Here is a 72089-nt window from a genome sequence, read left to right on the forward strand (position 1 = left end):
TGAGGTATGTAGGTGTGCACGACCTACAATATAAAACATACAAAACACGTAGCAAGTATGAGCATAATACACTGTACACGTGGAATAAAAACCAATGAATATTCAACATCTGATAGCATACCAGCGAAACATTTATGTACACGTGTTTATCCTGGAGCTACCAAAGTTTATCACCTTTGTACGCAGGAAAGTGAACAGAATGTAAACACACCTCTCCAGAGACCATCATCAGTCGAGGAGGAAAGAAATGAAAATATTTCATTTCTCTTCTCGACTTGCTATGATAAATGATACCAATGTCAGCTATTTTCTTTTCCTTTTTCCAAATATCTTTACAAGAAACTCAAGACTAATAAACACACGTGTCGAGCACCGTTCGCAAGACTTGCTTTCGCGGCGCGCGAATTGTGAGTCTGGGGGTAGACGCACGAGCGCCAGCATCTGGAACCATAAATTTGGAGGGAGGTGTGAAGGCGCGCGACCAGGTGCATGACAAACAGCAGGGGGCGGCCTCCGCATTGTCTGCAGAATTTGGGCGATCCCCTGAGGGGAGCACACCTCCGGGCTTGTCCCTCTTCACAGCGGGACAATGGTCCAATGATTAACAGTGATTTCCTTGGGCTGTAAGCTATTTGTCAAGCATAATGCCTTGACGCGGCCCGGCCCTGTGACAACCCGGCCTGCCGCCTCGCCAAAGAAAGCAGAACAAAAGCCGAACGGCCGTGTCATACGGCGCCTGCTGCCCGCCGCAACACTTCGCTGCGGGTACACTCCTCCATAAATAAAGCCTTCCTCCTACTGATTTGTGTGCTTTTTTTATACATACATGACTGTAATTTCGTTTTCCCCAGACGTTTTCCGCCGTAATTCAATGGTTAAATGCGGGCTGCTGGGGAAATATGTTTTGGTGAGGGAGACGTTCGCTCTCGTGTAAGCTGGATCTTAATAAACGTTGCGGTCAACATATTCTAGATGACACAAAGATCTCCCACGGAGATGAGAAGTAGCCTATTTTTTGGGTATTATCAAAATGTTGACACAGTCTAGATGACGTCGGGAATATCTTTATTAAGGTAGCCAGTTTTCGTATGGTACGTAAAAGGTATAACAGAGGTCGGCCTGAGGCCGATTTGAATACCGCAGAGGCAACTGTTATAAACGTTAAAGTTTTCTTCATTAACTAAATCTCTTACAGTCTGTTTCGGTCGCCATCTTCCGCAGCAGCTGTTACATTCAAACATTATTCGACCTTTCCTGTATTAAGCATGCTCCAAATTAAGAACATTTCTCATCGGATGCATTTCGTTTCATTGGTAAATCTTCCCCAGCGCCGATTTTTTAAACATATTGCAAACAAAATACCTGTTTATATTTCAATTGCTCTGTTAATGCGTTAAAAACAGTTTCGGCTATGAATTTCCTATTTTGTTTTTTTGACAACTATTGTTTCCTCAAGTTGCTATCGGAGGTTGCTTTCAGTATCCGCTTTTATTCTATTTTTTTTCTTTTAAAAAAGAGCAGGTCTTAAAGCTCAATTTTTTCAAAAATTTTGTGTTGTAGATGGCTTTACACAGATCTGACCTGAACTGCATTTATTTCTCACTCAACACTGTGTAGCTGTTTCTTCTACTTTCATTTTTTATGGGTATTCACAATACTGTTTTGCTATGAAAGTGGTAGTTGTCTTGCTTGATAAGGAGGAGTTTATTGTTGCTTACTTTTACTACCTGTATGCCTGTGTCTCTTGTAACAATTTCATGGTTATGTTTGCGTGGTTATCATGCACAAGTTTACAGTACGGTTTAGACAAAAGGAAAAAACACCTGCCCTTACACTTTGTTTTCGTGTAAGACCGTCATTCTACATATTGAAATCAAAGGCACACTGTCTTTGTCGCTAAACCGACGGCCGATCATCGTAATCCAAGTTAATGATACCACTTGTGATGAGGACTGGAATGATTTCTTAAACAAGGCCACGACCGCAGACTTCGTCATTACTGTCTTATCCGATCCAGAACTTTATTCCGCACTATCTTTCTTCGTCCCTTCTTTATTAATTTGTTCACAAGAGTGATTATACTCACTGCCACAAAATAAATTAGCGGTAAGACTGAAAAGCCAAACAAATATTTAATAATTACTCTTATGTGTTGAAACACAACCAACTCGTTTAACTCACTTCTCCTTAACTGTTGTTTATAAATATAAGTTACTTTCTTGCATCTCATATTATGCTTATGACTCGGTGTTCCAACGACACTCTGCTGCATGCTTTCGATGTAGTGCATAAGTTAAGAAACGACGGTATTTCAAATAAATGAATAAAACGTAACCAAGAGAAAGCACCGAATGATGTTGTACAGACTTTAAGGAGAATCGGACGTTCAAATCTTCAGGGGATAACCCTGTTTTAGGTTTCCGTAGTATCTGAATTTAATATGGGAATTCTGGAATTATTTTGTCCACTGTCGTCTACACATTCCAATATCCCTCTCCAATTGGGCTATCATTGCGTCTTTCATGCCTTCGATGTTACTGTTATACTTAAACTTTCATTTACACTTAACGGTTATTTAATAGGAAACCTTTTAATACAGTAGAGTCAATTGGCAACGTATAGTTAGTTATCACTGTCATCGAAAATATTAAACTGAAACAACCGCCAAGGAAATACTCTCCATATTAAATTTACTGATCCGTTATTGCACGGTGGACTAATAGGAGAGTATTGTTATGACTTTAACTCTTATAAATTTATGGTTCAGATCACCACAACGACGAGTATGTTCCAGTAAGAGATAATATCCTACGGAAAACAGTCCATATGCTCATGCCTATATTAAAAAAATAAAAATTTCTTCTTCACGACCATGCAAACGATATATATCCACAAAGGATGTGTTTTAAATATGGTATCGATTCCCAACTCTATCGAGATGAATGAAAGACAAGCAGGTAGCAACTATATCAAATGGATGGCTTTCTAGATTTATTTTGATTCACTTCATTTTCTCTAAGAAATTGAATCTGTTTCCTTCCTGTTCAGATTATAATGACTTCTGGAATATGTACAAGCGATAAGTATATGGCCTGCAAGTCGTATAACTTTTTAACGATGTCGTCTCTTCCACTGTTTTGTTGTACAGGTTCTCTTACAGCCGTCGGACATAAAGTACGCACTTAGAAATATGTACACTCCTGGAAATTGAAATAAGAACACCGTGAATTCATTGTCCCAGGAAGGGGAAACTTTATTGACACATTCCTGGGGTCAGATACATCACATGATCACACTGACAGAACCACAGGCACATAGACACAGGCAACAGAGCATGCACAATGTCGGCACTAGTACAGTATATATCCACCTTTCGCAGCAATGCAGGCTGCTATTCTCCCATGGAGACGATCGTAGAGATGCTGGATGTAGTCCTGTGGAACGGCTTGCCATGCCATTTCCACCTGGCGCCTCAGTTGGACCAGCGTTCGTGCTGGACGTGCAGACCGCGTGAGACGACGCTTCATCCAGTCCCAAACATGCTCAATGGGGGACAGATCCGGAGATCTTGCTGGCCAGGGTAGTTGACTTACACCTTCTAGAGCACGTTGGGTGGCACGGGATACATGCGGACGTGCATTGTCCTGTTGGAACAGCAAGTTCCCTTGCCGGTCTAGGAATGGTAGAACGATGGGTTCGATGACGGTTTGGATGTACCGTGCACTATTCAGTGTCCCCTCGACGATCACCAGTGGTGTACGGCCAGTGTAGGAGGTCGCTCCCCACACCATGGTGCCGGGTGTTGGCCCTGTGTGCCTCGGTCGTATGCAGTCCTGATTGTAGCGCTCACCTGCACGGCGCCAAACACGCATACGACCATCATTGGCACCAAGGCAGAAGCGACTCTCATCGCTGAAGACGACACGTCTGCATTCGTCCCTCCATTCACGCCTGTCGCGACACCACTGGAGGCGGGCTGCACGATGTTGGGGCGTGAGCGGAAGACGGCCTAACGGTGTGCGGCACCGTAGCCCAGCTTCATGGAGACGGTTGCGAATGGTCCTCGACGATACCCCAGGAGCAACAGTGTCCCTAATTTGCTGGGAAGTGGCGGTGCGGTCCCCTACGGCACTGCGTAGGATCCTACGGTCTTGGCGTGCATCCGTGCGTCGCTGCGGTCCGGTCCCAGGTCGACGGCCACGTGCACCTTCCGCCGACCACTGGCGACAACATCGATGTACTGTGGAGACCTCACGCCCCACGTGTTGAGCAATTCGGCGGTACGTCCACCCGGCCTCCCGCATGCCCACTATACGCCCTCGCTCAAAGTCCGTCAACTGCACATACGGTTCACGTCCACGCTGTCGCGGCATGCTACCAGTGTTAAAGACTGCGATGGAGCTCCGTATGCCACGGCAAACTGGCTGACACTGACGGCGGCGGTGCACAAATGCTGCGCAGCTAGCGCCATTCGACGGCCAACACCGCGGTTCCTGGTGTGTCCGCTGTGCCGTGCGTGTGATCATTGCTTGTACAGCCCTCTCGCAGTGTCCGGAGCAAGTATGGTGGGTCTGACACACCGGTGTCAATGTGTTCTTTTTTCCATTTCCAGCAGTGTAAATTCCTCGAAGATCTTTTTGTATTGTGGGGACATAGGTTTCATTGTTAACACTGTCAATAAAGCTGACAAATAATTCTCGATTTGTTTCAAATGCACGTATATTCCATGAAATGCTTAAAAATACGAAAGAGATTTAACTAGGAAGCAATGGCCATATGATTACAGCATGGTGTGTTCATGAACACAGAAGTGATTTAGGGAAATCATGGAAAACCTAAATCACGACGGCTGGATGCGAAATTCAACTACCGTTCTCCCGGATGCTTGCCCAGCGTGCTAACCACTGCTCCATCTAGCTTGGCGCAGTTTTGTAAATTTAGATTTCACATTCTTAAAGATGATTTTACGTAATGCTCCCTGATCTGAACTACAGAATTATTTTACGCACACGATGAATAAGAGTGTATTTTTGAATGAAATGTATGCAAAACAACAAATTAGGAAACAAAAGGATAATTACTCGTTCAGAAAACATTTTTAATTAACCTTTGTTGCATCAAGAACGTCATTATATGTTAGCAGTAAGTGGAGCGCTGTACTGAGAGTTCTCGGATTCAAAGCGTGTTCGGACGGCAAATAGTTTCTTAATTATGTGAACCGTCTGAATCCTTTTTCGTCAGACAACGTATACTAACGCAATTTAAAAAGGCACCGAAGAAACTACTTGGTCTTCCTTCTCAAGACAAGTACTATAACCTAATACGACTTCAATGTTTTCAACTAAAATTCATTAGTGCATTAATTGCGTGATACTGTAATCACTTATTTCATTCCACAGCATTAAAGGACCCATTGGAAACTTTTCTGTGTTCAATGAAGTATGATATGCAAGAATGATTATTATTTCAGACAGGCTCATACAGCAACGGGTGTTAAATCTTCCCGTATGCATTCCAAATACTATTTACGGACAGACAAAATAACCATCATCTTAAATAAAGGACAACGTCGTCTAGTCTGTCAGTTTCGATCTTAAGAGTTTTCAAGACTTATGTCATTGCACATCACGTCATTTATACAATTTAATAATTTAATAATTTAACATCATATCACTCACATAAATTTGCCTACGCAGCTGATTTAGCTATTACAGCGCAAAGTAACTCGTTTGAAAACCTGGAATCAACACTAAATGAAGATCTAGCTATACTGAAAAAATACTATGACACATGGCATCTAAAAATCAATGTGACAAAAACAGTAAGCACAGTCATGCATCTAAATAACAAGGAAGCGAGAAGGGAACTGCGCCTGGTTATAAATGGTAAAGCTGTCAGCCACGAGAATTTCCCAAAATATCTCGGTATTAAGCTAGATCACAGCATGACTTTCAGACAACACCAAACTGATACTGCCGAAAAGCTAAAGACGAGAAATAACCTGCTCAAAATACTGGCAGGCACCACTTGGGGTTGTGATGCTGACACTCTAAGAGCTGCTGCACTGGCACTGGTGTATAACGCTGCAGAATACTGTGCCCCAGTCTGGAGCAGAAGCCCGCACGCCAAAAATGTGGATGTACAACTAAATGCCACTCTTACAGCCGTCATCGGCACTCTCAGGCCAACCCCCGTTGAGTGGCTTCCGGTGCTGGCAAACATCGCTCCTGCTTCCATACGTAGAGAGAAAGCAACCCAGGACATAGTAGAAAAAATTGAAGCAAACCCAAGGCTACCCATACATACCGACATGGGAAGACCCACGAGACTCAAGTCCAGGAAACCTATCGTCTGGAGCAGAACATTGGGCACAGAGGGTCTCGTTGCTGAATAGAAGAATGCATGGCAGGGTCTGAGGGGTCGTGGAAAACCATCACCTAATCCACGACCCACCCAAAAGGGTTGAAGGCTTCAATCTCAACAGGAAGCACTGGTCGGCTCTAAACAGGTTTCGCACGGGAGTTGGACGATGCAGACAGCAAACAACCAAATGGGGCTATACAGACGATCCGTGTTGTGACTGTGGCGAGGTACAAACAAAGGACCATCTTCTGGTTTGTAACATTCATGGTTTCAGAGACGGCTCTCTGATGTCGCTCCACAAGTTAACGGACAATGCCAGGAAATGGCTCCATAATCTTGATGTTCGTGTGTAATTAATTGTCTCCAATTTATGTGATTTTTGTTCCATTGAATGTAATAATGTAGCTTCCCTGACATAATTGTAATGTAAAAACTGATATAATTTGTTTCCACATTCTAAGTTCCAAACGTTTATTGTGACTTATATTAATCTTATCTGTTCTTTGTAAAATGTATCTGGCAGATCGAACGAGAAATAATAAACTACTTTATTGATTCGTTATGCTGTTCCGTGTGGAACAGCAAAATCTACGCTCGTCTGCAGTGGTGTAGGATTTAACATCATATTTTCCTCGGCTGAAGAAAAAAGTATTGTCCAATATCTGTCAGTGAAATGTTAAAGTTTCTTTCCCAAGACCATTTATAATTTACACAATCAGATTTTTTCTTAGTTTAGTTTCTTGTGACCTACTCGTTTTTAAGAAAAATATGTTGTAATAAGGTAGAAAGCAATCCATAAACCTTATTTGGACCCATGACTTTATGAATATGTAAAGAAACGTTATCAGAAAAATTCCTAGTCGATAACGCAAGGGATAGAATTCCCTTCATGACACTGTCCGACAGTCGAGGTGTGGTGAATGTTACACGATCTGCAGTCAGACGTTATGTTTTAAGAATCAGATTTTACAGTTCACTAATTTAGCTTTGGTTTTTGTAATGAAGATCTTTCAAGTAGTGCTTCGGAGCGGAATACTTTGTGTATGAAAAGTGTAATACTACATTCGCTTACGCATATTCCCATTTGTTAGACAATGTTCAGAAGAAAAACCCACCTATTCTCTCAACAGTTGTCGGAAAAAGAGTGACGAAATTGTTTTCTGCACATCCAGAAATACTATTTATTATCCGTATTATTACTATAACGACAAACTGGCAAATGCAAATTATACCTGATTATTTAGTTTCGAAACATCATATTTTACTGCACTAAAGAACGTAATTTGTGCCAAACTTCATTAGCAATATACAAAAACATAGTTTCAGGAGAGCCATCTCAAATACTCTGAATACTGTGCAATGATTCCTTTCCAAATAAACGAGAACATAAATGGAAATAATTCTTTTATCTAGGGAAAAACCAATCTATGAACGTGAACGGACACAACCCGCTCCTTATGCATAATTGAAATACTACTCTCTAAGCCTGAACATTGGTAATAATAATATTTTCTCTACACCAGCATCTACGACCAGCATGTCACGTAGCGTTGTGTGAGAGAGTGTACCTTGTTACCGCTACTATTTGCCCCCTTCCTGTGATGGGAAAGCTAGGCCTACTGGGTAAGAACGACTGCCAGTAGGGATGCGAATGAACTCGAATGTTGTGATTTAGGCGTTATGGATATTTTGTGAGATACATGTGGGAGGTGGTAATATGTTGTTTATTTGCTCTCGGAACGTACTCTGTTCGATTTGCATCATAGACCCCAGAGTAATGCACAATTTATGTTTTGTAACGTCTAACACCGGAACTGGATTAGCATCTTCGTGACGCACTCTCTCTCAATGAACGAACCTGCGAATAAATGTGCTGTTGCTTCTACTAAGTCTGCCTGATAAGGACGTTAGATTAATGTGGAATAGTTAATAATGGTTCGAAGTTAGGCCACTACATTGCATTATCCGCCACAGAAGGATACTTCTAGTTGTTCAACAGCAAGAAGAAGAAATGCTTTTGCATCCTCATGCACATATAAAATTCTAGGTTCAGGAACAAAATCTGAAGGCTCGTGACTGACAATTATCATATGACATCTATCAGACGTATTTTAGTGCCGGTAATAGAACATCAAAACGAAGCTCACATACCTCCGAATCGGTATATATATCTTGTATTTTCCTACAGGCTGTTGTTCAACTAATCGACGAAGTTCAGACTCAATTTTTATTAAGCATAAGAGAAGGGTTTAGGTTTTGTTTTAGAATTAAATTAAATAATCCCCATTTAGTATCATGTTCTGTATGTTTGCGCCCTCGCTCCAGTCTTCCGGAGACGATATTGTAGTTGGGGAATAATACAACAAAATGGTAATGTGTAGGAGTAATATTCGCAGCTATGTTACTTGACCGTTCAGCATACTGAGCAACATAAGATACGTATTTGTAACGTACCTTGATATACCTCACATACGGGCCAGAAACAAGTTACTAGTCCCTAAACCTCTCCCGATAACTTTAATGATCTGAATATAAAACAGAAAGTTCTTCAGAAAGAAGTGCAGAACTCAGTCATGAAGAACGGCGATGATTGTCGTTAGTGACGAGGTGGAACAAATCATTTTTTCTCAATCTGTGTTGTTACTATTCAATAACTTTCCGGAACCGAAATGCAGATTGAAGATCTGAAGTGGCAGGACGTTAATAGTGCTGGTAACATTGACGATAAATACAGGGCGGTCAGAAACGAAAATTTAGAAGCATGTTGCAGGGTAGATTTTGCTGAGAAATAATCTTTCAGAAAAAAATCGATACTTTACGCCCTTTCCAAGTTAATTAGCACTGAAGTTAGCCAATGAGGCCGTTGCTTGCGCAAATTCAAGTAGCCCGTCAGAGACGGTGTCGCGAAACACGTTCTTCTGTTTGGTTTTCTAAAACGACACAAGAACTGCACATGAAATGGTAATAGGGATCGAACCCGAACCAAATGTTGAGCGATCTCTTGCACTATCATCTATTCTATGAAAACAGCTGACACTAACTGAATTTGCACACGCCTGTTTTTCTAACTTCAATACTAATGAACTCGGAAACGGAGAAATATCCGAATTTTTTTTCTTAACAATTATTCCTCAGCACAACCTACCCCGCAACATCCGTACAAGCTCTCCACACCGTTTCTGAATACCTTATATGATACTCCCCTCATCACACTTCTCATTCATTTTGAAAGGTGCCTTCCACGAGAACGCTTACAACCGAATAGTAGAGCTAACAGGCAACCTGGATGGCTGCCTAATGGGATAAGGATATCATGTAGAACAAAGTTGTAACTACGTCAAAACGACAGAAATAGTTACAATCCATCTTCCGTATCCCATTACAAAAAGTACTGTAACGTGCTTAAAATGTCATTATGAAGGTATAAAGTATATGGTATGCAAATAGAATAGAATTCTCAGAATAAATTAAACCATATGGCCAGACGTCAAGGAAGAATCTGACCAGCAGCAGCAGTTCAGTAAGTAGTAAGAAAGCTTCTATTAGTGGTAAGTCATTTTTTGAATATAGCAGGTGACTTAAATAAAAACTTATTTTCTACAAGAAATGATATAACCCTCTCAGAAAATGGCTTCCGAGACTGCCTGAAACACACCTCCGTGATACGGACCAGGGGAAGACTAAGTCAATAATTAAATCGCTGTAGACTAATGTGTCTCATGGATTGGACAGGGTATCTAGCAGGGCATTTAAGCATTGTGTTGAACGTGTTAGCCCTGTACTTAGCCACATTTGTAATTTTTCCTTTAGGAATTGAACAGTTTCCTGAACAATTAAAGTACTCAGCAGTAAAACCGCTTTATTTAGTACTATTTCTACGCCATCAGAGTCTGCAAAATTATTGAAAAGACTGTACATATAAGGGCAACTGATCATTCAAGTACAAATAATTTGCTGTCAAACGTACAGTTGGTTTTAGAAGTGTTTTAACAACTTAAAATGCTATTTTCTTTTCTCTGGACGAATTAAACCAAGAGTTGCAAGCACTCGGCGTCATTTTCGATTTAACTACGGCGTTTGACTGTATTGACCACAAAATATTACTGCACAAGTTGAACCATTATGGTATCAGAGGAGTAGCTGACAGATGTTCCTTTCATACTTTGAGAACAGACTGTGAAAAATTATTCTGCACAGTAATGAGAACGGCTATGTAGTGGCTTCTGATTGGCGCATGATTAAGTAAGGGGGTATCTCAGGGGTCAGTACAGGGACCGCTACTGTTTAATATGTATGAAACCGATACGCTTTCCAACGTAACATGTCATTCTAAAATATTTCTGTTTACTGATGACACTATCTTGGTAGCGAAAAATGTTAGATGCAACATAGGCAAATAGTTCCAAATCAAGACATACGTTCATGACTTCTAGAAGATAAATTATTGGTAAATCAAATTAATTCTTAGTTTTTACAGTTTCTAACTACAATTTTGACATACGACATTCCACTCTGCGTTAACCCTTTCCATTCTCAAAGGCTGGTTTTGGGTCAGAAACGGGTATTTCAAGCAACGTGTGGTGTAAGTTTGCTAACCTCTTGTCGATCCCAGTTCAGGAGTGTGGAAATTCTGATATTGGCGTCTCAATATGTATTTTCTTTAATGTCGTTTATTGTTAACAGTACGAGCTTATTACTAACAATTAACAGCTTTAACTTAGTTAATACTGCGCAGGAATCCATTCTGCATCTTATCGTATCTCATTGACTCCTGTACAGAAAGGAGAGGTGTAATCTGCTGTATCCATTTTCAGTAAGCTGCCACAAGAATTAAAAAACCTCAGCAGTAATCCTCACATTTTCAAATGTAAACTGAAGAATTTCCTCATGTTTCACTCTTTTTGTATCGTCAAGGAGTTCTAGCACAAAATTAAACAAATTCCAGTGTTAGATTGTTGATTATGCTAATATACAGGATGAGTCACTGACTATTGCCACCAACAATAACTTCGAAAGAATGATAGGATTGAAAAGTTTGTGGGATAAAAGTTGCGTGGAAAAATGGGGCCCATAATATGACGTTGGTTATTTGTTGCCACGTGGGGTCCCGTCAGAGATATGAAAGTCAACTTTGTTTTTTTAAATGGGATGCTATAGTTTGGTACTTATTTTCTGATAGCGGCTGTCGAGACGAATCCAATTATGTGTAACAGTAACGTCTTTGAAGGTCAACGAACGTCCGTTTACAGAAGGTGTTCGAAGTGATGACCATTGGTATCAATGCAGTGCTGCAATCTTCTTATCATGGACTGAGTGGTATTCCTTATCACATCGGCACTTATCGAAGCACATGCTGTGACAATTCTCTCTCCCATATCTTCAGGTGTAGTATGAACGTCTTTACAAACAAAGTCTTTTACGAATCCCCACAAGAAAAAAATCCAGAGGCGTCAAGTCTGGAGAACGAGCCGCGTGAAATCCAACGATTTGGGAATTGTCTCTGCAACTCATTTCTAGCCATCAGCAAAAAATATGCCGAACACCCTTCGTGTTGATACCACATTCTGTTCCTTGTTCAAATGGTTCAAATGGCTCTGAGCACTATGGGACTTAACGTCTGAAGTCATCAGTCCCCTAGAACTTAGAACTACTTAAGCCTAACTAACCTAAGGACATCACACATATCCATGCCCGAGGCAGGATTCGAACCTGCGGCCGTAGCGGTCACGCGGTTCCAGACTGTAGCGCCTAGAACCACACGGCCACACCGGTCAGCTGTTCCTTGTTCCTAAAGGTATTTCTTCCGATGCTGACCTAATGTGTGTACTTCCTACCATTAAGATTTCCTTCTATGAAATGGGGGCCTATAATTCTGTCCTCCAGAATCCTACACCATACATTCAGTGACCATGGTTTTTGGTGTGCAACTTGGCGCAGCCAACATGGATTTTCAGTTGCCCAATAATGCATGTTAAGCAAATTAACATTTCCATGGTTCGTGAATGTAGCCTCGTCATAAATAAAATCAAATTAATAAATGTGTCATTCCTCTGAATCTGAAGTTGAGCCCATCAGCAGAATTCAATGCGACGCATAGAATCCCTACCAGTTAATTCTTGGTGGAGACTGATATGGTAAGGATGATATTTATAGCGATGCAGAACACAAACAACACTATTCTGTCTCATGCCAGATTCTCTTGCGATTTGACGGGAACTAACACAAGGATCTCAAACCACAGTGTCAAGAGTACCAATTTCCGTTCCGTCGTTAGTAACTTTCTTTGCGGGATATGTTTCCGATGCGTTAAAGATCCAGTTGTTCTCAACTTATCATGCACATATTTAAATGTACGACGTATAGGGTGAGTACGTTGAGGATATCTTTCAGTGTGTAAGTCTCTAGCTCTCACTAAATATCGTTGGCATTCTCCGTAAATGAGAAGCATATCGACTTGTTCTTTGAAGGAAGACATCATTAACATTCGCTTGATTGACGATACTAGTCTTACCGTTCCTATGTTCCTATTAGTGTTGTACTGCAAAACCGTCGAATGGTGTTTACATGACAATGGTACGTTAGATGGATACGACGTATTCGGTGAATATTTACTACTTGCACGATATACAAGAGAGAATTGTCAGAGCATGTGCTTCGTTAAGTGCCGATGTGATAGGGAATACCACTCAATCCATGATAAGAAGATTGCAGCACTGCATTGATACCAATGGTCATCACTTCAAACACCTTCTGTAAATGGACGTTCATGCCACCTTTGAGAATGATCAAATAATATGCAAGTTGAACATTTTTAGTTCATTGGGCTGACGGTCGATGAAAAGTGTTCTTGGTAGACCACATTAGGGACTTTGTGCAGAAACTGACTACATCTGTCTCCGCTGCACGACTAATCTTCGCAGCCTGTGACACTTAAACTCGAGAGTTCATGTACTTTGCTAAGCTTCACTCCATGATGTACTACGGTATCGCGTTTTGAAGTAACTCTATGCATTCATAAAGAATAATTCTAGCTCAGAAAACGGCACCTTAAAGTGTCTGCAGTATCAATTAGTGAATTTCATGCAGACCATTTGTAAATTGCCTCCGAATTTTAATTTTGTCATGCTTGCAATGTATGAGTTTTGCAATTAGTGATTCGTTTCACGTCTGCGTAGCTACAGCTCAGATGGTCCCACGACAAGAGAGAAGAAAATAATTGGAGTATTATTCACTAGCACTACACTTCTTTCATTTTACAAAGACAACCGCGGCAGTAAGTGTCAAATACCACTAATGTGAATAAATCACGGCTCGAAAGATTAAAAATAGACACTGGAGATTCCATATAATTCTCTGCACTCTCGATTGCAACATTTCATTCTTGTTCTTACACAGGAGATGGATACATTTGAAGTATTTGATGAAGATCCTAACTACATTCAAAGTATCCCTTATCCCTGTTAGACGTCATCGCTTTTGACAGACAACTGGGAATACGGACGAAAAAGCCTGTCGAATTATGGCGGCTGACAGCTACGTGAATGACGAGAATTTAGGTTTATTTCTACGAGTATAGGGTAGTGGGGGTAAAAGTACGCGCGGGGCAAGAGTACACACAAAGTGTACAGATCCCTAAAGTTCATCATTCTTCCACCAGGCAGCGCATACATCATCATCTCCTCAGTTCTATTCTGAAAACACGTGGCAGTGGGACACTTACAGCTGGAGAAAATGCGGTAAGTCTCTTTGTACTTTTCGATGTAAAATTGGTGTAGTTTTGATTTAATGTTAGATGAGTCTAAATCTGTTTACGAACTGGCGGCTGTAAGCTTCCAATATCCTCCTTGATAACCATGATTTTAGTTGTGTGTATTATCTGTAGATTGCCGAAAAAAACTGTTTTTGGGGTAAAAGTGCGCAGATCTAATGGGGGTAGGAGTCCGCAGAGCGTACTTTCACCCCACCAAGAAGCTATTTGCAACCTTTTACCCCATAACGTGTACTTCGACTTGTGTAGTCCCTTTTAGTGTACTCAGGCATTGTTTTGTTGATATTTGTTAACCTTAAATGCATCATTGTTCACCTTAGAGAACTTGAATTAATTTTTCATTCTGTAGTTTTTCCTTTGTCGGGTAGTGGTTTTTAGAACATACCTTCCAAACAAACTTCGAATGTAATCACGTCTTCCGCAGTGGAATTTTTTTTTTCCCACAAACCGACGAGAACATCACTCGACAGCCATTAACTGAGCCGCTCTATCATCAAGCTCTTGGCTTTATTGCAAATGGTACCTCAATGCGCCAAGCCTTCAAAGCTTCTGGGTCGTCAGAGGCTACCTTAAGAAAACTCTTAAAACAGGCAAATATAGTGAGCACTTTGGGAGATTCACAATAACGTTTTCATTTGAGAAAGAGCAAGCAATACTGCAGCACTGCATTTCCCTCGGTAAACGTTTATTGTTATTGTTATTGTCACTGGATTATTACGAGTTTCAATTTTTTAATTCGCCGAAAAATAGTGAGGCAGCACTGCATTTTACTGATAAACACTTATTATTATTATTGGATTATTACAACATTTAATTTTTTAATTCACCGAAAAATAAAAAGTACGTAATTTATTTTTCCGTGCATTTGTTTATAATTATTTTTGTTTTCTTCAATTGAGAGTATAAATACACACTGAGTACTCTTGGCCAGAGCCTACGTGTTCTTATTTAGGAAAACTTTTATTACTCCTCTAATAACAATTTGATTACAATGAAACCGTCACACAGTGTTACCAAGATGTCAGACTACGTGTTGCATGCGTAACTGATATAATCCTGCAGCAGTTTTTTTAATATTTAGCAATATATAGAAAGAAAGAAAAAAAGATAGCTACGCGTATCTGAATGACGACATGGTTTTTAACGGTCATTATAGGCCGTATGCAGTACAGTACAGATTATCCCTTACTCGAGACTAATTGTGACCGTGTACAAAATTTAAAGATAGTCTCTTGCTGAATACAAACCGAAGCAAAACTAAGTATCAAGACTGTTTGATAATGATGATTAAAGCAAACATCAATAAGAATAAAGTGAGTCAGCTTTCTTACAACCAGCCTCTATGAATACGGTGTAGTGCGACTGCCTCATAAAGAGAAGGTCGTAGGATTTAGTGTTACCACGAACATAAATGTGGGCTGCAAATATTTGGACACTATGTGCCTCTCCTCACAAGTTTCTTAAACATCGATATAAACTGATACGTACATGTTCACGGTACACAACGGTGCGCCATCGAAATATAGGTTGAACTGGATGAACTGACTTCGTAGCTGAATGTGATTTTCTTTTTAAAAAAATAATTTCTCCATCTGCAGAAAGAATAATTTGTCGACAGTAATAGGGCCTAGCTTCTCCATACTAATAAAGGCAAGAGAACACTCCAATAACGTAAAGAACAAAGCGTATTATTTCATCTGCGTCTACACCTGAAGAGTGGAAATGTCAAACATTCTAACTGCCAAATCTCACATGTCAGGAGAATCATAAAACAATGTATCTGTTTTGTAAATTATTTATTTGTAAGCAAAAAATTGAATAATGTACTCTGATAACACAGAATTATGCTGCTCACTTCATCACTGCAAAAAGTAATGAGACATATCAGAAAATAAATCATTTATTAAGAACTTTCTAGTTGCATACAAGGGAACTAACTGATTGTAAGTGCCGATACGAAAGATGTTGTTTGAAGTACAATACTGAGACATTACGTCTTATTTGTGATAGTAAAAGTGCAGGAATACAGCAGTCTTGTATTGACGAATAGAACTATATTCAAGAATAACTATTTCTCACATCTTTTAATTTTTTACGAGAGAATGATAAAATTAGACTCAAGGAAAAAATCTCTGTGTCTTACATAATTCCATTCTTGGAATCAGCTGTTGCGAAGTTTACTGTAGAACTCCCTGTGTTATTGAGAAAGGAATGATGCCACAGTCAACAGGTACTGCAACTGATAAGCGTGGTTAGTCTTTCAAATGAAGTATGGTCTCTACTGTTTCTAATGTACTGACAATTTTCCATTCTTCCGTTTCAGAGTGAGAATTTTTAATAGCTATTTGAGATAATAAATAAGTATGAGACACTTTGATCGTACTGCTTTTCACCTTTTTATTGTTTTTGAAACACAAAATTATCTCCTTCAATTACAAAGGTGTTTAACTGACAGAAACAAATGCTTACATTGACTCAAATTACCACAGAAACTGTGCATCAGCGAAATGAAGGCGGCCTTGACGATGGCTCTTGGAAATCCAGAACGAAGCAATGCTTGGCACAAAGAACATGCGTCATCTAGTATTGAATGTTTGAAATATTTTATTTAAGTTTTGGCACGTGGAACAAGTCTACGGACATGCAAGAGAGTACCGACAACACTGTAACACTGAAAACGTGTTTTGTGAGAGAATGCCGCTTACAACGTGTGACATTTCCACTCTTCATCTGTGCTCATCAAGCAAGTAACAGTGCAAACAGAATAAACGCGATAAAGCTAAAAATAATTTCGTTATATTACTTTCCTTATTGCATTATGCTCCTATGATCTTAAACGAAAGCCGTCCTACTCTTGAACATTATGCGATACATATACCTGTGAGCGTTCGCAGTCGCCGTGAATAGTAAAAAGCAAACAGTACACTACTGACGTCCACGGAAGAACAACGTCAGATACTGAAGTAATGCTATCTTAACATATTTCGTTGTTAGTGGTGCCCCAGAGCTCGTAGATGTTAATAAAAAAAATGTCGTATATCAAAATACCCTAGGCTGCTTCAAATGGCTCTGAGCACTATGCGACTTAACTTCTGAGGTCATCAGTCTCCTAGAACTTAGAACTAATTAAACCTAACTAACCTAAGGACATCACACACATCCATGCCCGAGGCAGGATTCGAACCTGCGACCGTAGCAGTCGCTCGGTTCCAGACTGTAGCGCCTAGAACCGCACGGCCACTCCGGCCGGCAAACTCCCCTAGGACTACTGATAAAATAAATCCTTAAAACTACCGGGTTCGGTCGTCTTATCAGCTTCAGGTACTATAGAATTACTTACAAGAGCGTGTATGGCAACGTTCGTACTGAAGTGACGAATAAAATAAGAAATATCTTACCTCAAAGCTGGCAATAATAAAGCGCACATTACAGTCAATAATAAAATGCATTGTTACAGTTAATTAATCTGTTTACAATATCATTATGTTTCTCTGTGGAATGAGCTTTGCATACTAACCTTTTTACTATTGTCAGTACAGCGCATTTTACTACCGACGAGAGTGACGCTAGATGATTTTTATTCTGTTTGGCGCCACAGAAGATGATCAAATAACTGAAGACGGTACTTAATAAAGAGATATCCATAATGAATTTTCACTCTACAGCGCAGTGTAAGCTGATTAGAAATTTCCAGGTAGACTTGAACTGTGTCGGACCGGGATTCGAATCCAGCATCTTTGCCTTTCGCAGGCAGAGCATTTGGCCACGAAAGGAGAAGATTCTGGGTTCGATCCCCGGCAGAGCATTCGAAAGGCAAAGATTCCGGTTTCGAGACCCGGTCCGCCACACACTTTTAATCTGTCAAGAATTTCCACTGAAGTTACAGCTGTGGCGGTTCAGAATTACGAATTTTTTTTTCAAATAAATACTTTCCAATGTTGGTTTTAAAACTGTTTGACTCTGTTGTCGCTTGATGCACATTCATAGTTAAGAATGCGGAACTAGCGCGTTAATGTACAATGACATACATTTGAAATCTCGAAATTAATTACCTCCACATCTCTTCTGTCTTTCAGAACCAGTACTAAAACCCGAGTAACTACATTAAATCATAAAAACTGGAGCTCTTGTAAGAAGTAAACTATGGCATTCCTTAGGTCATCATAATGTGATTTACGTAACTAAAGAGCACAAAAGAACGCGTTTTACAACTTCACAATTTTATTTCAAGAGAAATCATGTGTTATACTGTGGCTCATCTTATTATTAGAATTCCGAAGTGCTACTCGCCCCGCGCACATATGATCAGTGTCCTGCTACGGGAGGTATCAGAGTTTAGAATAATTAAGGAGAAAATGTTCTCATCAAGCTTCTGACCAACTGGTACGGTGTCTGTAATGTTACTCAAGTACTGCCGCAGTAAACATGTTATCTTCCACTTAAAGTAACTATAAAAAAAGTGAGAAGTTCAGTTCAGTTTCAAGAACATATTTCTATTGAAAGATGTCAGTGCCGTAATTCTGCTACCATAGCTGCCAGTATATTAAGTATTGGGTTTATAACAATGAAATTTCTTAAAACAATTGTAAATTTTCTTAGGAAACAGGACTCTGCAATACGTACACATTGTCAGAAATACTTGCCCTCCCTCCCTTGCCCCCCCCCCCCCCCCCCCCCCAGTGATCAACTACTATCTCACGTGCAGTCGTAGTTACTATTCGGTAATACGGACTTTATAAACCGCGATTGTATTTGTTGTACATATTGCGAACGTTGTCTTTGTTCTTGACGAGTTAAGAATTTTTAACCCACTGTAACAATCTACACAAAAAGTGTAGTTCTTTCGAAAAGAAGTTTGAAATTCACATTACAAAGCCATCTCGTGTCATTCCAATATTTACGTTATTTAGAGGTAATAGTGCAATATTGTGAAACTTGGTTTTTCGTGTCCTAAAATTTAGCATGAACTTTGGAACAGCCACCAACCTGTATGATTCAAAAATGCAACGGAATTATTCGAAGGACTGAAATCACTGAACATCGTTTGAGAATCAAAGACCTTGTCGTTTATCGCCGGCACAGCTTTCATCAAATAAGAGATGATATCATATGAACTTTTTGTTGGTATCAACATTCAGCATTTCGGAAAGTGCTATTACGTTTCATTTCCTTTATGGAAACATTCAACCAATGTCCTTAAAAATCTTCCTGAAATTTGTCCATGAAGTTGGAAAAAAATTTGATACAAATATGATACAAATACTCATGCACCGCTGGTCAGAAGAAGATGGCATTTCTCTGCTGTTCTTAGCAGAAATATGAACCACAGTTTTTCGGCATCATGAAAACATAGTTCTTGAAGCATTCGAATAACATGTGACAGTACCTTCGTAAATGAGTTTCAGATTTGCTGAGTAATTCTGAAAATAATGTCCCCTAACTCCATAAATCTAAACATTTGCTCTAAAGAAACATATGACTATACGAAGAAGAACAGTAGGAGACTTTAGGAGGAGCGTATAGCTAGTTAAGACGGTTTTTATCACACGCTGATCGGATGAAAGTCCATATTTCAAAGTCGACGTCACATTATTATTATTTTATTTTAAGCTTCTAGTTCCGTAGCGCCAATTGAGGAACAAATCATTATGAACACGGAAAGAGTCAATACATGTAATTAGCATGAGAAAAGTTAGTAACAGATAAAACAAAATTTACACAAATCCTATACAGGTGACAAGCTACTGAGTATAAAGGGTGAGTCACTAACTATTGCCATCTAGAATTACTCCGAAAGTACCATAGTAGCTGAAACATCATGTCACGGACTGCGCGGCCCCTCCCGCCGGAGGTGTTCGAGTCCTCCCTAGGGCATGGTTGTGTGTGTTGTTCTTAGCATAAGTTAGTTTAAGTTACTTTAAGTAGTATGTAAGTCTAGGGACCGATGACCTAAGCAGTTTGGTCCCTTAGGTATTCACACACATTTGAAAATTTTTTAGTAGCTGCAAAGTTTGTGGGACGAATTTTGCATGAGACAACGGGGGCCATAACATGACGTTTGTTTTACGTTGCTAGGTGGGGTCGCGACAGAGATATGAAGGTCAACTATGTTTTTTTTAAGTGGGATGCTGTAGTTTGGTACCTATTTTGTGATAGCGGCTATCGAGACAAATCCACAAATCCATTTTTTTTTTTTAAGGCGACAGAGTGTTCTCGGGCCGCGACGTACTGATGTCATCTGTTCCCCTATTTCGTAAGTCATACACATTAGATTTCACATCATTCAAAATGACACTACTGTATTCCGAAGTCAGATAGAAACCATCCGTCCTGTTTACGGGCGTATCATTAAGACATCTCTAAAAACAAAAAAAAACAAAAACAAATCCAGCACACAACGCTACCGCAACATCCCTTCCCTCTTCTTTACAACATCCCAATCAGTTTCAAATTTGTACTGCGCTCACATGATCGATTTGCGAGAAACAGTCTGCTTCCTGCTTTCTAAATAAGACGGGATCCATTGGTGAGATTTCCGTTAATTTCGTAATGTTTCAGCCAACAAAAATGGTCCCACAGTCGAACACTTTTGCTTTATCAGAGAAGATACCTACTGTCCTTACGTTATCATTTAACACCACATATGCTTCTCTTAGAAAAAAAAGTAAATGTCACAGACGCTCAAGCCAGATTACAAGTGGTGCAACGAATTATGTTTCCTGAGATTTGTTACTTTGTGCACAGGTATCTCCGCAGACTCTTAAAACACCAATAGTAAGCAAATAGGCAGTAACTGAGTACGTTCTCTAAAGTGTACTTAGTAACAAACATTCTAATACGCGTGAAATCTGACAGCATCTGAAACGCGTATTTCACAGGTGACTTGTAACCGTCCCCACTGTAATCGGCTTTGATAACATGACCTTAATCGCGTCAGCCTAATCAGAAAATATACAATAATCGTATCCGAAGGGAGTAAGTGATTAGTGGGAAAAAGTTTACGACAATTTATTTCTATAAATAAGTTACATACCTCTCTTCTTGCATAAATTTTGAATAAATGGTATAAAGCGGTTCCAGTCACACACGACAAAGACGAGAAGGTATCGCGAAGTTTTATAGTAACCCACAGCAACTCAATAAAATTATTCGTAAATACGCTCACACCAGTCCAAGTGGACAGACGCTGTTCGCTAAACAGCCGATTATTAGAACAGTAATTATTACATAACCAATCTGTACGTAAGTGTGCTAGCATATTAGGTAGCGCGCGTCACCAACAAAAAAGGAAATAGTAACTAGACGTGTTAGCTACTGTTTACTAAAGAAAACCTGGTGTACTAACTTCGAAATACGTGCAAAAAATTATTTATGAAATCGTTAAATGGCAAAATTTCTCTGCTGTAGTCAAAACTGCGTTACATCACAGTAAGATTTACATACACAGGCTGATTTCATTAGATTCCTAAGCAAAAATTACATAAATCCAATTTTTAAATAATTGGAAAATACTTATAGTGAATAAAACAATCAAGATCCAACACAGTTGCCACTCCGGAATACGAACCGTCAAGTGAAACAGAAAGCATTTTCACAAAATAAATATAAAATGCACATAACATAAAATTATAGCATTAGTTTTGCCAGAGTTATTTTATTTAAATTTACGTTCCTTTACTCTCATCCAAGCTGACATTACATGTACCGTCTCTGATTGTAAAATAGCAGAAACTGAATGACTCCCCGAGGCGTCACCGTTTTGAACGAAAAAAGACTAGCACATATTTGGTTTCATATTTCTTCTTTGACACATTAACTACACAGTCCCGTCTGCTTCAAGGTCATTAGAGACGGAGCATAAGCTCGAATGATTTTCATGATTGGGAAAGGAAATACAGCGTGCTCTTTCAAAGGAACCATCCCGGTATTTGCCTGCAGCATTTTAGAGAAATCACAGGAAACCTAAATCTTTACGGCTGGATGCGGATTTGGACCGACGTACTTCGGAATGAGAAAAGGTACAGCATCCTAGTCTAGATAACAACGACTGAGGTTAATAACAAGATGGGAGAACTAGAATTTTACACGAACATCATTATTATTTAAATTAAAAAAGAAAACCACTGCATCTTCACCGAGTATGCTTTACAAAAGTTCTAAGCTACAGTTGACAGCCTTACAGATTGTCGATGCCTTTAAGACGACGGTATCGGCGTCGGCGACAATGCTCCATTAGCTCCACTTATTACGAGAGCACCTGGTTAGTGACAAACTATTGTGGTGCAGAATCTTGATGTTATATGGAGCTTAATTCATCTGCCCACATCCGTCGCTTCCACTGTGCCTCCTAAATTACGCATTTGGTCTTATATGGACCAGATTCTCATCTTGTAGGAGCTACACACTTGCAGACGATTTCGTTCCCGGTACAGCTACCGTTACGGTTTACTGTTGGCCAAATACACAAATACCTAACTTTCCCTAATCTCTCCTCACTGTGGCCCTAACGACAGTAACACAGTGTAATATTTATTTCATACAATTATAAGGTTTTTAAATTCATTTTATGGAACTCCCACTGAATATAAAAACATATTTTGTTTCAGATATGAGCGGAACTTCGAAATAACAGAAAATTCATTGTTTTTGTAGTTACAAAATTAGATAACATTTAAGGAAAATATAGAAAAATTATCACATCTGTGTTAAAGTCCTACAGACTCTTTACAACACTAAACTACTACACATAAACCTTAGTAAACTAACAAATAAGTGTTGTACGAATGTTCATTTCAGAATTATTCATTTTATTTGTATATCTATGATAACCGCATCTATTTCAACACATTTTATTTCCTGAACTATTACGCTTTTCGGCTACAGACAAGCGTTACCACGGCTTATTTCGTTGTACGCATGTGAAAGCTCTTCATTGAAGTATTTTTCATTATAATAGCCTACCGTCCTGCACTGAGGCGAAACAGATTATTTTTTACGTTTTTGTGCTTTGGCTTCCTTTCATAGTGTACTGTGGCCACTATGCTCTGTTGGACATAACGTGCAGAGGTACGACACAGGACTCGTTTTCGGGACTACTGCCATTCGAGGCCCCCTTACGACCGGCCAGATTTAGTTTTACCATGGTATCACTGAATCGCTTCAGGCAAGCACCGGCTCCTCTGAAAAGGACACAACTAATTTCCTTCGGTAATCCTAGCCTCTCTCTGATGATTTCGTCATCGACAGTTCGTTAACCCCTCATTTTTCTTCCTCCACATGCACTCTACCGGCGAATAAGCGTATTTTAGCTGTTGAATACTCACTGCTAAAATTCTAAAGTTCATTAACTTCAGTTATTCACTCTCTTACTAGGAAAACATTAAGGCCCCTTCTAGCTGCGAGAAAACGGTTCTTACAAACAAAATCCGAACAAACCTATAATTCAAGATTATCGACATGGTTTATAAAAGTAACCGTTAGAATGATTTAAAAAATAAAGTACTGCACCAGTTAAGCGTTTTTATGAGTAGCACGACCCGTTTCTGGTACTTAATCTCATTTTGTATTCCTCTGTTCTCTTGCTCCGCAGTCGTCTTTTTTTGTTCTGCCTCTAATCATAAACAACACTAATGCAAAATGGTTCAAATGGCTCTGAGCACTATGCGACTCAACTGCTGAGGTCATCAGTCGCCTAGAACTTAGAACTAATTAAACCTAATTAACCTAAGGACATCACACACATCCATGCCCGAGGCAGGATTCGAACCTGCGACCGTAGCGGCCGCTCGGCTCCAGACTGTAGCGCCCAGAACAGCACGGCCACTCCGGCCGGCAACACTAATACAGACACCACGCTTCGTACTATGCATGAAAAGACCTAACTGCTGCAGGACTCGGTTATTTAAATCATCACTGACACAGTTGCAGGTTTTCATAAAGCTCTCATTTACGTAAGATGAAATTAAAACGTTTGCTTTGATACAATCAGAGAAAATGTTTCATATCGCTTTATATCATAATTGTTGTCTCATAAAATTGGCGGCCTGTGTTTTATCTAGACTGAGAATTCATTACTTGATGACCAACTGATGGCCGCCGGAGTGACCGAGCGGTTCTAGGCGCGGCAGTCTGAAATCGCGCGACCACTACGCTCGCAGGTTCGAATCCTGCCTCGGGCATGGGTGTGTGTGATGTCCTTAGGTTAGTTAAGTTTAAGTAGTTCTAAGTTCTAGGGGACTGATGACGTCAGAAGTTCAGTCCCATAGTGCTCAGCACCATTTCTGAGCCAACTGATGTGCCTTTCAATCGTTATGAAAGATAATTTCCACTTTACTTTTTTTTTACTTTGCCCTGTACACGTAGACTTGACATAGTACAATGGATAATCTCGCCTTCCTTTTGTAGTTGTGACGATGGCCAGCGGTGGCCATTACCAATTACCGAAATAAACCATTTTCTGTTATTACATCAGATATAATATTAAGCACAGAGTTCAAAAACGTCAATCGATACCTTCACAAATAAGTGTCATTTTTTTCATAAATTAAAAGCTTTGTAATACCATTCGCTTTGCATACGTTTTTTCAATTTCCACATTTCATATAAGTGTGATGCTTCAGAAAACAAGCTTCTCGTTAGTCACGATGAACACGGCAGAGAATACTACTAGTATGCCGTCAGCAGTAACTTACGTTATTGAGGGTTGTCCTATACGTGTGCCGAAGGAGGTAATGAACTCTGTGTCGAAACGACTGAAGGCGAGGCCGAATGCAGAGGAAGGAAGGCAGCGGCGAGTGTGCGTCGGTGCGAAAGAGGCTCTTTGGCTGAGAGGGCACCGTCAGTTGGGGGACGGCTCGTAACTGGACGGCCGTCGGTACAGTCGAATCCAAAGCGAGGGCCGGAGGCTTCTGTCATCAGCCGGCGGCGCTCGCCTCGTTTCCCTCTGGAAATGCACTAAGTAGGCCGGGTATTAGCTGACACTGCGCGAGCTCATTATTATAAAAGAATAAATAATCGGCCGGCCGTGGCGGCTGGGCCGGCCGCGGCTCCGCAGCGGTTCCTGGCGGCGGCCGTCGGAAGCTCGCGGAGTGGGGGCAAGAAGCCACAAGGACACGGCGCGCCGGCCGGCGGTGTGCGGCCAGTGCCGGCGAGCGCGCTGCCACGCACAGGCATGGGCCCGCCCAGCTAGCGCCAGCGCCATGCAGCCCAGCCCGCTCGTCTTCACCGTGCTGCTCGGCACCATCTTCGGGGTGCTGTCGGCGTCGCTGAGCAAGGCGCTGCGCTACCAGGCGCCCGACGAGTGCAAGTGGGTGGTGCTGGACGACGGCGAGGATGTGGCGCTCGACTGCCGACTGCGCACCATCAACAGCGAGCTCGAGAACACCAACTTCAGCGTGATCCAGCCGCAGCACACGGTGCGCCTGCGCCTCGAGTGCTCCGACGTGCTCTTCTTCCAGAGCTCGCTCAGCACGGGCAGCTTCCGGCCGCTGCAGGAGCTGCGCGAGCTCGTCATCGAGTTCTGCAAGATCGGCAACCTGTCGGCGGGCGCCTTCCGCGGCCTGCGCCAGCTGCGCAACCTGACGCTGCGCACGCACAACACCGACTGGGCCGCGATGACGCTCGACGTCGACCGCGACGCCTTCAGCTCGGAACTGGGCCTGCTCGAGCGCCTCGACCTGGCCGAGAACAACATGTGGAGCCTGCCCGTCGGCGTCTTCTGTTCGCTGCACAGCCTCGAGGTGCTCAACCTGACGCGCAACAGGCTGCGCGACGTCGCGAGGTTCCAGTTCGGTCTGGGCGCCGCCTCCGGGCCCGGACCGGCCGAGCGCTGCGGCGGAAACCTGCGGGAGCTCGACTTGTCCAACAACAGCGTGGACGCCCTGGCCGCGTCCGCGCTCTCCGGCCTGTCGCGCCTGCAGACGCTCAACCTGCAGGGAAACGCCATCTCCTTCCTGGCCGACCGCGCTCTCGAGGGCCTGTCTTCGCTGTCGGTGCTGCACCTCGCCGACAACCGGCTCGTCAGCCTGCCGCCGGAGCTGTTCGCCGACACGCGAGACATCAAGGAGGTGTACCTGCGCAACAACTCCGTCAACGTGCTCGCTCCCGGGCTCTTCAACGACCTGTCGCAGCTGCTGGTCCTCGACCTGTCGCACAACGAGCTCACCGCCGAATGGGTCAATTCTGCCACGTTCTCCGGTCTGGTACGCCTCGTCATTCTCAACCTCTCCCACAACCGCATCGCCAAGCTGGAGACCGCCGTGTTCCGTGATCTCTACTCACTGCAAATCCTCAGACTGGAAGAAAATGTCATCGAAAACATCCCTGAAAATACGTTCGCGTCGCTGTACAACCTCCATACGTTATTTCTATCTGGAAACAGACTCGTCAGTATCGAAAGCTACACTTTCAACGGCCTGTACGTCCTCAGCTTGTTATCCCTCGACAATAATTTGATCAGCAACATCCACCCGGCAGCTCTGAAGAACAGCTCCAGCCTACAGGACTTACATCTCAACGGGAATAGTCTTGTTGCAGTGCCCTCAGTGTTGTTAGACGTTCCTATGCTCAGGACTCTCGACCTCGGCGAAAATCACATATCGGAGATAGCAAATTCGAGTTTCAGTGATATGCAGCACCTGTACGGCCTGCGTTTGACGGACAATAACATCGGGAACATAACTAAGGGCACTTTCGACAGAATGTCGGCGCTCAAAATACTGAATCTGTCGAGGAACAAAATTTATGGTATCGAATCCGGTGCTTTTGACAACAACAAGAATCTGCAAGCTGTTAGACTCGATGGAAACTATTTGACAAACATAGACGGTCTTTTCAACAAGTTGGAACGCCTCATCTGGTTAAATATTTCGGACAATAAGCTGGAATGGTTCGATTACGCTCTGATTCCCACCGGACTCCAGTGGCTCGACATTCACGCTAATCAGATAACCGAACTCGGCAACTATCTCGAAATTGAAAGTCAGCTTCATCTTAGCACTTTTGATGCGAGTTCAAATAAATTGACAGAAGTAACCGGCAGTTCTATTCCTGACAGTGTGGAACTTCTTTATCTGAATGACAATTTGATAACCAAAGTTCAGTCCTACACGTTCTTCAAAAAGCCTAACTTGACACGCGTCGACCTCTTCGGCAACAAAATTACCAACCTCAATCCGAACTCACTTCGTATTTCGACGGTGCCGAATTCTCGTCCGCTACCAGAGTTCTACATTAGTGGGAATCCGTATCTGTGTGACTGCACAATGGACTGGCTGCAAAGAATAAATGTGGATAACCGTGGCACACGGAACCAGCCTCGTGTGATGGATCTACACAGTATTCACTGTAAGCTTCTCTACAGCCGTGGCCGGACGTACATGCCGCTAACGGAAGCCTCTCCAAAGCAGTTTCTCTGCAAATATGAGTTCCACTGTTTCGCCCTTTGCCACTGCTGTGATTTCGACGCCTGCGACTGCAAAATGACGTGTCCGACTAATTGCACCTGTTATCACGATCAGTCCTGGACAGCGAATGCCGTTAACTGTGCTAGCTCCGGCTACGATGGACAGCTTCCTGAACAAATACCGATGGATGCCACGCAGCTCTACTTGGACGGCAACGATTTCAGGAGCCTTGGAAGTCACGCCTTCATTGGACGTAAGAGGCTGAAGATTCTGTTCCTGAATGCTTCCGGCGTCGAAATTATCCATAATCGAACATTCAACGGTTTGAAAGAGTTGGAGTTACTTCACCTAGAAGATAACAGACTGCGCGAGCTCAGAGGGTACGAATTTGATGGCCTGGAGAGCCTGAAAGAGTTGTATCTCCACCGGAACTTTATAACTTCGATCCATAACAGCACGTTCTCACCATTGCGGCAGTTGAAAGTTCTGAAATTAGACAACAACCGGATAAGCCACTACGCGGTATGGACGCTGCCCGCTTCCCTGACAGAACTCACGCTATCTAACAACAGCTGGCAGTGTGACTGTGATTACGCGGAGAGCTTCAAGGACTATCTTCTCAAGACTGAGACGCTAGTGTCGGACGCGAGCAGGGTGCAGTGCTTCCGGCGGTCTGTTGCTGCCAATGACACGCAAGATTTCTCCGACGACGCCGACTACATCGGATTTTCGCCGGACTCCGACGGCTACTACATCCTCAGCAACAGCTCGCTGCCTTGTTTCGGTGCGGTGGACGCTAACGAGACGACAGCCGCCAATATTACGGCAACGAAAACTGTTATTCAGAAGCAGGCCATCCAGGACTATATTCCGCAACTGGTGGCCGCTCTGTGCGTTCTGTTAGTGCTGGTACTGACTGTGTTACTCATCTTCATTTTCCGCCAAGAGATGCGCGTGTGGTTCCACTCTCGGTTCGGCATCCGACTCTTCTATAGGCATTCCGATATCGACCACGAGGACCGCGACAAACTGTTCGACGCCTTCGTCAGTTACAGCTCGAAGGACGAGGCATTCGTCGCTGAGGAACTCGCGCCTATCCTGGAGCACGGAGACCCGCCGTATAAGTTGTGCTTGCACTACAGAGACTTCCCTGTGGGCGCGTACATCGGGGAGACGATAGTGCAGGCAGTCGAATCGTCGCGGCGCACCATCATGGTGCTGTCGGACAACTTCATCCGGTCGGAGTGGTGCCGTTTCGAGTTCAAGTCGGCGCACCACCAAGTGCTGCGCGACAGGCGCCGCAGGCTGATAGTGGTGCTGCTGGGGGAGGTCCCTCAGAAGGACCTCGACCCCGACATTCGTCTCTACCTCAAGACGAACACGTACTTGCAGTGGGGTGACAAGCTCTTCTGGGAGAAGCTGCGCTTCGCGCTGCCTGACGTTCCTAACAACCAGCGGCGGAGGACGACGTCGGTGCCTCTGCAGCCGCAGCCGTCGACGCGCGGCACCAACAACCACGTGCACGCCATGCACCGGCACAACAACCAGGCGCCGCCCAACAACGCCAACGCCCGCTCCGTCGCCATACACATTTGACGGCCTCGACTGCAATCGTGTACATAGTTCGGTACGACCCGCAGAAGACTGCACTTTCTAGTTAACCAGCCGCCAGCCGCTCGCGCTGCGGTCTGTATTTCGGTTGTGATAGCGTGTTCGGAGTACAGACGAGACGATCGCATCCGAGTGAACGCGAGTACAGTATTGGTACGCGGTACAAGTAGCTACCCACCCATCAACAGTGTAAGATAAAAATCGACTTCTGAGAACGGAAATAGTGGCGGATAAACGTGGTTCGAATGTGTTGACCAAATCAGTAATTTATTATATTTTTTAAAGTGATTTGTTATGTATACACATATATAAATCTGTTATATAATGATATGTAATTCTCGTGATTATGGTGCTATACGACTTCAAGCTTTCAACGGTCGCCTGTCATCTCTATGTAAGTTACAACAGTCTACTGTTTAACTCAACATTCCAGTAATGTTACTCCAAGTTTCATTTAGATTACAGTGATAATTTTGTACTGATTTGATTCTCGTTTAAGCAAATGATGCTGATGAATTAGCTTTTCTACTGTGTTTCCAGATATTATTAGCATTGCGAAAGGACATTGTCCACGGAAAGACTCTGTTAGCTTAAACGCAGTTTAAATTATAGTATTTTATTACATGCAGATTTTTGTACGTATACATACTTCAGCTTGCTGATATGGGATTAATGCGTTGAATAAATCCCCTGATAATACAAATGCCTCATTGTTTATTTTTTCAAGTGGACAATTATTAAATCCTATTCAAATCGTTATTAATGATCTCTTACGAGTTCTACTAAAATCTCTTAGGCTTGTTAGCGTCTACCATTTCTTTTTAGTTACAGCTTTTATCGAACAACGTAGCTTGTCTTCTCCACTTTAGTCGTATTGGCTATCAACGGCTCGATAAATTGTTTTCCACTGAAGAAACGGATAACAGGTTTAGGTGACGGTTTAATTACAAAATATTAACATTAACGATTTATCAGAACATCTGTATCCAGTGTTTGAACAAGTACAGAAGAATTTAAATAATGGCTTAAAACGTATAACGTTTTCTTACGCTGTATCAAATCACTGAGAACGTTCTACCATACGTTATGCGCATTTAATACAGTGAAATTACATTTTAATTAAATGTGCGTCTATATGTATGTATTTAAAATAAAAACTTGAGCACATACATGCGCAACGGACGAAGTAAACATTAATGTTCTTAACTTGTACCATGTATAATCTTTGATAGTACATGGGAATAATAAATTTCTCGTATGAAACAGTCTTTCTAATAATATTCCACATTTAAAAACATTATTTAGTTTGATAGAAACGAAATAGTATATGAAGTGTTTCTCCACAAATGAAATCATCTTGCTTAGCTGGCAAAAGTGTTTTCCATAATAAAAGTTCTTAACAACTTTCACATTATATCTAATAGTAACATTGCTGACATTTCTGAAGAGAATATGCAGTCAAATGTTCGGTTTTTGTTTTTTTGAGTCGAACTCCTTTAGACTCGGATGTTGCTGTTCCTACCCGGCGTTGGAGTTTCCAGCAGAATGGAATGGAGACTCTTCCTCGTCCACATTAGGGGTAGGAATTCAAGTGGGAACGACTTACATAAAGTATATACAGTCTGTTTTAGACAATTGCGCTTAAAAATGTGCATTCTGATAGGTGTAGGATGTTGTAAAACTATTGTCGTTTTCGTACAAAAAGCAAGCAACACAGCAGTACTGAAAAAAAGCTTAGAGGATTCCTCCTTTATTAACCTGAGCTCGTCTCATTTTTCTGAAGGACCTCCGTCTACTCATTTTAATTTAGTTGCTAATAGTAGTGGTTAAAACTTACCTTCGAATAAAAACTTGCCAGTGAAAAGCATTTTATGTTTCAGTTTTTTTTTAATGTGAGAAATATTTTTTGCTGGATACGTCATAGAAACAAGTCAATCGTTTCTGGTAATGTTCGCTCTGATAGTTTTGTTTTATTCTTTTACACGAAAAATCGAGTAGGTAGATTCCAGAGAAACTCTTTTGTCTTTATGTTTTGCAATGCGACTGAGCAATACTCCCAATTCACGCACACAGAAATAGTACTTATTTTGGCAACGAACGCAACACTATCGGATTCTTTTCAAACAACTTTAATTACTGTTCGTTCACAAGAGCCCTAAAATTTATTTTTAATTATATTTCACTTACAGATTTATTAGAACGCATATGTTTCAATCTACTTAACGTTTTCACTTATTACAGGAGTTTATGACTAATTTATTGTTACAGTGAAGAGAAGAATTTCCTCGCATGTTGAAGTCCTATTACTGATCGACGAAACCATATACTAAGTTTAACAGTGAATTAATCCCGAACTAAAAACATTAGTTCACAGATGTGTTGCAATTTATTCATAACTTACCCTTATATAGCACGTCTGGTACATTTCCTTACAATGTAGAGCAGAATGCATAATAAACTCGGGGAAACGTCATATTTATTCTTGACCAGGTATTCTCAAGTGTTCTCAAGTTTACAAGGTTAGTTATTTTAACAAATATGTTAAAAGTTAGTTGCTTTGTTTTTACGTATCTGAAAACAGTGACGAATAACCACTTAATGTCTGACTGTAACGTTCATTTAACGTAAGGATTATAACTAAGCAGGTGATTTATTTTCTTATGACTGAAGAAATGATGGTAACAGACGGTATGCAGAGTACAGATTAGTACTAACGAAAAAGCAAAAACAGCAATCAGCCACAGTGGATAGTTGCTACTTCTACTTCAATGCAAGAAGTAACTTGTATTTTCACACTTACTAGCAGAACAAAAATTTTTATGCAGCACCAGCACCTACATGACAGTATATAGTCAGCAACTGAATACTGAGCATACTTCTATAAAACGTTTGTTGTTAATTTTACTTTGTTAGGGATGATTTTTTGCACTTGATTTAAAAGAAGTTCCGGGAAATTATAAAACTGGTTCACAACCAAAGAACTGGGATACGGTTTTTCTTTTATCTCTGAAATAATCGTTCTCACAGGTGGAAATATTTTTCATTTTTGTCTGTATCATACATACATGTTCTATTTCAGGAGATACAGTGATTATGCACTTCAAAAGATTATTTTTCCACAAGAGCCTGCTTCCTTTTCTGTAAGTTGCTATGAAAACTAATATCATGAAAGAAAAAATGTTTCGTAATGCCGTACTTATACAAACAATATCGAAGATTACATCACGCTTAACACGTAATATTAGGAGAGGATATATTTAATTTTCTCAATAATAATGGAACATGTACCTAATAACCTACCATACACCTTTCTTTATAAGCAAAACACTTCTCAGTGGTACTGTCACTGATGACAATCATATACCAGAACTGAAAAATCTGTCTTTTCTTCTTGTTCTGTGAAAAATACGTAAATGACATTTATAACAAAAACGTGATATCGCCTAAGAATGAAAGTATGACAAGCCATTCCAGCGTCAGGTCTTTTTCATACACCCCAATATTTGGGGTCAGTAACCTCAAAGGGTAATTCAGTCGCAATACATTTAGAGCTGGACGGATTCCAATAGTGCCACGATTAGCATCTGACTAATAGCCGTGGAAAGAGCGACGTTCAACTCTCACAGCTTTGTATCACTGTGACTTGAATGTTCGAAGGCATTGCATAAATTAGCACAGTTCTTGCCATTTATTTTTCCTGAACATCGCTTCTAACACATTCACGTGGCCTACTGAATGTTACCCAGACGTCTCTGGCGCTACGAAAGTTATGCTTTTCTCGTCATTTTTTGAGTCAGACGAAGTAGCGTAATTTTGTAGATTAGTGGCGATGAAGTCGTAAATTCGCAATCAGAGTCAGTGATTTTGTGAAGTCATGTCGTAAATTAAATAAATACATTGCACAATATCCTAGCACCATGATCGCGGCCAAGTGTGTGGTAATGGTCAGGATGACCAATCATCGGTATCATGTTTTTGTATACCGTACTCGAAAATTTAACGTTTCCATATTGAATAAAGTATGATAATGAGTCGACGTCATTGCCGCATCTGATTTTAACAACAGAATTTCAACATTATTTTTAAGCCTAATGTATAGAGTGGATCACCATTTTCATATGCAAACTGATCAATGTGATCTGACACTGTCATGACGCATTTCAACACAAAATACGATGCAGATTATATATCTTCGCTTTTTACCGTCTATCTACCTATTTATCAACTGCTATTCTTACAATAATTGAAAGATACTTGTGAAGGCATATTTTTCTTCTTTAGTCCGTTTGTGTTTAGTTTGTTACCAAGGTTTCTATAATGAAACGTCCGTTAATTTTATGAAAGACCAGTTTGTACGATAATGGTGATTTGTGAATTACATTTATTTCCCCACCAGTTCATTTTATGCGTATTTACCAGTTAATATCTCTTTGTGTGCTGTTACGTGACCGTCTGATTGTTTTCATGCATCTCAATGATTTGAGGTTAGTAACCTCAAAGGATAATGTAGTCGCAGTACTTCAAGAGCTGGACGCGTTCCAATAATGCCGCGATTAACACCTGACTAATATCTGTTGAGAGAATGAGGTGTTGTTATGATCTGAAGGTTCAAAGACAGTGCATAAGTTAACGCTAATTTTTCCATTCATTTTTTAACCGTAGGTTGTAACATATTTCTCGGACCACTAGGATTTGTTCAGATGCCTCTAGCGTCGCGCACCTGCACTCTCGTTAGAAGTAAAAATTGCCACCTCATCCGAAATTCTGACTGCCTGTTATTTCTTCAGGAAAGCAGGCAGCAATAAAGAAATATTGTGTGGTTACCACAGACATTTGACGTCCGGTAGTACCGCAAAATGTTCAGAGTGTTGCCTTGCTTACCAGTCGCTTGCTCTTCATTATATAATGCACGAGCAGCACTCCTTTGCACAGGTAACCGAGCATCGAATGAATAAAAATACGACAGAACAACGATTCTACACATCATCCGTAACAACAAAACTGATGTCACAGCTCTAAGCTCTCGGCTTCCTCAAAGAGGAGCTGTGATAAGGCCCCATGCGTAAACAGATGTGATTAGTAGATTTCGTTTCTGGATATTTAAATATCAATAAAGATATTTTTGAACCTATTTCGAATCACTGATATGAAACTGCGTACTATACAATGCTTCAGTTTAAGAGTGTAGTAAAGCGTAACTTTTTGATGAGTATGAAAATATTGCATCTGTTTTGTATGTTTCTTGGTCTATATCTAACAGCTCAGTCTGTGCTTTGAACAGAAATTAAATTACTAATGTAATTTATTCGTGTGTCCCTTTTAACATAAAGTTACATAATAATACCCTTAAGGACTTGTTTTCCTACCAAAATTAGGGTCCAAGTGGGTTCCTCCAGATTTGATTTTATTTTTAACAGTTTTAACCGACTGACATAACGTAGCGTTATCTCATTTACCATTGACACAAGTTGAGAAATTGGCGTCCTTAAATATTGATTCGTTGTAATGTTTCTCACAGTACAATGCTTTGATATTATCATTCGAAGTTGAAATGGCAGTGGCAAGGTGACAGGACTAGAGACAAATACTAACAGTGGAGTTACATAATACAGTTCGATACAGACTGGATGTAACCTGTGAGCGTCACAGCAAGAAGAAAATGGTAATCATTCAGCTGTTGATCAGTTTCTCATTTAAGATGTATTCGTTCCAAATTTTATGGCCAATTCGTGGCAAGAATAAGTTTAATGGCGATCCAATTGATGCCTTTGTGATGTTTCGTTTTATTTAGACTATGACACTATGGCTTGCGCTAGTTCACGACTCTGAACTGAGATTTTAGAACGGGTCTGTTGTGACAAAAAGTGGCAGTACATCGAAAATATATTTTTCTTTCATCTATTTGAACATTATGTTTGCAAAGTGCTGTTTACGTGACGACTACGAAGCAAAACAAGTAATAGATCAACTCTGACTGAGAAGAACAGGATGCTAAAAAGTAGGAATTTTCTTACTTCGTGCAGAAATATTGGTTCAAAGGCAGTCTTTATATCTTTATGATATATTTTAGTCCTCATATCATTCATTTATAACATTTAAGACTGACGTTCCGAATGGAAGTGTGTGTCACGGTCATTCGCTGTAATAAATACGTTTCATCTTCTGCCCTGTTGCATTTCCTCAGCGTTAACTTGGAACAATCTTACGGAAGCTTATTATTTACGTTTTTAGAAAGAGAGTATTGTTGTATCCTGCCATATCATTATTCAGTACATACGCAAGGCACATTTGCTGTTCTCGGCGTTTAACATTTACGAGAACGGTATTCTAGTAGCAACGGCGCGTAGTTTACTAAGTTTTAAACTGAAGAAACTTCATCTCCTCTTTCTATTTTATGTTAAATAACTAAAGTAGTATATACGAACTAAACGTCTCAAACAACACGAAGAGCGTCATCTATAGAATGATAGACACCGCTGAGAGGGTTTTGTAGCGTCACGTAACGGCGTTATATAGATATCTTTTAACGGTTTCTCTCTACCTACAACTTCATTTCACAGTGTCTGCCAAATATACACCCCTTCGTATGATTGTGGCATCACCTAAATCGTCTTATGTACAGATTTACAGAATTACAAAGGGACAAATTACAAAGGGACAAATTACCAGATTCTTAGGCAAGGAGCTTGAGACAACAAATTAGAAAACGTAATGTTGACAATCTGTAACTGACAGTTTCTCATAAACCTGCGCGTGGTATTTGTAACTTCAGATTGTGGAACAGAAGCGTCTACTGCAGCTTTCTCCCGGCCGTTGCAATTAAATAAAATGCAAACTACCACTTTTCTTATTAATTGTTTAACGAGATATAATTAATTTATGGTGATATAAGAGAGAATTTTTATTAATAGGCAAGTATCATGTATCTTATACAAAAACGTATTACACATCGTTTAAGGAGCGAAATCAGATTTCTTACCACACATTCTGCACTGATCCATCCACAATATACCTAGTTCAAGTGGAATCGGATACGGTAATGTACTCCTTGGATGCACTGTCTCTCTTCAGTGATACCGATGCACCAATAATCTATTACAATTTTCTGAACTCTTCCGCTACAGAATGGAGATAAAACTTCCCCTAAATCAGTTAAAATGGTTACGCCACACATAACAGTAATCGAGCTGCTCACACAGAAGTACAACGCAGATAACAGAACAAATACACTTTTCGGGAGTTATTTATCTGATGTAGCGCAGATTCATATTTCGGAAATAAAGTGCAATTTCAGTTGAGTACCAAATGATTTAATAAACACATGCAGTACACACATCGTTATCATACTAGTCTTCCAACAAGTTCAGTTTAATCTTTAAGCTAATGGATCACGTTTTTTTAAAAAAAAGAAAAGAGTTTAATAAGTATCCTATTTGAGCATCATCAACGTCACCTGATAGCTAAGATTTTACTAATACATTTCGTAAATGAATATTCTTCTTAACAGTAGCACGTATAATGAATTTCTTATATCGTTACTGGTGAAAGGCTCGTATAATAATATACACGAGTTTTATTGAGTGCGTAAATGGCCTTATATAAAAACTTTTTTCAGAAAAAAGCGTGTACAGATTCATGACTCTATGACAAATACGTACACAGTTATGTTTAGAAAGTTTCACTTATTTTTGAGTTTCCCCTGTACATGTGCACACAGTGCCTGACCACACCAAGAAACCTAAGAGACAAAAAGGAAGATTGTTTGACTACCTCCTTACTTTAAGAAATATGGAAAATGACAGTGTTAGACCATTTACTCTTTCTTAATTATGAATCAGCTAAGTCAGTTAGGGAGGAACGTAGAGTTTAATCCGGAATCCGAAGGACGATACAGGCCGACATATCGCACATACAGCTGTCATTGCCAGAGGTAGCAATCATGTTTAATATCAGAAAATAGTTCTACGACTAACTCAGTTTAAATCTAGCCCTGTGAGATTTATAGTCTTAATTTCACAACCGAACATTCAAAACTTATTGTTTGAAAACAGATATGCCGATTTTGTTTCCGCGGACTGTTAGATATTTGTGTTCAGTCATCAATTCGCTGACGACATTACGCGCAGGACTAAACATAATAGTAGAGGACGCAGGAATTAAATCGAACCCGACCATCATCCTTCACGTTTCGAAGCTTTTCCTAGTTCATAGCTCACACGATTAGTCCATCGTGCCAACGGTTAATACCTTCTAAGCTCATGTTAAATGAGTCTCTGTCAACGTTAGCATCCACAAGAAGTAAACCGACTGACCAAATTCCTCGTAACATTGCGGTTAGGGGGCTGGGTCACTTTCAGTTTTCAGCGAAAGTGAGTTTTGCTCTGATACTCATATTCTGTACATCAAATGTGTATCGAAGGTAAAGAGCGTAGTAGAAATACACGGCTACTGCAAACGGCTTAAAATAACACCTGAGATTATCATCTCTGAGAGATATCGATTCAATTAACGGCTAAGTTGCATACCTGCAACTTTACGCCGAACCTTATACATAACTTCTCCGCTAGCACGCACGTAACTTCCATTAATTACCAATAAATCTCGAAAACAATTTTCTTCGTTTTCAGATCTGTTAGTCTGTTGGTCTGTTTTTGCATAACAAGTAAAACAAAACTAATTACATCCCAAGAAATCGAACGTAAAGTAACTGAGGGTGAAATGTATCGTTCAAGTAACACCATTATAAATTCCATTTCGATGGTTCTCTTCGATCGCTTATTGACACTAGATGACAAAGTTTGAATGGTGTCACCAACCTGTTTTGGGTAAATTCCTTCTCGAGGTTTTGATATGACAGAACAGTGTCACTATTCGTTCGTTTGAAGTGAAATCAGCCCAAGGGTTTAATTTTTTTTTCTGAATTATACTTCTTGTGCTAGTGCTTTCTTCCCTTCGCCTGAAAATTTCCGATCACTTACTTCGACTGTCACCAATATTCATAAGAAGTGTTCAGGAAAGTGTATCTCAAATTATACTTCTTTTCGGCAGTGCAAGTGGTTGTAGTTGCGACATGGTGCAATACGTTCCAGACAATTCCTTTTCGCGCTTTAGTGTGTTGTGTTTACAGGACAGTAGCACTATGTTTCTAACTAAATTAGTATAGACCTACCGATGACATTTCTTAGTACAGAAGTTTTACAAACTATCATGTGTGACGGAAATTTTGCAAATTTGTCGTGTGATGGAAGCAAGTTGTGTATTATGTAGTATGCAGGTTCTGTATGGCTGAGAATACCTAAGTCATGTGTAAAGACTAAGCATCACTTTTCCTCGATTTCAATATACAAGTAAATATCTGTAAAAACTTGCAAAATAGAGCTGCTACAAATTCCATAGATACATTCGTTGCACCACGGCAGGAGAGCCATAGTGTGTAAATGTTCAGACTATCAGTTGACTCTGCTGTAAACTGAGGTTACGTCAAAGAGCTGCACTGGTTGATTCCAGTCTGAACTATTTTTATCTATAGGCCTTGTGGCAAAAATCCACATCTCTGATATCTACAGTAATATTTACAGATCATAATACTGTTGTTTATTATGAATGTATTCAGAACATATTACGAAACCAGAGAGTTTCCAACTTTAAACACGAAGAACGTCATAGCAGTTTACGACAATTAGGATCTTCACAAACCCACGACATTACTAAAAACGAAGGAAAATCATGAAGACAGCTAAGCTTTAAGTCGAATAAGGAAAGTTATATGTGTATCCACGTACCAAGAAAAGCATGGCAAAGACTTAGGCTAACTATCGTGACTAGGGAGCGAGAGGAGCATGGGTTTTCAGCTTATACTTTATTCTAATTTGGGTATTGTTTTCCCTTAACAAAATTCCCTGGTTACTTGTAGAGATCTAAGAAGTTAGTGGAAAAATGAGTACATACGCAGAATGAAAAATTCACGTTATGACGTCGTACTCCATTTTTATGCTCCATATTAGAAGTTGGATGGCTCAGCATCTGATCTCATCGTATTATTTAAAACTGTCTGCTTCAAAACCTACTCAGTTATTAAGGAATAATACGGAAATAGCTATGACTATCTGTTTATTAAGACAATGAAGCTTGTGTTCAGGAAGTTAACTAGTACTTTGTAAACATTCGAATTTTTCTATAAGTAACTGGACTTCAGAATGCTATTTAATCGTATAAGAACAACACTGCAAACATATCTTACGACTAAGTGCACTTTTGTTACATGATTACTTCATCATCTATTGATTTACAGACACCACCCGAAGTCTGCTATAATTTTGTGGTCTCTGTTGCACAGACATAAGGACGATATTAATTCGTCGAAGTGACAATTAGTTGTGCTTACGTGTTCAACACCAAGTAAATTTAAAACACTTTGAGACTATCTGATATCAGAAATAGTGTCCCACGGGAGTGTTACAGCGTCACTATGATCGATCGCAATTAACATTTTATCTTGTATATTACCTGACTTCATACGCAACCTGTAAACAATTTCTCTGGTTGTCCATTAATGTTCAAATGTCCAGTTTTCTAATAAATGTTCAGAACAATTCATGCTGTAACATTTTAAAATACACATGCAGCACAAAATTTTGCCTCCTCACTATTTTCATTCAAATTATGAGCTGCTCTAGATGAAACAGAGTTCCTTATTCGTTATAAATAAACAAGTTTGGAGTCGAACAACTGTATAGTATAATTAATCTCAGTAGTTCCTCTGCTGATGTCTTCTGACTTCTCAGTACTGTACTTATAGTGTCACAGCAACAGTCATATAAGGGAAACAGTTTCTACTGTAACAAACTATTGCTTTAATGTTTTTTTGAATCTTTTACTCTTGTAGTTGTAGAAAACGAAACTTCTCAGAAATGTGAGGTACATCTTAAAACGGATATCACTGGTTCACTGTCACACGAAACCTCCACTCATGTAATCCTCCATCGTGAATAACACCTATCTGTTGCTTGTTTTCTTATCGATAAAGAAAGAGCTCTTAAACTTCATATTTTGTCTCACTGCGTGTAGTAGACGTTAGGTCTCTTTTGTTATTGCGAGTCCATACAATAGTATAGATGAGAATTAAGGGCTACTCTCACGAATATCAATTTCCATTTGATCAGAATTTACACTGCAGAATATTTTAGTGCTTAAGAAGGTCCTGGAAAGTCGTGACATACTATTTACTATGAGAAGTGGTATGGGATAACTTGTATTTGCAACCATTTTACCCTAACTGTCTAAAAACCAAATCTGTGCGTTTGTTTAGCCTTTCCTGGTTCAACTTAGATATTCAGATGTCAAATACAACTTGCGAACATTGTATTTCAAGTTTTCCTCACTGTCTCTTTTTGGCATTTTCTTCATAGCATGTAATTAATAAATCCACTAACATAAGTATCTCAGACTAAACTGCATACAGACTTCCAATTCCAAGAACTGTACACCAAATACTATCCTCTAAAATTTTAAGTAGCAGCTGCAAGTAGCAAATTTGTAAAACTAGTTTTTATTTCACCTTATTCCCAAAGATGGCTGAGAAAAAGCTACACATCGGGTTATAAAAAAAGAGAAACGCGTGTTCAAAATTTTTAAAAATGCTTTCTAGTGATAGTAATGTTGATCCCCACCTACCCCACCCTAGGTGGTGGGGCGTGGGCTAGCTTTGAAATCTTAAATAGGAAAATCCCACTTTTATTGTAGATTCGAATTCTACGAGGAAAATACGTATCTTTCGTTTGGTTCAGTCGTTAGGCGAAAGGTGGTGCTGTAATTGACAAATACCACAATTGAGTTCCAAAACAGTAAACAGTATTCTCTCAACAAAAATGAATTGGATCCAGAACATAAAACGCCTCAGTATTTTGCAGTTTTCTTCATGGAGCTGTTCTAAAATATTAATTCACTCATTATTTGACTTGATCTCATTGCGTGCGTGTCGTCTCTCATTTCTGAAGTACGTTCCTTCATTACCGAATTGTGTATTAGTTCGAATTCAGAAGTGGTTTATGTTTACGGGGGAAGGGACAGGAATGTCGATAATGCTGTTACCTTTTACTATAGACAGGGTGCTAGGTCGCCCATCTTTTCGTTGGGTTATTCGCCAGTTTCCCATCGAGGGAACTGTAAAACCACAAAAAAGGAATCCTCTAAGAACATTTGCTGGAGAGAGTAATGAAACTGCGATATTAGCTGTAGTGAATCATAATTACAACATCAGCACTCGGCAATTATATCATGAATCGGGTCTTAGATTAAAGTTCGCCGGATTTTCAAATGTAGAAAATGTCATCCATTTCATATTACTCTCCATCAGGAACTTTATGGCAATGGTTTCCAGAACCGAGTGACATTTGTCCAGTGGTGACTTCCGTGAATGTAGAGGTACCCCAATTTCTTTGCCCGAGTATTGCTCTCAGGCGGGTCGGCCTCCATAAACCACGGTACGATTAATCGACACAATATGCATTATTAGATTGTGGAAAACCTACACTGGTTACGCCAAGTTGAACATCAATGTCCGTGGAATGTGGATATTTGGTGTGGAATAATTGGTGACAAACTCATTGGACCATTCTTTATCTATGGCAACTTAAATGTTGATAAATATTGAACATCCTTGCTTGCAGTCATTAGAGTGTGATTTCAACATGATGGTTACCCAGTTTATTATTCTGTAGCAACACAGGAAGCATTAGATCGCACGTAAAATCGTCAGTGGGTCGGAAGAGGCGGCACTTTGACTTGTCCTGCAAGATCGCCAGATCCTACTTCCATCACTTCTATTTGTGGAGTTACTAGAAAACGGAAGTTTGTAGTGAAGTGCCAAAAACTGAGACAAATTGATTCAGCGTATCACCTATGCATGTCAACAGATTACATCGGGAAGAGTTCTTAGTTGTGTCGAATCATTCCACGTGCGGATAAGTAAGTGCATCGAAGTTGACGGCGACATTTTTGAGCACGTACTGTGAAATAATTGTCACAAACAAGCACCCTGTTGGTGAGAAGTGAGAGGACGTACCTCAGACAAACTCTTTTCACAGTTACTGAGTAAGTCTGGTTGTCTTTTTTATTCAGTGGAGTTCTCTCGAAATAATATCGTTTAGGAGCTCAGTTGTGCTATTTGTTGACTACAGCGCCATCTGTGACCGAACAACAAAAGTAATATTTACAAAAGTTACTTATGTTTTTTTCCGTACAGGACGAATTTGCAACAAAAAATTTATGTTCTGGTTTAAGATTCAAAATTACCAGCGTTGCATTCCCTAGGGCTGCAGCGGGGGATCAGTATTGGTATAGCCGGAGGGCATTTCTGCAATTACTGAAAATATATTTTTCCGTTTTGTAATTCGATGTGTAGTTTTTGACATGTTTCGATTTTTCAAAATACAACCGCCACCATGTATACTCAAGAGATCCAAAAGGAATGTTTTGAGGGTCACTATTATTTAATAACTGCACTGGGAACAAAACTGAAGAGACATTTCGTATTTTTTGGCAAATTTTTACTCATTTTAAGTTGTTTTAATATACAATACGGCAAAGGAATGGATCTGAAATTTTAGCATTAGTACTGTACAATGCTCAGTAAGTTCGCATTCAACGCACCGTACAGGACATAAGCACAACGTTAATGATTTTTCTTAAAGATTACTTCTCACCTTGTAGCTGTATTGTCGTTTATCACTACGTATCAGCTGGTATGCATTCGACTCTCATAAATCACTGCAACAGGGTTTTATATATCATTATTCACAGCAGACTGTCGAAAATAATGATCTTTTTGACAAAAATCTCAGTATTTCCGTCCATTATTTCAGTCCACTTGAATTTCATTTTTTTCGTATTTTTTCGATCGTTTTCTGCCGTTTAGTGGCTCGTGGGCTACGTTATAAATCTTAAAGAGGTATGTGTGATGTCACTACACATTATTATAATTTGTCACCGATCAATGTTTACTTACCTTTATTGCACTAAACAGGATACGCTGTAAGGATTGATTCTCATTTGTAAACATAGTGGCTTTAACCAAACTCAGGCAGTGTGTCGTCCTTTGAGTGAGGCTGTGCACTTTAACGATCCAGACCTTTAAAGTCTGGGATCATTCATTATTCATTTGATTGATAAATGCAGAGCGTTACTCCCTAGATTGGAAATCTTGGCAGTTTGATGTAAGACAGGAACACTTTTAGCACTATACTGTGATAATTAATTCTTAAACCTAGTCATACATAGTAAAAGTAGTCACTGCAATTCGGAAATTTTGGTAATAATAAACTCAACCACGGAACCATGTATGTTATTAAGACAACTTGTCATTTTATAAAGTAAAACAACCACTCATCAGAGGTTAGATTTAACACATCAGGGCTTTACCGATGGAGTTCCTATGTCCTAGTGTCCTTACCACGTGTCGATCACCTAACCACTTCATTCCACCTGCACGTGGAATCCGAAGTATTTTTTTCAGTAAAAACATAATGGTAATAGTGTGTGATTCCTTCCAAAAATTTAACTTCCTTACAGAAGCATTCATTCCATAATGTTTCCAGTGCAGACATGAGCGCATGTATAAAACACACTTGAATCAGAATCTCTTGTTTAAACAGATAACCCCAGAACTGTACGTGGCAGTCATTATTCAAGAATTACGCATCTGTAACGTCAAGTGAGAAACTTACATTTATCAGTTACGCTTGGCATACTCGTGTCAGAAAATGTCTAGAACAAGACGCTTGTAACTAACAAAGCATACCGTTCAGCTCGCTTGTTACTCCATGAGCTTGTTATTTACTGGATTCTGCAAAGTCGTAGATGAAAATTTTGTGAATTTCCGCAATAGAAAATAAAAAAGGAGAAACGTTTTTACTTTTTTGGGGGGAAACTAGACTTTTCGAGGTACCACGTTTATAGGACGCGGGTATACATTCGAATTAAGCGATAAACGATCCTTAGTTTCCTTTTCTTTTATGCTTTTGGTCTAAGTGAACATTTGTTGTACACCATGTTTGTTTGCTTTCGAGGAAGACGGCACAGTTTCAGAAACGACGTTGGACGTTGTGTTATTATACGGAATTCTGTTTTCCATGATACAACTTCTTTTGAAACGAGAGAAAGATCATGGTTGTCCCACAAAGCGACAGTCATTTCCTCTTTTAGATAATTTTAAAACTGAGCTATTGCTCCGTCACTAATTGATAAGTTGAACACATATTATTTAGATCTTCCTAGGTTAAATTCAGCATCTGATTATTTTTCTTGAATCCAAAACTTATATCGTGGCTCCTCTGTCCAGCTAAAAGACCTAACAGAACCACATATCTGTTGATAATTCACACGAAATGAAAACTGAGGATCAGTTAGGAGTAAATAAAGTACATTTTTCCTTTAGTAATACAAAGACACAAAACGTATTGAAAATCCACTTATAGCTGAAACTAAGTGTTTGAGTACGTTCGTCATACAGCTTTTTTGCTCCCTGTACTGAAATAATTGATTTGCAGGCGTGTAGTACTTACTTCTTGGACATCGTGAACAGAGGAAGAACACCAAAACTCTATCGTATACAGGTTTTTTTTTTCAGGCATAGAATTCTGGAGCTGTCTACTTATATTATGTATTGTTGCGTGACTTGTACTCGTGATACTCGTACATTTGTCAGACTTTATAATTTTTGTGAGCTTCTGCCTGCATAAACCGCACTCCTGGTATTTTACATCCATAAGTGAAATTATTCGCAAAAGTGGTGTATGACCGGTTTTCTCCGTGGCAAAATGTTCATTCCTCAGTAAATCAGTGTAAGCCAATTATTCCATAGGTACGCGTGCCCATTACAGCTGCAGATCAGTTTTCAGTCACTGAAAGTATCATAATCGTAGGTTGTGGTACAAACGTGATCCCTAGTTCTGTTCTGCATCTTACCTGTGTGTGTGTGCGTATGTGTATGTGTACTTTAAGAAGCAAAGTATATTTGAGTAGGGAAATATAGAACACAGAGCCCAGAATTATGTTTCTAGTTACAAATTGTAACTCAGCAGCCGAAAACCTGCAGAGACAGCATTTCGTTCAGTTGTTTACAGTTTCTCATTGACTGATTTGCAGCTTTATGCAAGTAGGGTACATTCTTCTCTTCGCCTCATTTAAAACAAAATTTGCACTTGCTGACAGTCATTAAGTTAAAAAAATTACCTTATCAGGATCTCGTTTGAATTGATACTGCATTCGTTTTGTTGTTTTGTTCCCTTAACACAGTAATAAGGCAACCGGTGTCTCTAGTCGTCTTTTGAATTCCTCTGTGAAACATATTATGCTATTTAGGAAAAAAGTTGAGAACGAAATGTCAATCAAAAATTATCCTTGTACGGGAAAAAAAGTCGCCAAAATAATGACTTCATTCTGATCCCTGCACTTTCACTTTTGACAGCGTAACGCAAATATTAATCTTTTCAGATCAATTAAGTTCTTGAACCCACTAGAGATTTCTCAGTTTTCCTCTTTGACTTTTATCCTGCCTTTCTTTCCAGAGACTTAGATTGGTGCTATAATGAGTAAGTGGTCTTGGAACTTCCTTATGGGAAACCATCCGCGTAGCAAGAAAGCTACGCATTCAAGTGTACATCACTGCTTTAGCAATTTGCGATCCCACTTTATTGTCTATATCATAAACAGTAATCAGTTATCTCTCTTGTGGGTAGTAAAATCCTAAAAATGAATCAGTAATTTTCACTGAGCAGAATACTGCCTTCAGTGCACCCAAAAGTACCTCACCGGCGGATTTAAAGCTTCATTCTGTCAATACAAACCTTCTGATGTTCCCTTAGCCCGTTATTGTTGAAATTCTTGATTTCTCTGTACCTTCCCCATTCACAGTTTGATGCTTCATCCATTACAATATAAAAATTTCATTCTGAACCATTTTTATTCCTATTATTCATCACTGAAACCTTTAGAAGCGTACTTATTTATTTTCAGAAATATATTGAACAATGTATGCGTGAAACGAATTCGATAATTCGAGTAAGACATTCACATTTCACAAAATGAGGCATGAAGGCTCTTTTAATGTGTGTTTTGAATGTAGTAACGCAGCTTAACGAATTCAGGAGCCTGTTCCTCAATGGTTACAGTAGTCACCATACGCTCCTTGGACGACGGATTGTTCACCATTGTTAAGCCACAAAATATTTCTGCTCAAATATATTCCTGTCTTTTTGCACCCCATTGTGTGTCGAAAACCGAGAGGTGCCTGCCGAGCCAGTAATTAACTCTCGTCTCTATCGAACAGAAATTACATTTCTTTAGAGACGGAAGTCGTTTATCGAGTTCGAAACAGGTCGAGTTGTTTCTTAAAAGCTGGAGTTAACCGTATTTGGTTACCGAGTGAAGTGTAATGAACCATGCAACCTAAAGAATAGAAGGAAAAAGTTGATTAACGGGAGACAGATAACAAGTGCAACTATGTTTGCCGCTAGAATTCCCTGATTATGGTAAAGAACCTAGCAATCAGTCATCTAGAACTCAAATTACACGATGATCCAAGCTAACGACGAGAAGTTCCGGAACCCTCGGGAAGCAGAATCCATTTACAGCTAATTTACTTTCCCCGGAATTCAATAGTTAAAATTTCGGTACAATTGAGTAGTTAATCCTTGGAAGTAACTGAAAAAATCCCTATTTGAAATATGTGCCACAGATCCGTACGGATACAATAATGTACATAAAGCATCTACATCAAATCAGAATAGTTCCCTAATGGCGCTGCGAAGTGTCATGTGCTGGTGTATAGGGGTCCACGAATGAGACGCCGTCCGATAAAATCTTTAATGAAATAATCGTTACTGAAAACGGCCTCTCTGGAAAACATGTTTGAACATCTGCACAAGTTCATTGACTGATACCTAGCATGAAAGCTCGAAGTCCCGTCGACGCTGAGCTTATTAGAGTCGGGGTAAAAGGTGGAACTGGAAAAGGATTCAGAAGGAAATCGGCCTTGAGATTAAGAAACCGTGTTGCTATTCGCTTGTTGTAGCGAGCTTTCTGTGATGTCTACGGAAAACTTTGTCTGTAGGAGTTTGGCTAAAACTAAATGTGGGTCTTATAATGTACGACGGTGTGCAGAAAAATAATGCCTCCTATTTTTTATGTGAAACTCTTAAAGCTTTTTAAATAAATAAACGTTTTTAGTTTTCAGCAGGCCCTTGTATATTTAGGACGAGTCTTCTCGCAAGCAATGCTGATAGCTGCATGTTGGTAGATAATTTTATTGAATTCTGAGCCTTCTTCGCGCATATTCCGTATACTTACAAAAAATAGCTACTCTGTACATGGTTGTGTATCGTGTTTGATGGAGCGTGTCTTACTTGACACACACTTCTTGTTTCATCCCACCAGGTTGATGCAGACTGCACAAGGAAAGCGATCGCTTTTTGCCTCAGCGCGTGCTCAAGTCTGACTTCTTTCGCCGACGTAACCTTAAAATCCTTTGTGAATAAATGTCCTAGAAATTTTTCACATGTATAACTATCGATTTAGAATAGCACTACTGTGACGCCTGATATTACATATTTTGCCAATGATGACATGCTATCCATAAATACGAATAGTATCCGCGTGCAGGGATCCTTTGATTTAGACAGACTTTTCATCCTACGTCTCGCGTTCGTGTACCGTAAATTTTAATGTCTAACTCAATAAGCAACAGCTGAAAGTGAAATAAAAACGACTTAGAATCTACCTTATCTTATGTCTGGTGTTCTGCAAAGAATGTGGAATGATCGCCTAGGGGGACATTTCCTACGAAATCCCCGTTTCTTCTATCAGAATGGCAGATTCTTCAACATACTAAAGCAAGTGTGTTCTAGAGTTGTACAGTAATATATATTTATAATTCAGTTGTCCTGTTTTATGACCGCTGTATATAGAAAGGACTTGCGCTTTATTACAATGACATCGAACGCATTGTCTCTGGAAATATATACGGTAAACATCAACTGCAAAAAAACTATAAATTGGTGGTAAGATCTTATGGGACCGAACTGCTTAGGCCATCGGTCTCTAAGCCTACACACTACTTAATCTAACTTAAACTAACTTACGCTATCGACAACACACACAGTCATGCCAGAAACATCAACTGCAACTGGGGTCAGATCTGCCCTGTACTAATTATTCAATTTAATGAGATATGTGTCACACCAAGATGCACTCCTTTCACTCGGAAGGTTGAGTCGATTACGAATTCAGCACGTATCTATGTCAAACCATCCTCTTCGTACATATGAGATATTCGAAAAGAGAAACTGGAACGATGTCGTGCACGATGAAAGAATTCAGAAGAACGGAATTCCAGCCCTTTTTTTGAGAGTACACGTCGTGGCATCAGATTTTTCCAACAAGCAACTTCATTAATTGGTTTCACATATGACAAAAGTCCCTGGAGATCAGGGGTAGACATATTATTATAATTTTGTTCTCAGCTTCATCAAAAACCTTTTGCAGAACTCTCCTTGTGACTTTTCATACTATTTATCTTCTATGTGCTCCCACAAGCGGCTTGAAGTGAAATTGCGTGCTTATGGAATATCATCTCAGTTATGTGACTGGATTCGTGATTTCCTGTCAGAGAGGTCACAGTTCGTAGTAATTGACTGAAAGTCATCGAGTAAAACAAAAATGATTTTTGGCGTTACCCAAGGTAGCGTTATAGGCCCTTTGGTGTCCTTGTCTATATAAACGCTTTAGAGACAACCTGAGCACCGTCTTAGGTTGTTTGCAGTTGACGCTGTCGTTTATTGACTAGTAAAGTCATCAGAAGATAAAAACAAATTGCAAAACGATTTAGAAAAGATACACGTATGGTGCGAAAATTGGCAATTGACCTTAAATAACGAAAAGTGTGAAGTCATCCACATGATTGCTAAAAGGAATCCGTTAAACTACGGGTACACGATAAATCAGTCAAATCTAAAGGCCGTAAATTTAACTAAATACCTAGGAATTACAATTAAGAACAACTTAAATTGGAAGGAACATTAGAAAATGTTGTGGAGAAGGCTAACCAAAGACGACGTTTTATTGGAAGCACACTTAGAGAATGTAACACGTCTACTAAGGAGACTGCCTACACTACGCTTGTCCGTCCTGTTTTACAACACTGCTGCCTTGTGTGGGATCCTTACAAGATAGGACTGACGGAGTACATCGAAAAAGTTCAAAGAAGGGCAGCACGTTTTGTATTATCGCGAAATAGGGGAGAGAGTGTCATTGAAATGATACAGGATTTGTGGTGGACATCAGTAAAACAAAGGTGTTTTTCGTTGCGTCGGAATCTTCTCTTGAAATTCCAGTCACTAACTTTCTCCTGCGAATGCGAAAATATTTTGTTGACACCGACCTACGTAGCGAGAAACCATCACTATGATAAAATAAGGGAAATCAGAGCTCGTACAGGAAGATATAGGTGTTCGTTCTTCACATGCGCTATACGAGATTGGAATAATAACAGAATTGTGATGGTGGTTCGATGAACCCTCTGCCACGCAATTAAATGTGATTTGCAGAGTATCCATGCAGATTTAGATGTAGATTGCTCCATATATTTGGCACATGTGGGCAGTACGTGTTTTATGACAAGGTATTTTCCTTCTGTAATTATTTGAAGTAGCCTTGATTCTTGTGTTCAAACGTATAAGCACACGGTCAAGTAAATATCGGCTCAAGAAATTCTTAAATAGTTCTTTTCTGTTTTCACTTCTATTCTAGGAAGCTTTTGTAATCCTCCCATTTTCTTTGGTTTCTCTTATAGCACTAGGTACAGTTTTTACATCTTGTCTTTCTAAATGGATGTGAGGATTATTTGTTAACCGCTGATTCAGTGATATTAGAATGTCTTTATCTTTTGTTTTGTTTAACCATATTAGGTATTCTGTTCTCCGCCTGACTGAATTTAATCATACTGAATGTCTTAATTAGATTAACTCTAATAAAAATTCCGTTGACGCTTTATATAAATATAATTTTTTTAAGAATGCTTCACACATTTTAGAAACAGTTTCTTGACTACGCTATAGTTTTTGTTGAAAAAATACATCATGGACCCTTATAGGAAATTACCTATCCTAATTCCAATGGACGTCACAATCGTTTGAGTATGTATCTGTTTAAGGCTTTACCAATTATGCGGTTTTAAATCAAAGAATATAAAAGGTCATAGCTTGTACCTTCATGACATTTATATCACAATGGTTATTGTTTTTGTGTTACTGTTACTCTTCGCACTGAAGAATCAATCGCATTCCATTGATTCTGAGTTCAGACGTCGGCTAACATACTTCAGTGTTTGATACAGAATTTTCGTTATAACAGCTTCCAAGAAAGTACCAGTCTTGCTAAATATCGTAATATTTATGCAATGAAAAAAGAACAAGGGAACTTTAGAAGATTCTGAGTGTGTAGCGGAATAGGCCCCTGTTAATATTCAGCATTCAGGATTCAAGTACAGAAGATATACAAGGGATGGACGAAAATCTGGAAACACCAAAAACACAAATACATTGCGATGCCTAATACGGCGAAGGGAAACTGTTGGCATTCATAACAGCTTCTCGATGTCTCTTAATTGGTGAACAGAAGTCTTGTGTGGTTTTCAAAGGAATCTAATAGTATTCTTCCAGCCTTGTGATATAGTGGAGGTCAAGAGAGATGCGAAAATTCCTTCCCGTGCTCACATAAAACAGTTCTGGACGAAGCGAGCTGTGTGAACATAGACCTGTCGTCTTAGGACCCAGCATCACCATTGGAGAACAGGCACTGCACCATGGGGTGGCACTGATCAACCATCGTGGTCATACACTCGTTGGCATTAATGCGACCTTGCAGAGTAGCCATGGGGCCCATGGAATGCCACAATGTGACTGCCAAACTCATCACCAAAGCCGCTCCATGTTCCACTCTTTTGTCTTAAACTCGGCCAGAAGTTGATAACACGTGTGAAATAAGATATCCAACGAAATGACGTTCTCCCGTTGCTTCATAGCCCACGTTTTATGGATTCAGCACCACGTTTACCAGGTACGGATATTTGCATCACTTATGAGCGCTTTCGGAATTCCGACTCGCCCTGCAGTTCCGTGCTTAAGGAGATACCTTCGTGTTGTTATGGTGCTGACTGGGTTCGCAAGTGCGACATTCAGTTCTGCAATGACTTTTATGAAGTCTTCGTCCTCTTAATGTTGGTCACATACCTGTTTAATAACAGTCTCTCACGATCAGTCGACACATACTTTCGTCGACGTTGTGACTTAGCGGATGATGTATCCCGCTTTCTCTGTATGCGGCATAAAACTTCAATTTGGTGCCTCTTCAAACGTCAAACATTTCGGCTAACTTTGTTACGGAAGAATCCACCACACGAGCACCAACAATTTTCTGACGTTCGAATGCACTGAGTTCCGACATAAATCATTCACAGTTACACAGAACACTGTTCTGACCGCAACTGACGCTTGCAGAATATTGAATATATTGCACAGGAGCCATTCGTCGACGAATACAACACTGCTCTTTGCAAGCTTGGCTGGCTTCTGCATTTATGTTGGGAATGCATTTCTCGCGATGCTTCCACATTTTTGTCCACACCCTGTATCATTTCCAATAAATCAGCTAGCATTTAGTTCATTATAAAATAGTCACACTCTGTCTTCTTGAAAATGTACGAAATTGTAATATCAAGTTACAGAATTCTAAAACTTAAAAGACATCGTAAATAAAGAGGGATTACTGAGTCCATAAGTAACACCACTTCATGGATTTGAGTCAAAGGAACAAGCAGAAACAGATTAACAGCAACGAGAACTACTTTCTCCAGAAACTTTTTTTTTTCATTTGCGATTGGCTTTTTTCTGAAATACCTTCTTTAATAACTATGGCACGCGCAAACAGAATGCCCAAATTGCAGAATTCAGGCAAGGGAAGGTTTCTAAGATATGAAATGGGTTATAAAGAAAATAGTAAATATGTCATCAGTACAAGATCACGTCCTTCTCGTATATTCGGCTATGTGAATAGATGAATTAATAACTCTGTGGAATATTCGTAATCTGGACAGAGACTGACTACATAAGCAGACTGAGTAATAGAGGGTTAATAGTAAGGTGCTGTGACCCAAATATTGTGCATAATTTCAGTTTGTGGCTAGAATAAGCTTAGAAGAGGTGAAGACATTAGTATAGGAAGTAAATATTGACGAGAATGTGTGTCTGCGAAAGTATGGGGAGAAGGGGGGCGATTTTCAGGGTTTTTTCCACTCGGCCTTCTACTCTGAATGCAGCAGTGCAGTGATATAGTTATCTGAATCTCTGTTTCGGTGCAGATCAAAGTGCTGGTCCACTGTTATTTTGCACTGCTTGAGCCGGCCGCTGTGGCCGAGTGATTGTAGGCGCTTCAGTCCGTAACCGCGCGACTACTACGGTCGCAGGTTCGAATCCTGCCTCGGGCATGGATGTGTGTGACGTCCTTATGTTAGTTTGGTTTAAGTATTTCTAAGTTCTAGGGGACTGATGACCTCAGATGCTAAGTCCCATAGTGCTCAGAGCCATTCGAACCGTATATTTTTTTTTTAATGTTGAAGGACATACATCAAGATAGTGAGACTAGCACAAAGTCAGTGCTATATGAGAAAATTAAGACGACATCACAAACAACTACGTCTTTCGTACAATACTCCTGAAATACTTTGGAGATTGCCTTTTGATTCACAAACGATAACTTAAATTCCAAATTTCATACATTACGGAGCAAGGAAGAAAAACTTAAAAATTATGCTGCCATTTAGCAAGGATGAAACAGTAGCAAACGAGGAGAAATTTGTCGTATTTTTTGTCAGTTATGTCGCTGATATTGTGTTATAAGACATAAAAGTTAAAACTGTACCATAGCTTTCATTCATCCAATCTTAATTTCAACACATTTTTGTTTTAAGGGAATCACTTATTGATACTGCAGTTGATTTTTCTTGTTTAACAATTAATTTTTATACACAGTGTGCACAGATATCGCTTCGTCTGCACTGAGACGAATCCTTACCTCTGTTTCGTTTATAAAATATATGCCGGTAGTCTTTTAGGCAGTTCAGATGTACTTTCAAAAACAAAATGGTACCATTACTTCGCTGATCTTGATTTAGTTGCCGCGCTGTTTGAGGCGGCATGTCACGGACGGCGCGAGCCCTCCCGCCGGAGGTTCGAGTCCTCCCTCGGGCATGAGCGTGTGTGTTGTTCTTAGCATAAGTTAGTTTAAGGTAGTTTAAATAGTGTGTAAGTCTAGGGACCGATGACCTGAGCAGTTTGGTTCCTTAGGAATTCACACAGATTTGAGCATTTGAATCAGTTACGTAAATTAATACTGAAACACGTAAACAACTATTATCCAGCACTGGTACCTCCTGTACGGTGACGTGTTATTAGACAACGGAACAGAGAAACCTCTTTATAAGAATTTATTTCCATAGGGTACCTCTTGTAGGGTTCTCCTACGAAATGGATTTTCCTGATAGCGTACGTATACGGAAGAAACTGCTTCCAAAAGCACATACTCAGGACACACATAACAAGCAATTGCGACTGATTAAATGGAGTTTTCACATAATCACTAAAAGATCTTCATTATATCTCCTAATAAATGAAGGAATTAGTGCAGTGATCAGAACGTTATTACGTTCAGTTAAAGGACAGAATGAAAGAATTAATAGAAGCTGCAGTTTATTATAAATGAAAGGCTATAAATTATATAAAACGGTCACATAAATGCTGGGTAGCGATTATATTGCTTAAAAATAAGGAGGTTAACAAAATATAGTCGACGGAGAAAAAAGGTAGTTCTCGACAAAAAGAAAACCTATAGAAACACTTTTAATGGAAAAGTATGTAGGAAAATGCGGCAGTCTGAAAAACCATGAATAGAAAAACACTAATGAAATAACTCATTCATAATTTGCAATAACTTGTGAAACTCTACAGAAAAGATTCAGAGATGTTAGACGGGTATACTATGTGTTACATGAAGGAACGGTTTTACAGAAAGTAATGCAAAGGAACAATATTATTTTGAAAAACACAGCATCCATGTCGCTTTGAGCATAACAGTAAACACCTTCGTTTGCGCTTTAAGTGTAATCGATGTATTTCTGTTATGACAAAACATAAACATTGTTTGCCGGCCGAAGTGGCCGTGCGGTTCTAGGCGCTGCAGTCTGGAACCGCGAGACCGCTACGGTCGCAGGTTCGAATCCTGCCTCGGGCATGGATGTGTGTGATGTCCTTAGGTTAGTTAGGTTTAACTAGTTCTAAGTTCTAGGGGACTAATGACCTCAGAAGTTGAGTCCCATAGTGCTCAGAGCCATTTGAGCCATAAACATTGTTTACGTAAGAAAATATACTCAGTCCTAAATTCGTGATCGGTTACTGTTCTCCTTTTTTTCAGATCATAGAATTTGACAAGAAGACACCACAACATATTCAATGTGGGAGTCAAACAGGACTTTTTCATGCGTCGCTCGGCAGCTTTGTGTGTTTAGCTGAAGTAGCGCAGTTCATAAGGCACTCAGACGGAGAAGGTTTCAAATCTTCATCCGCGCATTCCCATTCAAGAGTATGCAATTTTCCTCAATGACTGCAGATGACTTCCTTAAAAATTTAATAAGCTTCCAACCGATTTCCTCTTCATTCTTGTCCAAGTGCCCTAATTTTCTGTCTCAAATGACATCGACTATGCTCCTATCTCTATTATTAACACAAATTCGCGGAGTTTCTTTCAGTCTCAGGCTTGTTTTTCATTTAGGTTACTAATATCTAATAATTTATTCAGTATCGTCGTGATGATTTGCACAGCTTACGTGAAGCTGTTCTTATAGTTTTAAAGCACGTCATTTCAATTTTTGAGTATGGTGAGATTATTGGTATTTACGTATGATCTGCATTATGTTCACAGGAGTCAAATATTCTGCAAATGCCATAGGCACGTCGTGTCTTTCAGCCTTAATTATTCCTGTTTCAGTAACACTTTCTTCATATAGTGTGAGGTTCTAGTCCTCCCTCGGGCGTGGGTGTGTGTGTTGGTCCTTAGGATAATTTAGTTTAAGTAGTGGGTAAGCTTAGGGACTGATGACCTTAGCAGTTAAGTCCCATAAGATTTCACACACATTTGAACGTATAGTGTGACCGTAGCGCTTTAAACACTGCGACACCTCAGTCGGTTTAGTGTTTTGAGAACAGGTTTCTGATTTTATTATGTCTGGTTAAGTTGCGCTCTGTTTCTATAAGACAGTGCATTAATTCCATCGTTATTTCCTTTCTTCTAAATCTAATTTGGCTAATGCCACAACAATCTTGGACAATTCTTATACACATTATTTCTCCACCTTAGACTTATTTACAAATTTTCTCTGTGTGCAAACCACGTCACGTCTGAGTTAAAACTCTGCCTTTTGAAGGTATTAACCATTCTAATGAACTGTCTCGTTACAGGATGCTGCACCTTAATACATGTAAAAAGAAAAAGTTTGCATCATATTCGGGGAAATGGGTAATTCCAGAATTTTTCCGACTTCAGAAAGCACAACGAAACAAGATTGTAACACGAGGAACCTGGAGCCGACCATTTGAATATTTCACATCTTTCGGCTTTCGGCTGTCACGTAGGCTGGTTTCAGTCTCTAGTAGTTAATAACCACAGAGCTCAAGCCCGTTCTCATAGATTCTTTCTATAATTTCAGTGATACTTACGACTCGCTTTATATAACTAAAGAACGATACAAGTACAACTTAGAAGATTTTCTATTTCGTAAGTTTTGACGGGCTTTTCTTGTCACTGTTTCAGAGATGAGGATGTCACACGTTGACGTCCACGATAATTAATGCCTTTTCCAGCCACAATCGTTGCAGACTAATAGGATCTCCAAGTATTTTGGGATGTGTCACGCTTGGTTTTTCTTTGTAGTATCTCGCTCAAAACTGCTGAGTATCTCGTACGACAAGATGACGAGTACCATGACAAATCTTAGAAGCACAAATTAATTTTCACCCAGGAAGACATCGTCAAAGAGAAGTCATGCTATGCGAAAACTAAAAGTCTTTCAGAAATTGACTGCCGATCCAAACATCAGTGGTGTACACTTCTACTTTGGTAACTCTGCGCGTCGCATTTAACACTGTTCTTTTGTAATACTGAGAAAGTATACACTTCCATAGTTTTACTATATACTACTGCTAAAATCAGGACCAGCACTAGGGTAAATTAAAATCATGAAATACATTAATATCACTTTTCTTACATACAGAGATTTTATTTCGTTTTATCTCACAAATAGAATTAGCGAAATTACTGCAAGAAAATAGTTGCTTAATGTTATTTTGATGCATTTTGCTTCCGCAATGACGGAATTCTCATTCAGTGCAGCTTCTTGTTCGCATAGCGTATGTCACCCATTCAGCCACTGTTAGCTTTGTCTGCTGGGTATAGCGTTACCTCTGCCAGTACCCGACCTGTGCAATATACCCCAACAAAACAACTTTCTTACTTCTGCTGGAGAATCACTTTTACTTTCATTCTAGCTTCTGCTTCCATCGACTACGCAAATCTTATGAAACAGAAATGATCTTATAATGTGGCACAGAACTGTGAAACAGTCTTGCTGAAATTTGGTCTGATTTCAGAAATATTATTGAAACTTCAGCCTTTTTTTATCATTTGGAATGATTAGTCCCAAAGACAATGAAAAAAAGTAACAACTATTCCCTATCCAAACTGTCTTAACTACAACTAGTGTTATTTCTGTTATAGCTGCATCAAATTTTATAGGAAATTATACTATGATGCTTAAACTTGTATATAAATGTGTATCCCAGTTTCTAAAGCTTTGGTTTATGAATATGCAAGGAAATTATAACCAAATGATCGGATCATCTTTCGAACTACTGGCCTGATCTTCGCCCCCTTTGGTTTCATCACCTGCAGTATGATGCCTGTAATATATTATGTCTCATACACACGCCCCTGCGAGTCGACAACATTACCGGTAATGTAGTCATACCTGCAAACTTGTGCCTCAATAGTGCATCACAGTACGTCGACCACCCACGTAGCCAAAATCGCCGGATCACTTGTTTCGTCCGATATCCTTCATTGGTCTTAGGTTTCCACTCGACGCTAGAGTAGAAGTGAACCTACAAGGCTTCTTCACGTTTTTTTTTCCGCAGAAAGGAGACTTCTCCCCACCTCTAAACCTGCTCCCCTCACAAAAAAATGTGTTTTCATTTCTGGATTGATATAAAATACACCGACATTATTTTCAGTCCACTATTTTCAGCGATTTTCGCGCAGTATTTACGGACAATGATATCTAAACTGAATTATAAAAGACAGATTAGGTAAGAATACGGATCTGTGTCCCATTTTTAAGTCCATATAGTTTCGTATCCACGAAACGACCTCGTAAAAGAATTACGCGCTATGGAAGGAAAAAAGCAACTAGTGCAGTAAAAGTAAATTATTTCCTCTCGCCCCGGCACAGCTACGAGGCAGTTCAAATGGCTCTACTGGGCCACCATAAAGCGGAATTTCTTGAGTGACTTTACATCGTTGCGAAACCGGAAACCAGCCGCTTACTCAGGCTGTGAGTAATTCTGTTTAAGAACAAGGATACAAACTAACCGGAAAGACATATGACGACGGGGGGTGTTCTTACTGCAGTCTGTTTCAGGTTAAACTAGCGTACTTCGGAAAAAGCTTCGAAGAACTGTGTCCATGCCTCTACCTCTACATACCTTCTCAGAAATTTTCCTTTATTAACAGTGATTAATCTTAGCGACATGGACTGTTGTACAAGATACCAAGTTGGAAAGAAACAGGCTCACCCAACGTCTATATGCATATTATAATCTGGGAAACCTCTGCGTAAATGTCTTCTTTCTGTCATGATGTGCAATATTTCTTCATTGCTTTGCTTCCTGCCATCGAGTCTGTTTTCACTAACTTATCTATCTTTAGTGGTAAACTCGCCTCCCGTGACTACATTGCACCATTGAATTTTATTAGAAATAGAAACCCAAGAACAATATTTTTATGTTATTTGTATAATTCTCTAAATCCGTGTGCTGTGTTCCTCATCATCGTATTTCTGTTGCAGTTACGTTGCGTTACAATACCCATATTCCATTAATCACGTGGAGGCGGGCCTTGAGGATGTGGATAGAAGTCAAGGATGTTCATTTTATTTAAGTACAACACAGTGAAATGAATAAACATTAAGTAACATTTCTGTACTACAGTGCTAATTACAGATACCATAAAACACTACTTTTAAGGGTATGCGTACACATACAATTCAGTGGAGTAGAAAGAGTTGTCCAGATTGATGTTCTTTATTTGGTCTTAAACCCCGCATTATCGACACATCATTTAATATTCTATGGGATGCTGTTGAGTATATATGTTTACACATGATTCGCCTGCTCTAAACTTAATTCGTTGAAGTATTTATAGTGCTAGTTCGTAGCACTATATTTAGATTTGGGAATTTTTTTTTTTTTTTTTTTTTTTTTGAGAAAAGAGACATACTGGTAACTGTAAAGGATATTACCGAATACATGCACTGTGCGAAAACACCATGTTTTCTAAAGTGGTCACTGCAGAATGTTCTAACAGACACCAGAAATAATTTTTACAACACGCTTCTTTATTAAGAAAATCCTGTTCCTATAAGTTCAGTTTACCCCAAACAATTTTGTACCTCATTAGTGGATACATAATACTGTATATTCAGTCCTAGGAAACATCCTGGCTAAATACATACAATTTCCTGCGGTTTACATACAAACAGGATGGAAACTGTTACAGATTTTTCGAACATTTTCGATTCAGCTGTTTGATATAGAAGGGGCTAACATTTGCCGCACATGAGCCCATCTTGTAGTGAGAACTAAAACAGTCCTAAACGCAAACTGGTTGCTGCACTTGAAATGGCCTTATTACCTTCATCCTACTTGTAAACCACCTGTCCTAACCAGCAGTAAAAGAACCCATTTTTGTATCATGGAGTCCGCACTGTGAAGTCACTTGCTACTTGCAGGTACTTGCCGTTTGGCAGACGAGTTCGATGAACAAATCGTTCTATCCACCGAGTGTCGAGCCACAAACCTTTAATCGAAAGGACCATACGAACGACATGAAACTAAGTAAAAAAATATATTTCTCGTTAGTGTTGTTTTCAAGATACATCATTTTGTCGAAATTACGTCACTTACCTAGTGATTTAGTAATCCCATTATCATTCCAGGGAAACTGATCTAAAAAAAATAGTTATTGTCAAACAGTAAACTGCAACAACAACGTAACGAATCTCATTGCCTCTTATAATTCGGACACAACACTTCATTAAACCGTTTATTAAATTAACATAGAAACTCACTGTTCTCTAAAGCTAACAACATATGCACATCTGTGAAGAAGTCTCCTCGAGAAGCGTGTAAAGGAACAATAAGAACACAGGTTTAGAGTCCGCCACTTGTATTTTGTTACGAAACATGACAACAAGCGAACCAGCATCTGTGACGTAGGATCCCGTCACCTTGGGTATCATTCACTGCCCTCTAATCATCATTATAGACGAGTTCACTGTCGTGGCACATCGGTGAAGTACTTGGAACATGTCAGGTATAAATTCCCACCCACTATTCAAATTTACGGTTTGCTGAATTCCAAACCAGTTCATGAAAAATAAATCTGATTCATTCTTCCATTATTCCTAAAAATACCTTGTGTTCCGTCTCCAAATCTCGGCCTCGGGTTGATGATTAACGGTAACCAAACAAAACAAGACATTAGTTCGAGAATTAGTCCGTATGATTCGTTTATCACAGTTTTCGACGATACTATATTGGTCCTTTAGTTAGTGAAATTTGATGTTTTCTTCCAAAAGGGTCCCTGTTAACATAACTTCTTTGACTAAAGTTTACCCTGAAATGTAAGGAATGCGTGCGCTTCTGTATCTCTAAGCAACTTGCATGTCGTTATACGTCATTTGTAACATCGTTGCCAACTTCAAAACTGCTCGACAGGATCGATTCTGTTAAAACAGATTCGATCGTTTGGTTAGTCATCTACGACGCCCTTTGAAGCCAGTCATACTGAACATTACCTTTTCTTTCGGTGTTATAAAAATATCAAAATTATCCAGGAAGAGATCAAGGCAAATGTATAGTTTAAAGACAATCCTACCAAATTTTTAAAAGAAATGATACCAAGGTATGACGAAATTTTTCCAGGTAGGTTACCAGTGTACTTAAAAATTTATGTTTTTTTTTCATTTATATCGAATGCCCCAGATTAACAAAATTATCCGAGCATTATTGCATCGAAACAATCATACTGCGAATTTCTAAGTGCGTGTAAACATGTAGGCTGTAATTGTTAATTTTTCTGTGGTGTTGTGATACCACCACTGACAAATAGAGAAGAGATCGCGTGTACTTTATTTTCCTCAAACAGTCTGACTCTGTGATTCATGTTCAAGGCCTTTAAATTATATTCACTAAGTTTATGTCTCACCACCTTGGCAGCAGTAGGGATGAGCGAATCCATTTTTACTAAAAGACAAGAATTAAAAATAATAAATGTTTATAAAGTAAAATAAATAATTAACAGTTTAAAGAAATATGTATTAAAATCTGTATATTTTCAAGATTTTCAGCGACCTGCCATAGGCAATGACACACCACGTTCGCGCTTCGGGTGCCCAGTAACAAGTGTTTTAAGGCAGTGAGGAATTTGGAAAGCATGTGGACTGTGTCTTCACCGAACAACATTATTTTGTCTACATTGGTAGTTAATACCACGCAAGAACAGTGAACTGTTGATTTTATCATTGCCGGGCAATCGAAGAAAACTTCTGCGAAATGATTGTATGGAGTAATATTAAATGGAACAATCATGAATGAAACAGTTTTCTTTTTCTCGGGTAATAATTTTGTCATTAGAAGAAATCTAAAATTAATTAATCGTAAATTGCTATTTGTGAGTTACGTACATTCTGAATAAATAACATTACAAACCCTGTTTCGGAAAGTAAGGACACACAAGCTCATAAATTATCTGATACTTCAAGGTGGAAAAGAAATTAAGTATGTTTCTATGCTTTGAAACAGATTTGCAGTTTTCGTACTACGATGTGGAACTCTCTTCTTTGAGATGTGTAGTTAACATAATGAGAACTATTGCTCTTTTTCTTCTGTACATGAACTGCGGCAAAGGGGTTTTTAATGCTTTAACAGTAGAAAGTCCGGAAAGATATGTAATAAGAATAAAATTGGAACGCAAGTAAATATATTCTGCACCTGGGGGCACAGGATTTTCTTTCACATTGCTGGCTCTTGATTAATAAATACTTTCTATTACTTTGTGAATGAACGAAGCAGAAAAAAGTAGTAAACTCGGGGTACTTTTGTTAAACAGCTTCCATCAAAGAATATTATGAAACACACAGTCGAAGTTATAGAAGCCAATTTAATTGTGGATCGTAGTAACCTGTCAGTTGTTACATGGCCTCTCTCTCTTCAGTTCGCTGTATTCCTTTTCGTGGAGATTTAGCTGCAGTAATGGAGTTACATGCAATGCTGCTTGAGCACTCAGATGATAAGAACGTTCACCTCAGTGGTATTTGAAGAAATACGATTAATTGTCTAGTGATAAAATAGCAAAAGTGTTCACAGAGTCCGCTAGAACTCATGCTACAAATATTGAATTCTCTCTCTCTGAAACCAAACGACAAATAAATTAAGTGAGTTTTGATTATGCAGTTTTCCTAGTCCCGTAGCTCTTTAAACCTTATGTCATGTCAGTTGGTCTTAAACGACATTTTTGGGTGCAGTAGTTCATATTTCATCTATAATTGTATTTATTAAGTAATTTATAAGTTCCTGTTCGCGGCACCATAGTGAAGCTGTAGTGTTCTCTGTAAACAGAGTGCTCCTTTATTGAAATGAATGTTGAAACATTACGAATTATCTAGAAGGATAACCATGAGTACCTGCTGTGCAAGGATGTGCCACAAAAGCTGCGTTTCTCTCTTAGCTCCAAGTAACAGATAACTGCTCCCAATGAAGGTTTCCTCGTTGGAAACGACAGCACTACCTTGATCAAGAGCATTTCATATCTACTGGAGTAAGAATTAGACTCTTTGATGCCACCTTATTATTGGATATTGTCTTCTTTGGTAAAGCAATCATCTAGATGTCCTCTGTGTGAATGATCTGAAAAGGAAACTTTCTCCGGATTCTCACGTACAACATCTAACTTGACGATCAGATGTGTTGTTCAAGTTAATCTGCGCAATCAGGCATCCACCGCAATAAAACCTCTGTTTTGTTATAACAAACACTGATACATTTCCAGATCGGAGTTTTCTTTAGCACTGAATCAAGAGTCATGTGATTCTGATCATTGTTAGATTACTAAACGTCGGAATTCACTGTCTGTGAAAAAACATATCAACGACAGCAAGTTGAGCTGACTGCCACTGCTCGTGGATCGCAATGTCTCTGCATTTTATCCAAATGTAAAAGCTGAGTCCTGTGATCGTGTGTAAGAGAACTACATCCGACCTATCTCGCAATACTATGGCCCCCATTATAAAGACGTAAACGATTTCGCTTACTGATATAACTTAGGGAACGCGGCCGTAATGTTTGTACGCAACGGAATTAATATTGCGCCCGTTTCTTTTGATACACGAATATATCGATAAAAAGCGAATCATCATATTCGGTGCCTCAGACACTCACTGTGCATGATCTGCCTCTATTGGAGGACGAACAATGACCTATTTTGTAACACCAATCTTCCCACTGCATACCAACATATTCCATCCGACACATGCTCCGTGTTGGGCGTCCTGACGGTTTTCACTCACCAAAGCACAATTGAATGTCAATAATACTGAGTACAAGACTTAAGGGCTTAGTTCATTAAGACATAGAGAGAGGTGTCATTATAGGAATCTGACACTTCGCTGGTCACTGCAGTGCATTCCTTATTCATTATTACATCTCAATTCCTTTTTCTTCCATTTGTTTTCACCCCTAAGATGTTTCTCCCCTTATTGGTTTGTTTATACTGTGTGTACTATATACTCATGGGAAAGTTATTTTTTCCCCTAGAATAATCTGCGATTTCTCCAACAGCCATGTCACAATAATGAAATTCACAATGAACAGAATACAGGCATCGAAACATTGTGCACTTCCTGAAACTCAGACGTTGGAAACCATATCTTATATACTCATACTCTAGAACAAAACCAGAACTGTAAGTAGTAAGACAATAAACAACATGACGACAGTTCGAACATTACAGAGGCTTATTAGCCGTAATACTGCAGTAGCAGATACCTCTTTCTGCTGCCTTTGAATAAATTAGACAGCCATTAAGGTGATACCTGCAGCACTGTAAAAACCCTATTGTCACTACTTTTGTAATAAATAAAATATGCGACTTCATGCCACACGGAACGATGTGAGCCAGTAACTAGCTCACTACAGTTGCAGTCTAGGGGAATTGTACTCTCCGTCCAGTCAAGTTTATTTTGGTTTTCTATAGTTTCCCTAAATCTATTAAGACGACTAGCGAGAAGATCCCTTTGAAAAGGAAACGGTCGATTACCCTCTTCACCCTTGTCTATTTCGAACTTGTGCTCCATCTCTCATGATACGGTGATCAGCGGAACTAGAATCATCCTTCATTCCTTTTCAAGTCTGTCCAAAGGCGCATGTGAGTAAGTGAGATAGCTTACTCCCTACAAGCTGATTATTGATGTATGTGATGAAACCACACGGTGATCCCTTATTGTAGGCTTTCAGGGATGGTAAATCGATTGTGCTGAACCAAGTAAAGGAGACCTTGTTTAAAAGTGCCGACTTCTACATCATCTTAGTCGGAAATTAATTTTTTATTCATATTGCTGCCTTCAAAGGCTATCACACATAGTCGAAGGTAATCTATGACAGGTAGAAATTTTAGTCGATTGCGACACATGCGTATTTCACAGCTAGAACTCCATCGTCTCAGTTTCACAGCTTTTATCTGTGGTACATCAAAGTATCTTAGTGCTCATTTTTATTCCTTGCAATTAGCCATTGGTGTTTCAGTCATCCAGGTTAACTTACATTACTTTTTTCTTAACTAAAATATGCATAATAGGTCATGAATGTGACTTGTTTCCCAAGATACAAAGAAGCTTTCAAAATAAAACGAATGAAACTCTGAATAATGGATGCAAGATCTGATATTGGTTACAATAAACCAGAATTAGCATGGGCAGACTGATTCATGGCTTTGTTACTGTGAATATAGTATTATTATTCTTTACTTTACAAAGATTAAGCGACTTGCCAGTAATCTACGTCGCTGCAAGTGTGACAATGTTAGACGACTTTTTAATTTTGTTTCTCTCCCTGTAGCGGGGTGGAGAAGTAGTTACCATCCGGGACTCGCATTCGGGACGATCAGAATTCAAACCCCCGTCCGGTAACTCGGTTTTAGGTTTTTCGTTGTTTCTCCAAATTGATCAAGGGGAATAGCAAAATCATTTAAAAAAAAAAAAGAGCTCGACACATTTGCTTCTATATCTTTGCTCCATTCGAACCTGTAATCCGCCTGTATTTATCGTGTCGTCGGTGGGTCGTAAACATTCCTTTCTTCCTCAGTAGTCCTCTAACATGATTTCAGTCATTTCACATGAGACGGACATCCAAACAGCTAATTTCACACATCATAGATTGAAATAATTGAAAAACTATGTCGATACACATTCCGAGGAAAACGACAAACCTGCGAGTGGTGCTTTTCCGTATAGCTACACTAGCAAGAAAGACCTTTCTTCGGCATGTAAGGCCATGCAACCTTAAATTTTTTTTCTTATGGCGTAAGATAAAGTTTAAAAACTCTTGCACTCGTAAAACGAGCTCGAAGTGTGTTGGATGGCGGTCACGACTCACCTTAATCTACGTGGAGGGTTGCATTTTGCCAAAGTAAGAAACCACCTCAGCTCAATCTGACGCGTGAACTCGACCTGTGATAGTTAATTCGCTTCTTGATTTCGATCTCAAACTCTCAAAAAATGGTTCAAATGGCTCTGAGCACTATGGGACTTAACATCTGTGGTCATAAGTCCTCTAGAACTTAGAACTACTTAAACCTAACCAACCTAAGGACATCACACACATCCATGCCCGAGGCAGGATTCTAACCTGCGACCGTAGCATCAAACTCTAAAGCTGAGGGCTTATGTACTGAGCTACGGTTGCTCGTCTAATTTTGTGTAACACTATTAAATCCAACAATATTAATCTTCATCAGTTATGCTGAAATAAACAATTTGAAAGCGTTTTATATTTCATCTGTCCTTCCTTTCTATTCCTAAGATGATTGTCACGTCCACGGAGCTCTCTAAGTAACATATTTATTCTGTCTTCCCCAATAAACGACCATTAAAATATTACTAGTTTGCAGGTTTTCGTTGTCGCCGATCTGCTAGTTTTAATGAAATCCACCGTGTTATATCTTCCCTTCACAATCAGTACTTAGTCGAGCACTGACCACTTACTCCAAGGAAGTGTAATGGAAATGACACTACTTTTCTTTCAGTCTACAGCCTTGTCTATGAACAGCTATGCTCTCAATCAATATTTAGAGCATCCGGAAGTTATCGATTTCTCTAGAATAAGTACTTCCTTAGAAGATTTTAGAGACTTATTGATGTAAATCGATTTTTACCTCCTGCTATAAAGATGCTGGCAAGCGAAATATTAATTGTCTTGTGGTTTCACATTTTACTGCCTTCGACCTAAACTCCATGTCATGACGTCTGTTTTTGGCTAAATTCAATCTATATATCCGCTCCATTTCGATGTTGAAATAGCTTAAGCCTTTTTTCGGATTGGTACTTGTTTTGAGTTTAAGCTCGATCTTAACTGTTCATTCATGATTACCATTCTACTTGGTTACAGAGTGATCGTCCGACTGGAGTCTAGACGTTACTTCGAAATGAGTCACACATGTCTGCCTCTTGTTGACAATAAATCATCCCCAAATTTCGATAAGTGGCTAAGTTAAATCAAAACAGGGGCAACTGCAGCTGTCTGCTGGAATAAACATTGGAACTCGCACAGAATAACATTCTGATACAAGTCTCTGTGAGCTTTATTATGACTGTTTCTTTTCAAGACTTGGTGGCATTCTCGGTAATTACACTTTATCGGCTACTGGTTGTGAAAGTGACGCACTGTCTCACATTTCCAACCAAGCACGTTGCAGTTAGTTCAGACTTCCAGTGAGAAAGTAGCAGTACAGTGAAAATCAGCTGCTACATTTTAGACAGGTTATTCGACAAGGTAGCACAAATTGTATCGTGGTTTCCTTTGACGATCTTTTTATCACATGATAAAAGTGCAATGCGAGTATAAAAGGCATCATGACATTAAAAAACATAAGCTCCGTCTACTGGCCTCGCGGCTCATTCAATAAGGAACGGCCACCATGCCATCCTCGGCCTTTGGCGTCACTCGGATGCGGTATGGAGGGGCATGATGTTAGCACACCGCTGTCTCGCTCGTTGCCGGCTTCTTAGAACTTGGAGCAGCTACATCTCACTCAAGTAGCTACTCAGTTGGCATCACGAAGCTGAGTGCACCCCATTCCAGTCCTCCTATCAAGAAAAAGTCTCTGTCAGCGTCTGAAGTCGAACTCAGGTTGTCCGTATAGCAGTCTGACACACTAACTACTGAGTTACAGAGGCGGACTCTATAGTGAGACTACATTAACTATATATGTATATATATATATATATATATATATATATATATATATATATATATATATTGTCGTTGTGATCTACAGTCCAGAGACTGGTTTGATGGTTTGATGCAACTCTCCATGCTACTCTATCCTGAGCAAGCTTCTTCATCTCCAAGTAACTACTGCAATATACATTCTTCTGAATCTGCTTAGTGTATTCATCTCTTTGTCTCCCGCTTCGATTTTTATCCTCCACGCTGCCCTCCAATACTAAATCGGTGACCCCCTGATGCCTCAGAACATGTCCTACCAACTGATACCTTCTTCTAGTAAAGCTGTGCCACGAATTCCACGCCTCACCAGTTCTACTCAGTACCTCCTCGTTAGTAACGTGATCTACCCATCTAATCTTCAGCATTCTTCTGCAGCACCACATTTCAAAAGCTTCTATTCTTTTCTTGTCTAAACTATTTACCGTCCGTGTTTCACTTCCATACAAGGCTAAACTCCATACAAATACTTTCAAAAAGATTTCCTGACACTTAAATCTATAATCGATGTTAAGAAATTTCTCTTCTGCAGAAACGCTTTCTCTTGCCATTGCCAGTCTACATTTTATATCCTCTCTACTTCGACCATCCAAAATAGCCAAACTCATTTACTCCTTTAAATGTCTCATTTCCCAGTCTAATTCTCTCAGTATCACCTGACGTAATTCAACTACATTCCATTATTCTCGTTTTGCTTCTGTTGATATTCGTCTTATATCCTCCTTTCAAGACACTATCCATTCCGTTCACTTGCTCTTCCAGGTCCTTTGCTGTCTCTGACAGAGTTACAATGTCATCGGCAAACCGCAAAGTTTGTATTTCTTCTCCATGGATTTTAATTCCTGCTCCAAAGTTTTCTTTTGTTTCTTTACTGCTTGCTCAATATACAGATTGAATAACATTGGGGATAGGCTGCAACCCTGTCTCAATTCCTTACTAACCACTGCTTCCCTTTAATGCCCCTCGGCTCTTATAACTGCCACCTGGTTTCTGTACAAACTGTAAATAGCCTTTCGCTCCCTGTTTTTGACACCTGCCACTTTCAGAATTTGAAAGAAAGTATTCCAGTCAACATTGTCAAAACCTTTCTCTAAGTCTATAAATTCTAGAAACGTAGGTTTGCCTTTCCTTATTCTATCTTCTAAGACCATTCGTAGCGTCAGTATTGCCTCACGTGTTCCAACATTTCTACGGAAAGCAAACTGATCTTCTAACTTGTGATGTTAGGTTACAGTCTCCCTAGGTAAACTGTGCAAAATGGTTCAATGCAAAGGTTGAATTCCTTCTCACGAGACTCCGACTTTTACGAGTTGCAAAGTACTGTATACAAAATCAACAAGTAAATAAAAACGCTCCATAGGCAAAAACACAGAATTATACAGAAATAAAATTTATTGTCTTTTGCATAGAAGTTACACGTTCTAACCTTTTTTCGGAATGCTAAATAATTCACAAAATTTTAAAGATGACGGTAACCTGGGACACGGTATCCGGAACAGTTGCTTTTCAAACGAAACACGGAAACAGACAAGGTTGAATTTTGTAAAAGAATAGCTATTGTGATATTTTTATATTCATGACTGTGAACTTGTGTAACAGATCAGGTAGATTTAAAACCAGAGATACTAAATAAGAGTTCAGAAATATAGCCACAAATGAAAGCCTTCATAAGAGACGAAACATGACAGTGAACAGTTCACAGTAACAATTAATGGAAGAATTGTTTCAGAAATAGAATAATAGAAACTTAGAGGACCGAGAAGAGTAGACTGACCGAAATAGCAATGTTACACGTCTATTTCTTGACGTAAATATGACGAGAGTAGTGATAATGACAACCGCGGCTGTTGCGATTATGACGACGAACACGATACTCATGGAACTCTGAAATATTGCGCAACATTAATTCGGAGTTTGGAAGTGCCTATAGCGTAAAACTGACTAGTATCTTGTCGATATTGCAGTAAGAAGATAATATTATTGTTTTAATAATCGAAAACTATTGTAGAACAAACCGGTGTAGGACGTAACATGTTCGGTATCTACACCAGGCAGTACGGAAAATCTTTTACTTACGTGTGAACGGAGCTTCAGAGTACTACAAAACGCCCTTTAAACCCACTGATTTTCATACGCTAACACTAAATGCTTTGTCCTTCCAATTATCTAAAAGTTTCCGTTCGAAAGCCGTACAGTCCAGGATCGATATGCTACCCAGGCAAAATCGCCGTACCTTTAGTACACAGACTTCAGTCGTTGTCTGTCTAGAAAATCTAGTAGATTAGCTAACAGCATCCTGTATACTGTTGTTATAAGATCTGTTTTCTATGATCGTTGAAGATCGTACATTACAAAAGCACAAATACAATACAAATCGTGGGAACATGAATCATGCAGAATTCAGGCAAAATCGCTGTAAGCATTGAGGCGGTTATCTCACTGACGCACCAGGTTGAAGATACCGTCTGGCAAACCACGGTGTCCTGCTGCGTAAAGAATCCGTAACTGCCTGGTACACACCTCCGTCCGACAAAAATCGTCGACCCTTCAAGGCCGTTTTTAAGGGGCGGAAGGCGCGATAATCGTGTAGGGAGAGAGCAGGGTGCTCGAGTGTTTCCCACTTGAGTTGGTCGGTAATGGATGAGGCTGACCTCCCACATCGACCGGCGTCTTGTGTCGAATCGCGACCAGCACGGGACTTGACGCACCACTCGACAACGGAGTATCTCGAAAGATATTTTGTCCCATAGACATTCCTCATTTTCGCACTGATGTCTGCCGGTGTTTGTCCTTCGGAAGCCAAGACAAGAATAACAGCACGTTGGTCCTTTTTGGGTGCATTTGGTAATAACGGCGTCATAGTTCACGTTTCCGCATTTGTCACACTCACGTAGGAAAGACACGAATGACAAACTGATCCCTTGCTTAGATGTCAGTGCTTATTATCCTCTCGGATTGTTGCTGCATATACGCTGCAGCAACAATCGCAAACGGAAACTTTTGGAGCACCCCTTAAAAAAATGCAAGCAACTTTTTCCCACAGCTTTATCCGTCAAGTATGCCGTTATCCATAACTTCCTGCATGAATAATGTGTTCTGTGATTCTGTGACACCATGTAGTATACATTTAAACATCAGTACTATCATGAGAAAGTAAAATAATGATATTTTGGAAGTATTGCACTAATGAGCTAATTAATTACAGACACAATGTTAGAACAGTGTAGTATTCCCTTTCTCCCAAATGTCGTCGGCAATGCTTAGTAGAAGGGACATTACGGGGCGCCGAAACCATTGGGAACTCCTCCTGACCAATTACTTCTCTACCATTTCCCACATCTGACGTAGATATTTCGTTACTTGGTCCAAGGCGCACACGTTTCGCTCGACGGTATCCCAGCTGTCGTCAATAGAACTGGCGTCAGGTTGCCTGAGGTACACTTACACACTCTCGTGTTCCTAAAGTCTGAGGCACAAGTCCTTGACCGGTGTATTGGACTGACGGCAGGTTGAGTGCAAGCCTTTCTCTGCCGCGGCTCTAGGAGGGGGAGGTTGGCGGTCCCAGCAGCTCAGCCGCATTTTACCCCCGGGAAAGATCTGCAGTACACATTTGATAGTAGGCTGAGTGGACCTGAGGACTAGCACGAGGAAAATTGTCGTCCCTATCTAAGGTTGAACCTGTGACCTACAGGTGCGGCGTCCAGTGCTCTAACCACTAGACTATCACGGCAATCTCATGTTCGTAGGTATTCCTAAAACAGTTCTAATAAAGCGTACTGTCATACTGACGGTATCGCTCAACTGTGGGCAGCTTGTGCAAACAAACAAATGCTTATGCTTGGACAGTTTCTTCTTGTATCGTTAATCATATGTAAAGATCCCTCACACGAGAATACCTCCAGCACCGACCTGTATGATGTTCTGTTGGCAAGCGAGATGAATCGCATCTCGGGGCTTCCGATAGTTTCGTATCTGGCCATCGCCGTGTACAGTGAGTCATTAGGCCTGGGGCGCTTTTTCCATGCGTAGAGCGACCAGTGAGGGTGTTCTGTAGCCATGATAAGTTCTGTGTCCTACAACCCTGCAAAAGTACACATCTGGGGTGTCGACCTCTATACACACATAGCGCCGACGAACCTCTGGGTGGTATAACTACACACCGGTTCTTGTTGCCTAGCAGTGCATTTGTGAATGATATGCTGCAATGTAGCCCATCTCTTCGCTTTATATATATATATATATATATATATATATATATATATATATATATATATATATAGTCGATGGTGACCGCCGTCATTAGCACGTTGTCGTACCGGAATCTGACTTTGGATGAGTTTTCTCGGAATCGAGGGCCTTGTGGGACATCCATGATAAACACACGAGAAACCTCCAGTGCCCCCACAATATCGGAGATGGAGTGCCAGATTCCCCTGGAGCCACGATATGGCCGCATCTTTTACAATGTGCACTCCAGTGTCTCCCACAGCTAGAATGTCTGGAATCATGCCAATCGCATGACATGATAAACAATTTCACTCTCATGGCGACAGGAGTGCTCTTTTCACAACACAGCAGCTGATCATCAGTATACTTCTTAATGTATTTCTCTCTCTTTTGAAGTAGTATTGTATCAGGAAAGACAATAATAATTTGACATAGTGGCACAGTACGTTACTTCAGGTACATAAATTTGTACTTTACGCAGGTGATATTTTCAAAAAGTATGACATTCCTGATATTGAGCACATACAATTTCGTAGTTGACACTGGTGATCCGAGAAAATAACACATTTTGGCCTCAAAAGAATTGTACATTTGTTACGTTCTGATTATTACTCCGTGGCCCGCATCTCGTGGTCGTGCGGTAGCGTTCTCGCTTCCCACGCCCGGGTTCCCGGGTTCGATTCCCGGCGGGGTCAGGGATTTTCTCTGCCTCGTGATGGCTGGGTGTTGTGTGCTGTCCTTAGGTTAGTTAGGTTTAAGTAGTTCTAAGTTCTAGGGGACTGATGA

General features: G+C 39.8%; 1 protein-coding gene across 1 annotated transcript; it reads left to right on the forward strand.

The window, feature by feature from the left end:
- The first annotated feature begins 25282 nt into the window (after positions 1–25282).
- LOC126184671 (toll-like receptor Tollo) lies at positions 25283–29848 on the forward strand. Its single transcript, XM_049927156.1, has one exon. The coding sequence runs from the start codon at positions 25330–25332 to the stop codon at positions 29128–29130; it is 3801 nt and encodes a 1266-aa protein (XP_049783113.1). The 5' UTR covers positions 25283–25329; the 3' UTR covers positions 29131–29848.
- The last annotated feature ends 42241 nt before the right edge of the window (positions 29849–72089 follow it).

The sequence above is a fragment of the Schistocerca cancellata genome, chromosome 4, assembly GCF_023864275.1.
Source record: "Schistocerca cancellata isolate TAMUIC-IGC-003103 chromosome 4, iqSchCanc2.1, whole genome shotgun sequence".
In the NCBI taxonomy this organism is placed as follows: Eukaryota; Metazoa; Arthropoda; class Insecta; order Orthoptera; family Acrididae; genus Schistocerca; species Schistocerca cancellata.

Coding starts and splice junctions, on each gene's coding strand:
- LOC126184671 (XM_049927156.1), top strand. CDS start 25,330: ATGCAGCCCAGCCCGCTCGTCTTCACCGTGCTGCTCGGCACCATCTTC.